This window comes from Rattus norvegicus, chromosome 9, assembly GCF_036323735.1.
Source record: "Rattus norvegicus strain BN/NHsdMcwi chromosome 9, GRCr8, whole genome shotgun sequence".
In the NCBI taxonomy this organism is placed as follows: Eukaryota; Metazoa; Chordata; class Mammalia; order Rodentia; family Muridae; genus Rattus; species Rattus norvegicus.
Window position 1 is genome coordinate 109130165 of NC_086027.1, and position 72089 is coordinate 109202253.

At 37.8% G+C, this 72089-nt stretch overlaps 2 long non-coding RNA genes across 2 annotated transcripts; both read left to right on the plus strand.

Annotated features, from left to right (window-relative positions):
* The first annotated feature begins 7536 nt into the window (after nucleotides 1–7536).
* LOC120094758 (uncharacterized) lies at nucleotides 7537–34206 on the plus strand. The gene is made up of 3 exons (XR_005489362.2): nucleotides 7537–7685; nucleotides 7871–8061; nucleotides 33959–34206. It is a non-coding gene; the product is annotated as an uncharacterized LOC120094758 (long non-coding RNA).
* A 12537-nt stretch (nucleotides 34207–46743) lies between these two features.
* On the plus strand, nucleotides 46744–49459 carry LOC134480425 (uncharacterized). The gene is made up of 2 exons (XR_010054888.1): nucleotides 46744–47343; nucleotides 49329–49459. It is a non-coding gene; the product is annotated as an uncharacterized LOC134480425 (long non-coding RNA).
* The last annotated feature ends 22630 nt before the right edge of the window (nucleotides 49460–72089 follow it).

The following is a 72089-nucleotide window of genomic DNA, read 5'->3' on the forward strand; positions in this document are numbered from 1 at the left end:
GCTGTGCTCACCATTCTCTCTCCTGCCCCCATCCTCCTGTATCCCATCCCTGTGCTCCCTTCTGCTCCCCAACCTCCTGCTCTGACACTACATCTTTCTCTACACTTCTGAGCTTCTGTTTAGGGTTGTATTAATACAGATGTCCCACTTAGAGCCAACTCTTCAGGTTCGCATTCTCAGTACTTCAACAACACACATCTCCACTGACAGACAGCACTTCCCCAAATGCATACCAAAGCTATTTTCACTGCCAACATCTACGTAGTTCTACGGTGCACTGGCTAGATTTTCTTGGTGAGAATGACCTGGATCCTTGGTGGAGAAGAGTTGGAAAATACAAGGTTTAAATTTTGCATTCTTCCTTTTTTTTTTTGTTTGACCGAATTGTGTTAACTGAAATATTCCACTTCTCAACCAAGAATTTTTAGACAATAAATGTTAGGGACTCAAAACTTAGTCAAAGCATCTTTTATATGATGTCTACACTGATCACAATGCCTTCATTATATATATATATATATATATATATATACATACATACATACATACATACAATCAATAGTAGAGAGGGAGGAATTCCCTAATAGTAAGCTTTTTCACTGGAAAGGGACTCTCAGGCTTCTCCTAGCTTCTCCTCTCTCATTCATTCAGCCATTGTTAGCATCTCCTACTGGCTGCCAGATGCCTCTGACAATGTTTCTGTGTGCACACATTTAACAGGATGGTTGTTGTAATGCTTTATTTTTTACTTACATTAATAAATCAAGCTCTATACAGAAGAGAGCAGGAAATTTTATATCTTGATGGATAAATAGCATCTGTGGTGAATTTAAACATCCAAAACGTGTCTGTCTAGAGCCACGTGAGCCACCAAACCCTAATGACCCACATACACGCACATTCTTCCAGAACTACCTGACCGGATTAAAAATTCCTGCCCTATTAAAACAATATTTGATGTTCTCTGTGAGGGAGTAATTGGTGCTGATATGGAAGATGAAGTGCCAGTGAAATAGTCCACAGTTAGTTGTGCAGATCTTTTCAGCTGTCCTCGCAAGCTCACGTCTGTGAATAGATTCTGCGAGTTAAGTCTCAAAAGCCATTCAGATGGGATTCAGGAATTATTCTTTAATCATTATTAAAGCTGAAGTCTACAGTAGGAGGAGGAAGTAAAGAAGTAAAGTAACACTGAACTAATCATACCCTCAGTCAAGTCTCTCAGGGAGACTTAATTTAAATTTTTTGCCTCTCAGGATAGCCCTGTCGCTCTCTACCTCATCCACCCTTTCAACCCAAACACAGAGATATAGTCCCACGACTATAATTCCTTCACCATACTTTATTCTTCTTCCTTTGCCTGCATTTAACTGAAATATGTCACAGCATCAATTAACCAGACCCTTCAGAGTTCCCAGGGACTAAACCACCAACCAAAGAGTATACATAGGCAGGTGCATTTCTCCTGCTACATATGTATCGGAGGACTGCCTCATTTGGCAACCGTGGGAGGGGAGGGCCTTTGTCCTGTGGAGGATTGATGCCCCAGAGAAGGAAGATGCTAGAGGGTTGAGGCAGGAATGGGTGGGTGGGTGGGGGAGCACCCTGTTAGAGGCAAAGGGGAAGAGGATGGGGTGGAGGATTTGCAGAGGGGAAAGCAGAAGCGGGACATTTGAAATGTAAACAAATAAAATGATTAATAAATAGAAAATCTGTTATGTCAATATTAGATACTCATTTTAGCCTACAATTGTTAAACACGTTACGATATTTCTCTTACTTTACAAAGTCTTTCTTGCTTATGTGTGTAAGGTCTGCGCTGAAAGCACAGAAAATGAGGTAAAAGGAAGGAATATATAGCTTTATAAGAAAATTATTGCTTGATTGAAGCATTCAGTAAGGTTGAATGAGCTAGCACAGGAGAACAACCCTAGATCTCCACAGTTTATACCGTGAATGAGAAGACAAAAACAACAATTTACCAATGAAGCATAAAGTAGCGTGATGCTACAGTGACCAAATATTTTGTTACAGATTTTATAGCCAGATTTTAATTTTTAATCCATGCAATTTCAAATATGCAATTTGACAATTATTAAGAAAGCTTGGGGCTAAGGAGATGGATTACTAGTTAACAGTGCCCGTGGCTCTTGCAGAGGATTTGAATTTGGTCCTCAGTAATCAGGTTGAGTGGCTCATAAATGCCTGTGACACCACGTAGGGGAATTTGCTACTCTATTCTTGCCTCCAGAGGCACCAACTCCCACGTGTGCATATTCACACATAAACCATAAAAAATAGACTATAAAACATTTAAGAAAAATTATCCAATATTATCCTAATAGCTTTCTGTTGGATAAGCACTGCCTTTGTTTTGTCAAGAGCTAGTAGGACCCTGAGGGGAGAACAAACTGACCTTAGTTATGGAGGGATCTCTGCACCCATTCTAATAGTATGGTTGGTTTCCCTCTGTTCTCTGGAAATACTGGTATTAATTTACATCCTTGTAGTTAGTGTACTGGCCATTTATGAAGCAATGCTATGTGCTCATTTAAATGTCTCACTGATGGTAAAAGTTTTTTATATACTCTACAGCTGTGCACTCATGTTTTGCTTAAAGGAGAAAGTATCTTTCTCAAAATTAATTGGCATAAATCAGAGCCCATTGGCCAGCTTTAGCATTCATACATCAGTATCTGTAAGTCCCACTTAAAGGATTCTCAGTCCTCTTAGCCTCCAATCTGAGCTATTCAAGCCATATGAATACCAGATGAAACAGGGCCTTATCTTACCCTGCTGTACCTACTTGAAAATGAATGAGTGCTAAATTTTGTTTTGCCTAGGAGCTAAATGCAAATTGCCTAGAAGCCTTGATGTAGACTCCAGACAAGATAACGCGACTAACTGAGAAGATTTAACACCACCTGTTGACACTTTTATGAGACTCAACTAGAATGCTATTTCTTTCTAATTTGTATTGCATTCTTGAAATACATATGGATTAAATAAGATGATTTTTATATGTATACTACTTAAGTTTTATCATTCTTCCCAAGCAGGGTTGGTAATTGCCATGTAGACTGATAGATCTGAATTTTTAATAATTCAAAATCAAAAATAAGCCATGCCCATCAACTAACCATCTGATCATTGCCCATAATACCATGTCCTTCTGACATCAAACTTGAAACATGTTTAAAATTACATTAAACATGATAAAATAAAGTTTTAGCATGAGTGACTATATGGTTCTTTCACATCTAGAGTTCAATGTAGTAAACTCTACCTTAAAATATTGAGGCAAGAAAACTATTATGTTCCTGTTTTCTTAGAAAGCTAGAAACCCTATTGAGAAAACAAAATCCTGACCCTGACAAAACAAGTCCTGAGAGGGAAACAAAACATACGTCTGTGCTGTTCTTTGATCAGGGCGGTAGAAAAAAAAACAGCGCCTCTACTGGAGACCGTTTGAAATGGGTCTTTGACTGACAGATGAGCAAACCTCTCTATTGTCACACATGTGAAAGAACAAAACTGAAGAAGAGCTCAGGATAAACACATATGTGTCCAATGCTTAGGGGAGGTGACACCACATTCTCAGACCTTGGTTGATTACAGGAAGACATATAGAAGTAGCCATCGCTATCAACAGCTTCCCTCGTCTGAAAAGAACTCCTACACTTCCACTTCTTTTTTGAAAAGCTCTATGCGTCCTTTACTTAGGCTTGCCATCATGCTGCCTAATATTCCCATTTTCCCTGTAACTGAGGCCTGTGAGAGCTTTCCAATTATGGGGATCAATATAAACTTTTTCTTTCATTTTTCAAATATTTTGAAATTAGATTCTTTTTAAATATAATATATTCTGATTATGGTCCCTCCTCTCCCCCAACTCCTCCCAGAACCTCTCCACACCACCTCAAACCTGAATCCACACTTTCTCTCTCTCTCATCAGGATATAAATAGGCATCTAAAAAGTAATAATAATAATAATAATAATAATAATAATAATTAGGTGCAATAAAAACAACAAAAAACAAAATAGGGCAAAGAAACACAGCAGAAGGAAAAAATGAATCAAATAATTTATAAAAATTTTTATCAATGGAGACACACATATTCACCCACTGAAATTTCATAAAAAATATAAAACCAGAAACCATAATATAGGTCCCAACAAGGACCTATAAGTTTAAAGTAAATTGTACTGATAAACATTATGAGTCAAAGAACTTCCAGAGATGCCACTGTGTTTGGTTTGTGTTGGCCATCTACTGCAGCTCATGAGACATGGCCTTAAGAGCACTTTGAACACTCAGGGAAATTCGGTTGAAGAAAATTAATTTTTCATTAGCAAGTGGTTGTCAGTTGGAGACAGCTTTTGGGTTAGGGATGAGGACTTGTTATGTAGACATAAAACTTTTACCCAAACTCTCTTTTCCATTTTCAAAATTGCATCTCTCTCTCTCTCTCTCTCTCTCTCTCTCTCTCTCTCTCTCTCTCTCTCTCTCTCTGTGTGTGTGTGTGCATCTCTCTCTCTGTGCATCTCTCTCTCTGTGTGTGTGCATCTCTGTGTGTGTGTGTGTGTGTGCATCTCTCTCTCTGTGTGTATGTATATGTGTGTGTATGTATGTGTATGTGTGTGTGCATGTGTATGTGTGTATGTGTATATTTGTGTGTGTATGTATGTGTGCGTGTGTTTGTATGTCTTTGTTTGTTTATGTGTATGGACGTGCCATAGTGCTGTACAGAAGTCAGAGCATGCCCTGTGGCAATCTATGTTATAATTATATGTAACAATAAAGGATTCATGAATTTGAGAGGAAGTCTTGGGCACAGAAATCGTGGGAATAGGGAGAGGGAGGAACAAAATGACGTAATGTTATGAAAGTCTCAAAAAGTTAAAAAAATTGAAAATAAATTTATTCTTCTCCTTACATCCCTTCCCTCTCCGCTTGTCCATTCAGAACAAGAAACTCCTGGTGGGTTTTCTTCTTTCTTTCTTTCATTATTTTTGTTTACAGTCCAGTCTTTAACCTCCTGCTCTGCCCTCCCACAGTTCCTCATCCCATTCCTCCTCCCCACAGTCTCCAAGAATGTCCCACCCGTCACCCCACCCCCATGACCTGCACCCTCAGCCGGGACTCCCCACTCCTTGGAGCCTCAAATCTCTCTAGGAGTAGGTGCTTCTTATCCCACCGAGGCCAGGCCAGGCAGTCCTCTGCTGTATATATGTCAGGGACCTCATCTCAGCTGCTGTATGCTGCCTGGTTGGTGGCTCAGTGTCTGAGAGATCTCAGGGGTCCATGTTACCTGAGACTGCTGGTCTTCCTATGGGGTCGCCTTCCACCTCGGCTTCTTCCAGGCTTTCCCTGATACAACCACAGGGGTCCCTGTCTCCAGTTCTATGGCCGCGTGTAAGTTCTGTATCTGTCTCAGTCAGCTGGTGGGTTTTCAAAAATCCTGTCCTTCCACACAGTCTTCCTAAGTTGGCTAAAGGGTACGGTATATGTTCGTGCAAGCTGTTATAAGATGAGAGCGACTTATTTTATAAGTATTTCTGTGTCTGGTGGTTAGGAAAACAAGAACTGCAGCAAATCGGACCAAATTAAAATTAAGGTTTTGACCCGTGGTGCGGTCCCTTTTTAAGGCATACTTTGAACGCATGTCCACATCACAAAAAAAAGGCATAAATTGAAAAATTCAAATGTACATGACGATGAGAGGCTCTTTAAAATGCAGACGAGAGTGACAGGCTCTAGGCCAGTCGTTCTCAGCCTTCCTAACACCGCAACCCTTTAATATACGGTTCCTCGCGCTGTGGTGACCCCAATCATAAAATCATTCTTGTTGGTACTTCATAATTGTAATTTTGCTAGTGTTATGAATCCTGATGTAAATATTTTGGGACACAGGGGTTGGCCAAAGGGCTCACAACCCACAGGTTGAACCGCTGCTCTAAACGGTTGTTTTGAGCATCAGGGATGACACACGCTTGCTGAACTTTGCAGTCATTTCAGTTGACACTTTTGATCCTAAATCTCCTTTTCTTAAATAACCATAACAACTAACTGCTAAGCGGCTAGTTTAAACATCTAGCATAAATGTCATTAATTGTACAGAAATTACTGTGTGCTCATCTAGAACACTGGTTCTATACGAAACACTTAGAAAAGTTATGAAGCAAATTCACACACATATACAAATAAGAAAACCCAGGAGTGGGTTGGGGATTTAGCTCAGTGGTAGAGCGCTTGCCTAGGAAGCGCAAGGCCCTGGGTTTGGTCCCCAGCTCAAAAAAAAAAAAAAGAAAAGAAAAAAGAAAAAAGAAAAAGAAAAAAAAGAAAACCCAGGAGTCAGAATTACATATGCTCGATAATTTTCAGCAAAACATATATTAACAACTTAACTGTAATAGATTGTGCCATGACCAAGATGGCCTGGATCTACCTGAGGGTCGGAGAACACGTCAGTATTGGTGAGCACTGCCTCATCTGCTACTTTTCATGTTAAACAGATACAAAAAGGCTAATGTTCACATCATGAAACAAGAAATAATAAGACCTACCAATATATAATATAGGGGGCTATTTATTATAGCAATTATCATAACTTTTCTTTGGCCCCTATATTTGATTCTACCAAAGTATCTTGAGAAACTCAAGCCGTAGCTTCATAAAGACACTAAAAGCAATGAATGATACAAAATGCATTTTGTCATTAATGAAAGTGGTATACTTTGGTCAGTGAGCCTAAATGAGAGAAGCAATGATTGAAGAAGTTGTATCTATGAATACATACTTTATGCAGATAGTCCAAACCATGTTGAGTCTTCTGAATAAACTGCAGAATTACATGTGCGGTATCTTACCAACCTTTAAAATATTACTCAGTGCATGTGACCCATTATACTGATGTCTAATACCTTAAAGAGCACACATATAACTCTTTTAGTTTCAAAAATATTGACAACATTTTATGAAAGCATCATAAATGTGTAATGTAATTTAAGGAACATAAATTCCTAATCCCTGGACTACAGATTATTAAACCATTACAATACAGATAACTTACCTACATACATAGGTTTAAGACCAGTTTTGGTAAGCGATTAGGAAAAATAATTAAGGCCATGTTAGTTTGTATCGATATCTGTCTTCCTATGCTGTCTTTAAAATTAAATTTTATGATACATTTGGAAGCCTGTATAACTTTCCAATCGACGCTATAGCTCATGACTAGAAACTGGTCATAGAATGACACCAGTTGACACTCCTTGGTTACAGAGCATGAATTCTGAGTGTCAGAACTAGAACCAGGAGTTGGCAGTGTTCCACTCTGGAGACCTCGTCTTCGCTGTCCCTTTAGGAGCGAGCTGTGGGCCTTCCTCTCTATATAAAGTCCCACACGTTCAACCTCAGCCCCGCCTGACCTTTGGCCTCACTGGCACTGTCTGATAAGAACGCTGTGGTTACATCAACCCACCTAGAACTTTGAAGATAAAGTTCTTAGGGGTTTTCCTTCAGTTAAGCACGTTGGGGGAATCCATTCTGCCACATAACGTCACATATTCAAGAAAATCTTTTAGCCCTTTTCGTATATGCACAGTACTTGATTATTGCACTGAATTATGGTTTATGGCCATCGATCTAGTTTCTTCTGAGGAAAGAAAGAAAACTTGGCACAGGTCAGAAAATACAGATTTAAGTATACGGACATACTCAGTTTTTTTTTTCTTTTCACCAAACCAAATAATTGCTGTGTTGTAAACCTTCAATAATCAATCAATAAATAAATATTTTTAATCACATATTCAAAGACTGGACATTTTGAACTTTGACGCTGATATTTTTGTGTCATCGTTTCTTACAGGAGAGGGCACATACAAAACCGCAGGCAGCATGAAACTCTGCATGGATTAAAAAGTATTGCTGAGGGCTTGTTGTTTTAGATACGAAATTTACTTACAACACGGAGAGAAATTTGATTATGAGAGTCACAGGAATGAAAAAGCAGCATCACTTGAAACTCGAATTATGTCTATATTGGATGTACTAATTCAGGTAATTATTTCAGTATCACAGAAAGAGTATAAGCATCTCTCTCTTAAAATCAAATCAGCACTCTGTTTCTATAATTTCTCCTCTATTACTAGAACCCTTTAAAAACAATAAGAACAAATACCCTCCTTAAACTTTAAGTATGATTTTATTGGCTATAGCTAACTTTATATTTGAATCAGGAATAATGATGGCGGTATTAGCCATTCGGGATTTATAGCATATTGCTATATTAAAAAGGCATTAAAATATCACAACTTAATACTTCTACGTAGTTATTTTGTGCATTGCCTTAAAATTCATTTTCTATAATACGTGCGTAATATCTCGTAGCCATTTCTACAAATGCGTATAATTGATTCAATTAAAATAATTATAAGCCACTGATAAAATTAGTTGTACCTTAAATTTGAAATTGCAGAATGTGATTACAAAATAATGAATTTTCTTATGTGGTAAAATAGGATTTTTTTTTTTACTGCAGCTTTAGGAAAAGTCGTGTATATTTATGTTTGCGTTTGATTATCTGAGAAACTTTATAATTTACCCTAGCAAAAAATAAAATAGCTGTTTTCATGTGATGCATTGCTATTTAGAGACCTTCAAGAATAGATTACTTGAAAACCAAGGTAATGCAATTATCAATTGTATTTTGGAGGTAATCAACTAAATCTTGGAGGGTTTACCCACGTTAGTTTTTAAAGAACTACATTTAAGTTCTTTATGGTATGTCAACAGTCACTGTTTCAGTGCTGTGGTCACTGGCTGCCACAAAAACACCACATGACTTTAAAAAGGCAATCCCATCTACTTCAAAGTTTTAGAAGCTTTGTTTGGTCCATCGTGGTAGGAAGACCCTGGTGCAGTAATTGATCTCACTACATGCTACCTACTGGCTCTCTCTCCGTCTCGTATTCAGTTTAGCCATTTCTCCATTAGAGGTTATCATCCACATTCAGGGCAGCTTTTCTCCCTTCAATTTCATCTCTCTAGAAACATGTTCATTGATACATTCAGAGGTGAGCTTTCCCGATAACAAAGACCCTTCCCACTCGTCTCAAATTGTCAGATAAAATTAACTATCGCATAGTACATTCCATATAAGTTTCCCATAAGGCTACGATTTTCCACATTGACCACAGAGTTACACTTTGGTATGTTTATTAAAATAATATTTTTTGGATTATAATATATTTACCTAATTTCCCTCCGCTCTACTTCTTTTATCTTCTTCCATGTACCCTATCGCTCTATTTTCCTAAATACATAAATACAATCTGCTTAGTGCCTGTAAGGATACCTGTCTGTACGCGATCTCAGGGCTCATCGCTTGTGCTACATTCCTTTTAGGCTCCACCCCACAGTTACCTGGCAACAGCCAGGTATGCCTGACTCTCTATAAAAAAGGCCTGTTCGCCCCCTCTTCACTCTCTTATCCTCTTACTCTTTTATCCTCTTACTCTTTGCCCCTTCTCTCCCTGCTTCTTCTCCCCCTCTCCCACTCCCCTCCCTGTCTCTCTCTGTATGTTCCTGGCCTACTTCTCCTTTCCTCCTCCTCCTCCTCCTCCTCCTCCTCCTCCTCCTCCTCCTCCTCCTCCTCCTCCTCCTCCTCCTCCTCCTCCTCCTCCTCCTCCTCCTCCTCCTCCTCTCTCTCTCTCTCTCTCTCCCTCTCCTCCTTCCTCAACTCCTCTTCTCATGCCATAAATAAACTCGATCCCATACTCTGTGTCCCCTGTTGCTGGTACCTCAGGAGGAAGGGACGCCTCATCCTGGGCCCTGCAGCGGGTCCCTTTCACCTCACCACACCACACCTCTACCAAACAGAACCTGGTTCTCCCCTTCTTTTTTATAAAACACAACAACGAGCTGTCGGATTATTAGCTGGTGTTGGAGCTCTTCCTTGGGGAAGTCTATTTTCCCCCCACCATTAGCATTCCCATGGACCGGGACCCTTTGTCTAGGTTTGATATACAGAGACCATCCCCCAATGGGTTAGTTGCCCTTTGGATTCTTCACTGTTCAAGTCTTGGTGAGTCAGCCATGTTGATGAGACTTCCTGAGGGTAGCCTCTTTAAGGTTTCTAGGAGTTACAGCCTCACAGAAAACTTCCTGTTCTTCTGGGCTCTTATTATCACTCCTCTCCCTCTTCCAAAATGATCCCAGTGATCCCGTGGGGTCCAGTTCAAACTGTATATATAGTTTTGGACAAGCATCAAATTTCTGGAATGATGTAAGAAGCACAGACAATGATATAATTTTCAAAATTATCAAATTATTCTATATGTGATTCAAGTTGAGAAGTATTATACTGAGCATGTGACAAAGCTGTATTTACCTGTGTTTACCAACATGTCACAACTGGGTAAGCTACCGATTCTTAATCAATACTCATAGCAGACCAATTCTATATAATTTTATACCACAACTTCATGCTACCTATTATGTGTGCATCATATAAATGTATAACACAAAATAAAATCTATTTCTTTAAGCTATTTTTACTACCACAAATTTGAAAATTAAATTAAAATTTTAGATCCTTTTAAAAGACCCAAAATCAGATATATTAATGGAAAAACCAAGAAAAATTCTTAAATCTATGGTCCACATGATTGTGATGTCACTGTAATTTCTCTAAATTTAAAAAATAATTCTTAAAACACTCCTAATTTATAGAATCTTTGTATAGATGAAAGAAGTTTTGGTTTGATGACAATATCACTTTTAAGATATGGGTGTATACACATATACTTGAACGTGTATGTGTTGCATATCATTTTAGATAAATAATAAAACAATGATCGATTAGGACTCAATAAAACAAATTTGGTGTTATTTGTCCTTCGTCCCTCATTTTCCTTCTGTGTTGACGTCTTAGATCCACATGTTCTAACTATTGTTTAGGGTGAGGCATATGACTCTACCTTCATTCTTCTGTGTGTGGACAACAGTCTTTTTAGAAGCACTGCTTGTTCTGTGCCTTTTTGTCAAATATCTCATGGCTGTAGTTATGAGTAGTCACGCGTGGGTCTTCTATCTTATTCATTAGTTTAAATGTCTGTTTTGCGGGACACCATACTGCTTTTATTACTCTGCCTCTAAAATTTATCTTGAATTCTAAAGTTGCAACCCCTCACACAACACCCCCTCCCATGCACGACATTGTTGTTTTTGTCAGGATTATTTGGCTCTAGTGAGTCTTTTCTGATTCCATGTGATTTTAATTTTTTTCTGTTTCAATGAAAACTCTCATAGGTTTTTTTAATTGGTCTATCATTGACTCTGTAGATTGCTTTTGGCAGAATGGTCATTTTCACAATATTAATTCGTCTAGTCCTTGAACATTGGATAAGATCCTTCCACACTGGGTAAGTGTCCTTCCATTTCCTAGTGTATTTCTTGATCTTACTCCAGAGATTTTCTTTATAGATGGTTTCTTCTCAATATTAGGTTTACTCCAAGATCATTTATCGGTTTTTGCCCCTGTTGTGAATGGCAGTGGGTCCATTACCTCTTTCTCGATGCATTTTCTGTTTCTGGCTACAGGAAGGAATCCTACTTGGTATGGAAAACCTAACCAGCTTTTCATAACCTTAGGGGAAAAAAATCTACTACTGCTAGTTTGCTATTCTATAATTGTGCAATGCAATGTAATTCCTCTCCCTAACCACAGACAAATGTAGCCGCCACACCTCTTTACAGCAAATGGAGACTTACCACAGAAAGCCACAAGTGTATACCATGCAGTCTTTAATGGGTAAGGGAGTAACAACCTTGTTAGATAAATCTGTATCACATCTCCCGAATCTCTGGGAGCTCGGAGAACATCGCAGAAGAGGGAGCAGACAAATGTGTCCGATCTAAATGCCAAGCAGCTCCTGCAAACCATTCTGTCATAGACATGGTTGCACGAAGAACACCAGGACAATGATAATAGCAGTGGGAACGCTAATGTGCAAAGGAGGAATTTTTCTAGGGTCCCACTCATAGATAAATAACTACAAGAGACTACTGAATTCTGGGAGAAGGAGAATTAGACTCTCCCAGGGACAAGCCCCTTTATTGGTTGTTCAAGGCAGAGTGGTCAGCCCAGAAACCATATACAAAGAAAACAAAATCAGACTCTGGAATGCTGTATATAAATATATAAATATGTATATATGTATACATATTTGTATATACACAACAACAAAAACTAACATAATGATAATCAAAAACAAAGAGGCTACCAACTTGAGAATTGAGAGCTGCAAGGGGTTGAAGGGACTAGAGAAAACAAAGGAGGGAAAGTGATACGTTTGAGCATATTTTCAAAAAATGAAGCCCATGACGATTAACTTATAATCTGATGAATTACTATCACTAACTGAATTATAGGAAGCACAATTCAGGTATATTGTTATTGTTTTGTGTTTATCTAAATCATATGTAATTTGCTATAACTAATACATGCATCATCACTGAAATAATACAAATATTTGAGAGTCTAAAGTTTCCCACCAGTGTGCCTCTGTTGACGGAGCACAAACACGCACATTTCTCTGCAGAAAAATGTTCTACAGAGGCAACACACAGAAAAAGGAAATAGAAATGGATAAAACATTAATTGCAAGGATGTTTAATTTCACTAATAATTAAGGACTTACAGACTAAACCTACGCATATGTTTTCACTAATTAAAATAATAAAATTGCCAGAAAGATTTTTTCCCCTTTAGTGGTAGAACCCACGGCCTTGAACATTATCAGGCGTGCACTGTACCATTGATCTGTATCTCCAGTTCCAAAAGCAAAGCTTAGCTGCAAAAAGACCTGGTAATACCTGGCCACTATCAAAATAGGATTTCTTCTTCAAATATTTTGATAATTAGTGTTCTTTAAATTGGCCACGGGAATCTTAACAGAATTTTAAGTGTTTTATAACTCACTGTCATTAGTTTCTTTTTTTTCCTTCTCTTCAATTAATTAATTTAAATCCCAAACTCTGCCGTCTTCCTGGTTTACCCTCCCTCCATCCATGCTCCCCTTTTTTGTTGATAAGGTGCCCTCCCCAGTCCCCCGCGCCCCCGCCACCGGTGCATAAAGTCTCAGCAGCAGCGTTAGCTGAATCCTCTCCCCATGAAGCCAGACAAGGCAGTCCTGTTGGAGAACAGATCCCATAGTCAGGCCACAGCTTTATGGAGGGCTCCTGCCTCAGTTGTTGGGGGACTCAAGTGGAGACTCATCTGATACATATGTGCTAGAAGGCTCGATCCAGCCCATTTAGGTTTTACGGTTGGTGGTTTCAGTCTCTGGGAGACTCCAAGTGTCCAAATTAGTTACAGTGTTGGTCTTCATGTGGAGTTAGTATTCCCTTCAAGGCCTTAAATCTTCCTCCGAACTCTCCCATAAGAGTCCGGGCCTTCCTTTGTCATATGTTTGACTGTGAGAATCTGCATCTATTTTACTCAGCTTCTGTGTAGAGCCTCTCAGAGGACAGTCATGCTAGGCTCCTGTCTCCAAGCATCACATTAATAGTATCAGAGATTGGTGCTTGGGATGGGTCTTGAGTTGGGTCAATTATTGGTTAGCCATTCCTTCAGGCTCTATTCTGTCTTTGTCCCTGTATTTCTTTCAGACGGGACAAATTTTCTGTCAAAAGTTTTGTGGGTGAGTTAGTATCTTCCCTCCACTGGGGGTCCTGCTTGACTATGGGAGGTGGCCTCATCCGGTTCCATGGCTCCATATTGTTAGTCGTCTTGGCTAAAGTCACCCTCACTGACTCTTGGAGACCTCCCCATCCCAGGTCTCTGGGACTTCTTAGAAATCCCTCCCACTCTCTCACCTCTACAGTTTTCCATTCATTCTTCTGGCCCTCTGGCCATGTAGTCCTTCCCACTCCCTTCCCATCCTTTCTCCCACCCCGTTCCCTCTCTTTGCCTCCTATGACTATTTCCTTCCCCCTTCTAAGTGAGATTCAACCATCCTCACTTGGGCCTTCTTCTTTAGCTTCTTTGGGAATGTGTGGTGCATCATGGGTATCCTGTAATTTATGGCTAATATCCATTTATCAGTGAGTACATATCATACATATCCTTTGGGGTCTGGTTTATCTCACTCAGGATGATATTTTCTAGTTCCATCCACTTCCCTTTTTTTATTCCTTTCTTTCCTTTTTTCCTTTTTTCTTTCTTTTTTTTTCATTTAGTAACATTTGAATTGAAACTTTTTTAAAGTAATTTTTAAACATAAATTTTGGGTATATTTCTGTGTAGTTTATACTTTATATTTATAAATTAGCTTTTATCATTTATTTTAAAATCATCTTCAACAATTGCATGTGCTAGAAATTGATTTATTTTTAATATAAGTTGTAAGAACATCATGTACTCTAAATGTAACACTGTTCTTTACTGATCTGAGATATATAATCATAAGGCACAAAAATCTTAGTTATAGACTGTATTTTTTATCCCACTAGACAGTAATTATGCTTGTGGCAATAGTGCCAGTCTTTGAAAAACTCTATTTTGTTATAATATTTTGACTGATAGTAGAATGTGTCTCATGTGATGATTGCTTTAGGGGAGATTGTCTTGTGGTTCTCTTATACACAGATTCGACATCAGATTATCAAGTTTAATTAGGATTCTGTACCTCAATAACTATTACCCTTCTGGAACTATTGAAAATCCTTTGAACAAGCAGGACAGACAAGTTTTCAACTCACCAGTGTCTTCGTTTTACATCCATGAATTTAAAGAATTACTTTGTTCCTTCTTGAAAGAATTGCTCCTCTTGTTGCTCTGATGGAGCAGTAATTTCTTTTGTAATTACTCCTTCCAGGATACACTTTGTATATATATATAATACACATATATGTGTATATATAATTTTATTATGTGATGATATTATATATTATATTATAATTAATAATATATTATACAATGTAGTATAGTAATTTATAAGAAATTAATAATTATGTAAGTATTATATGATGGCATCATATATGTATATATAATGTCCTCACATAATAACTTGTTACTGTTGTCAGTCTTTGACAACAAACCCTGCAGGAAACAAGAGGATACAAGCTAACACTCACCCACTGTTGTCCTGCTACAAAAACATATTGCTTAAAACTATCAAAAATTTCTATCCTGTATATGTTTTTCCATTTTTTCTCATCTGCTTTATTAGTATAGTGTATTTTCTAAAAGTCTGAGAAATAAATATTAAGATTTTTAATAACAATTTGTATTTCTTCTTAATGCCAATTAAATATTTTTAAAATGACTGAAATTTTCTTCTCCAAACTAAGAAAATTATCTTTCTTTAAATAAATGTGAAACCTTTATGTGATGATACATATATACACTATACATTATATTTACATTATATACATTATACATTATACTTTATTCATTTTCTAACAGGACAAACTAGTATCAGACACATGCTTGATAAAAACTCCAGTGGCCTATTCAGGAAGCCTTCTAGAATAACCACATTGTTGTAGCATTATGACTATTATCTGTCTCAGGTATAGATATTATTACAAATGTCACACATATGATGTAGCACATATTAATGCTCTGGAACTGTTAAAGATCATACCATTTATTTATTAAAAAAAGATTGATGCATCAATAATGGTGGAGGTTTCGCAGAGACATGAGCATGTTCCGGAAATATGTATCCTCTGCTTGGGATGTTCATACTTTGATGTCAGAATAGAAGTTCTACTCATTGTTATCACCACAACATGTAAAATTTCAGCCATGATCTACAATATCTTAGATGGCAATTAAATTAAAGTTTTAACTTAACAATTCTCTGCACAATATGAGCTGGGACGTTTCTATATCAACTGGATCTCCCACTCTTGTTTTTCATGTGTCCTGCATTTTAAATATGCCATGGAGGAAGCCTTGTAATATTTAAACATGCAAGAGGCATGTCTCAGTTTTATTGCATAGTCGTGAAATATGAAAATGTTCAAATATTTCAAAGTTCAATTTTTATTTTGTTCAATATTCAATTTTACATATAGTAGCAGGTAAATTTTATATTTTGCCAAAAGCAGAAAAAAAATTAGAAGTCAGACTAGCATTTAAGTTAGTGGAGTGACTTAGTTACTTTGTGTGGCTGTTTATTTACCTCTGCTTATGGAAAGCATCTTTTAGAAGCTAATTAATTAAATGGACACAGTTTAATCCATCATTACCGGAGAGAAGAAAGGAAAAACATATCCTGACAATGATCTAATACACGAAGACTAATACATCTGGGGTGTTTAGGGACACGATTTGTTTATGCACCACCCTGTCTTGCCTGAAGCGCTGCAGATCTTATTTCATTTTTGCATGTCATGAAGTTTCAGGGCAGGGACAATCTCCTCAGAATAGTTCTGCCATGCCTCACCCTTCAAGCTCACACGGCATCGTGAATTGAAATCATTTCCTTCTCAAGGATTTGTGTTTTTTCTGTATAAATCTGTTAAGTTTGTTTGTCAAATGCTACTTGACAGCTGGAAGTGGAGACTAGTAAAAATTCTAACCTTGCGTCCATCTATGTATACTTTGTGTTAACTGGATAAGGTTATTTCTTCCGCAAGGATTTTCCCATCTTTATGCAAATAACGTAAACTTGGCCATCTTTTTAACTATATATATTGCATTGTACTGTTAGCCTACGATTGTTATAGAACATAATATGAAAATTCCTTCATAATCTGTTGAAGGTCTTATTAAATTTAAAATGCTCAACATACCATATCATAAAATGTGTCGTCCTGTTGAAGTATACCAATTATCTGTGCATTTACCACCTAGAAATTGACTACTCTTTAACAGATTGTTAGACAAATTGAAACGAGGATCTCAGAGTTAGGTGTAAAAATATGAGGGTATATTTGTAATCAACTCATAGTCCTACTTAATATTAGCTTCCTTTCCAAGCATAGCAATTGCATGCACAGCATAAGACTCACTAAAAATGAATGAAGACAAAGAATGATTATTTTAAAAATATATATGTCAAGGGGGTAGGAAAATATTTCAGTTAGTAACGATATGTTCATGTAAATCCCTTGCACTCTCTGGGTATCTGTGCATGCCGATAATCCCAGAACACCAGAGCTCTGGAGGCAGAAACAAGAAGATCCCTAGGGTGTCCTGGACACCCTGTACAGTAGACGGGGTCCCAGGTTCAATGAGACCCTGTCCCAGAAAATAAACTGAGCGTCTGGCAGGCGAGTCTGAACTAAACGATATCTAGCAACCAAAGGGAACTGAAAGTGAGGTTCTCGCATAGTCCAGAAGGCACTTCACAGAAACAACACTTTGATGCTTCCTGGTCAAAAAATAATGTGTTTCTGAACAGTCAAAAGTCTTCACGTTCCTGCATTTCACTGGCGCTGGGTTGATCCTACACTTTGTATCTACCTGTAGGAGAAATGGTTTTAGGAACCTGCAAGTGATCACTAGTCATTTCACTGCTGCTGCAAATATCCATTAGCTTTACAGTTTATCATTTGGTATGATTTGGTTTTCATCCCAGTTTTTGGGGTTTGCTGCTGAAGGGGCCACCGCCCTGGACTTTCTATTCCTCCTACAGGATTTATCACCTTTTTTTAATACTCCTAGAATTTTTAAAGATCCAGTGGATCCAGTGATTCACGGTGATTAGCTCATGAAGGCCCTGAAGGAGTCATTTCACTTACCAGTGCTCATTCGCTGGAAAATGACGGAGCGTACATTTGGCCAAGACAGGTGGATTTCATAGTCCTTCCTTTTCAGTCCCTGTCCTGTGCTGTCCCTTTCTGCAAGCTGTGATCCCGTAAAGACCAATGCTCTGGTAGTAAGAATAACTTTTATCACTTGCACACACAAGAAAAGTAGAAAAGTAAATGAATGCAGCCTTATTTATAATAGCCAGAAGCTGGAAAGAACCCAGATGCCCTTCAACAGAGGAATGGATACAGAAAATGTGGTACATCTACACAATGGAATATTACTCAGCTATCAAAAACAACGACTTTATGAAATTCGTAGGCAAATGGTTGGAACTGGAAAATATCATCCTGAGTGAGGTAACCCAATCACAGAAAGACACACATGGTATGCACTCATTGGTAAGTGACTATTAGCCCAAATGCTTGAATTACCCTAGATGCCTAGAACAAATGAAACTCAAGACGGATGATCAAAATGTGAATGCTTCACTCCTTCTTTAAAAGGGGAACAAGAATACCCTTGGCAGGGAAGAGAGAGGCAAAGATTAAAACAGAGACTGAAGGAACACCCATTCAGAGCCTGCCCCCCATGTGGCCCATACATATACAGCCACCCAATTAGACAAGATGGATGAAGCAAAGAAGTGCAGACCGACAGGAGCCGGATGTAGATCTCTCCTGAGAGACAAAGCCAGAATACAGCAAATACAGAGGCGAATGCCAGCAGCAAACCACTGAACTGAGAATAGGACCCCCGTTGAAGGAATCAGAGAAAGAACTGGAAGAGCTTGAAGGGGCTCGAGACCCCATATGTACAACAATGTCAAGCAACCAGAGCTTCCAGGGACTAAGCCACTACCTAAAGACTATACATGGACTGACTCTGGACTCTGACCTCATAGGTAGCAATGAATATTCTAGTAAGAGCACCAGTGGAAGGAGAAGCCCTGGGTCCTGCTAAGACTGAACCCCCAGTGAACTAGACTGGTGGGGGGAGGGCGGCAATGGGGGGAGGGTTGGGAGGGGAACACCCATAAGGAAGGGGAGGGGGGAGGGGGATGTTTGCCCGGATACCGGGAAAGGGAATAACACTCGAAATGTATATAAGAAATACTCAAGTTAATAAAAAAAAAAAGAAAAGTAAATGAAGACTCATTCATCTTTTCCACAAAAAATATGCTATTTAAATCTCACAACTCTTAGATGGCCTTTGGCTCTTAGAGGGAATGTTGTTGGTCTAAATGTAAATATTCTATTTAAGCTAATATATATATCAGGATTACTAGAGTTCATATATATAATATATACATATATAACTTATATAGTTTAGTTTTACATGTTTAGTTATATATAGTTATATATTTATTATAATTATGTATAATTATATATTTAATATAGTTTTATAGTTATAGTTATATAATATATAGTATTTTAGTTAAAGTTAATAGAATTATTCCTGATGACTTTTTAAGACATCATTACTGTTATCTACACTCCTCCCTTGCATCCCCCCACCCCCTTCCTAATTAGAACATCCCATTTTCCCCATCCTGTCACCTTTAAGGTCATTTGTACCCTCCTCTCTATCTATGGCTTCCTCAGCCCTGCCATTTTCCTTTTTTTAATCTACCTGGTTTCAGTCCTTACTCCAGGGTATGTATTAAGTCTCATTAACATGACTGTCTAAATACAAGCTAAGTTAGATTGGCAAAAATAGATTTAATAAAGAGGACAAAAGAAAGTCTGTGGTCTCTCAACAGGATGCAAAGAATACAGGGACCTAAAGAATGCTGAGAGCAGAAAAGAGACTTCCCAAGAGAAGAACATGCCAAATGGTTAGCAAGTACCAATCAGCCCTATAAACATACAGACTGGGGCTGGAGAGATGGCTCAGCGGTTAAGAGCACTGACTGCTCTTCCAGAGGTCCTAAGTTCAGTTCCCAGCAACCACATGGTGACTCACAGCTATCTGTAATGGAATCTGATGCCCTATTCTGGTGTGTCTGAAGAGAGCAGCAGTGTACTCACATACATAAATAAATCTTTAAAAAATAAAAACCATAGAGACTGAGCAGATGGTAGTTGTGTAATTAGGAAGGACATGAAATTGAAAGAAGTATATAGAAGGGTTTAGAGGGAAGCAATGGGAGGAGAAAATGATGTGTTTATATTAAAATCTCAAATCATGTTTTAAAGGATTAAAAGAAACAATAAAAGGCATAAAAGTAAAAATTCAAAAGTTTTAACAGACTGTAGAGTCGAACTAGGAAGACCCACACCAGTATTGCCTTGAACATGATAGTCTCTCATCTGGACTCCCCTCAAGAAGAAGGCTAAAATCCTCCACAGCACACTGACTGGAAGTACGCCCATGACTACCCTCTTCTTCCTCAGCCACACTTGTCATAAGCTTACATCAGTGAGAGATAGTACTGATAACTCTCTAGCACAGGATGTGTCTATCTTAATGTTCACTTCTGGAGAGTTTGACCACTAACAGAAACTCAGTAAAAATAGAGGGGAGGGGGAAGGAAGGAAAGAAGGAAAGAAGGAAAGAAAACAACTTTAAGCAGAATAAAGACTTCATTGGAGCTCTTCTCTTTCTTTTTTCTCTCTCTCTTCTCCCTCTTTTACCCCTACCCCTTGTCTTCACCATCCTAATAAACCTCCTCCAAGTAAATAAATAAGGAAAGAAAGAAAGAAAGAAAGATTCATTGGAGATATGTTAAACAACCCTTCAAACTAGCCAGTAATGTTAAAGAACAGAAATCTGATAAAAACAAAATGAATAGAAGTCTAACATGTTCAAAATCACATGATAAAACATTTCATTTCACAGTTCACATATATGAACGTAATAATCTTCACTCTGTAAAGAAGGCGCCTTCTCCTGTCTCTGTGATTGTTGTTTGACTGGGGTAAGAATGGATGCTTCAACCTCCACTGCTCCTTTGGGAATGCCAGAAGCAAAAGGACCCACCCAGAGTGAGTGAGGTTTTGGAGAAACATCAATGATCTAGTTTTTGGAGAAAGAGAAACTTAATGCTGGATTAAAAACAAACAAACAAACAAACAAACAAACAAAACAAAGAAACAGAACAATACAAAAGAAAACTCATTGATAGAGGCAGAAAGTCATAAAAAATTTCAAAATTATGTTACTGTGGTCTCTCTTCTTCCTTCGGACATTCCTAAGCCTTGCTACTAACATGTGACTTGGAATGTTGGAAGGCCGTGTCCCCGCAATGTGTTCTTGGCACTAACACTGCCAATGTGAACCGTGACCACTCACTTAGAAAGACAGAGCCAGACATGTCTACTTGTCTGGTGCCTTTGGAGAGCCATGTATAACCTGTGCTCAAAACCTCCTGGAAAATCGGTTTAAGCACTCTTGTTTTTTTTCCTACTCATTGATTGCTTCTTTGTTGAATATTCTCCTCCCTCCCTATCCTTTTCCTTTGCATATCTGAATCCTACTCATATAGCCTAGGTTCTAGTTAGAACGTTATACTTTCGACTAATTTATTCCTTTCTGAATTACCACTCCACTCTCTGGACACCATTTAGTACTTTATCAATATCTTAATATTTACATCCTGTGTGAAAGTAAGTTCTTTCTGGGCATTTAACATGGCTTAGCAAGCTAACTGGATGACAATTGCTATAATAAAAATTGTCAAATAAATTAGAGCAAGCGCTGTGGAAATATTAGGAGAGGGATTTGGTGGACTCGACAGGATTTACCAGCTGATTAAATGTGGAGGGCTTAGAGGGGGAAGTCGCTGTTTGTTCTTCAGAATTCAAGCTTGAGTATCTAGGTACAACGTGGTGTCATTGCAATATTTAACTAATATGGAAATACCAGTCTTAATAACTAGAGTATCAATAATTTAATTGTGGGCGCACCATTTTGCAGCCTGCAGTGTTCATTTAGGTTGGTAAGTTTAACCTTGACTCAGAAATTGACTCTGAAGCTAGTGAGTGTCTAAAAACCTAGACAAGATTTTTCCAAACAAAAGTAGTAATAATGGAAGCCACCTATGAATGTATTATGTGACACTATTTCTGTGGAGATGATAACAAATGTTGGTCATCCCAGCCACTAACATAACAATACCATCAAAGTCCAACTTGATGAATCAATGACTATATTGGGGTTACTTATAGCATTATGGGTTAACGTACAGGCACATAGCTAAAGGACAGCTATGTCACCCCAGGAAGGACAGGAAGTGGACCCTAGTGTGAATAACAATTCTTGGAAGCTGGGACCCTGGAAAACTCTGAAAGACTTGCGGGCAGCTGGACGAGTAAGAGAGTCTCTTCTCAGCAGCTCTTTGCTGCTTCTATACCCATGGAATGGGGCCTTGTGAGCCTCCCTCCTGGATCTCCATGTAACAATTCACAGATCAGTCAGGAGGAGTTATTGAGAGATAAAGGTGGAAAGGTAAACTGAGTGTGTTAATAAGCAACCTCATAAAAAGGCTAGACCATGGGAAGCAAGACCTAAAACGGGACACAAGAAGTGGGCAATCTTTTATTGAGATCCAGAAATCAATGAGTTCAAAATAAGTGTAGAAATAAGCAAAGCTTTACAAGAAGCTCTTGGGTTTCGGTTTGGTTTTGAGGGGGTGGTGAGGGTTCCTGTTTGTTTACCTGTTCACTTTGGATCTTTTTTGTTTTATTTATTTGTCTTTCTTGATTGACAGATTAAATTATATTTGTAGCCACTAAGCTGTTTGCTCCCATTCGTCACCTTTCTCTCATGAATGATTCTTGCTCTGTAATTTTACAGCTGCTGGTATGAAACACAGAGTGGACTTTTTCAGAACTTGGCAGAGAGTCCGGCTGCGGGTCTTAGTTGAAGATCCCCATAGGACAACTGTCCAATAATGACGGAAAGTATTAATTGTCTTAACATATTTCAGCTTGGCCTGTTGAAACTTTGCCATGACTATGAGCAAACAACACCCTAGGCAGCTCACCGACCTGGACGAAAGGAGAATCTTAGAACAGAATTCTGTCCCTGGCTACACTGAGAGCTTCCTCCGACTACCAGCCAGAGGCAACAGGGCCACAAGCATGCATAAGTGCACAGTGCTCTGTGTCACTGAGAAGCAAGGCCTCGTTGACAGAAGACATTGTTGACTTGAGCAAAATCACTGGCCAGATGCTAGCGGGCCATAAATCAGCTATCAGTGACTTGAAAGACCAAGGAGAGAGAAGAAAAGCAGAGAAGTTAGCCATTGCAGGGCTGCAAAAAAAGGAAAAGACTAATATTCTGAAGGCTAGAAAAGCTTCCATGGTCCCATATCCTATGCAGGAAGTAGTCAGACACACGCTCACTGTCAGGGATACAAAGAAACATTTCCAGGTCAGCAGGAAAACTGGTTGGCTGTGCAAGCCTTTGACAAGATTGCTTACATGATGTTGCACTGGAACAACGGTTGTGTTAGCAGTGGGAAATTATTGGAAAATATGTTTCTCTTCTGCAAAAGGGAGGACAGACCTATAAAGATCTTCTCCTTTAAAAACGGCAACTTTAGAAATTGGAAATAGCACATGAATAAACGAAACAAGATGGTTTCCACGAATGCTAACAAGAACAGTTAAATATTTCCAATTTAGTAAATTGGTCTATATGGAAATTAGTGTGTTTTAAATAAAGAAAACATATTAAAGGGCATGCACGATCATTTATTTTGACATTTCATAATTTAGTCTAATTATTTATGGAACTGTAGCCCATTAAGCTGGCCTTTGGTACAGTTTGAGAAAATAATGACATTTTAGTCAAAGAAGCACGTACTTTCCCTTTCTGCATTACATCCAGGCAAGATATTTAGCAGAGTAATTAATTAAAAACTAAAATGTCAAGCCTTACACGGAGTCCTGTGCATTTGCCACAGATAGAGATAAACTGGAATCCGGAGAACTAAGAATTGGTACTTTACTAAATCCACACATTTCCAGAGACAAATCTGTGAAATTAATTCTTGGAGCCATCTAGGAGCTGCAAATTATAGCTAATTATTAGCCTGAGACACCAGCAGCACCTTCGTTCTTAACGATGTGCCCCGTTCCTTTTTTGCCAGTTTATTCAGTCTGTAAAATCTCCATCTTCGATCACTGTGATTACAGTTTTCCTGGAAAGAGCTTGGGTGATGGTATAGATGTTTAGCTCTATTTCTGCTCATTCTCACATTAATAACATGCTTGGTGGATAATTATGTTAAAAACAAGTAATTACATATTTTTTTCTTGGAATCGTGCTGGCTTTATTTTGTGTATGAGTCACTCCGCATGAAATAATTCCTACTCTGTCAAAACCGCAAACATATTTTGTTCGCTCCAAATTATGAGGACCGCATACAAGTGCAACCCAGCAACATATCTTCAATTTAGTTTTCTAAGTAAACAAAGCCTCCAGCAGTCTCCTGTTAATGAGAGATGAGTCTGAGCCTTCCCTGATAAATCAAAGGGCTGTGCTTATTAAACAAAGATGATGTTATTGATCAAAGGGCATGATCTTTAAGGACTTCTTCTAATTGTTTTTTTTTTTTTGGATCCATCTACAATGTTCAGTTAATTTCCCATTTTAGCCATATGAATCTCACAAAATGCCCAGCCGAGCTTAAGGGTTTATTGCGGGCAAAACACAATACAACTCACTAACCAATGAGCTGTGTCCCCTGTGACCCGACTATTATTAATGGCAACTTGGGCTAACTGCCTGCTAAGAGCATTAATCCTAGTGTCAACATCAAGGAGGATTTCTGTTTGAGTTAATATAAATTATATATGCACAACGGATAGGACAGGCCAGCAATATAAATATATGGAAGAAAACTTTGTCAAGGTAAAGAAAAACAACTTTTGTCCTTTTACCTGAGTGTGGTAATCACACTTTTTAAATGAAAATAATGGCATTGATCTACACTGGGAACAGCAAGCCCAGAGATGTCCATTATAAGGGTTTCTGCTCTCTTTCTTTGCACAGACTAATGGAAGAGAACTGTGCAGTGGCATTTTGTCCTTCTGCCTTGCATAAATCATATTTCCAAGTTAATAGAATTCTGTTAGAAAAAAACAGCAGATTAGTCATGGGACTATTATTTAGTTTATAACATTTTGTTGTATAAAGACTATCTGCTGTCATTTCATAGTTGCTCAATATACAACTAAAATAATGCAGATTCCACTGTTTGACATAGCATATGTGGTACGACAATTAGATCAGGCTTGCTTATTGTGCATTTCAAACCCCCTGTGTCTTTACTGATAGCTTTTACATGGTACCTACTTCTGAGATGTTGTTGATGGTGATGATGCAAATATGATAATCAAAACTTAAACTATTCACAGAGAACACAGGGATCAGATGTGATTATAGATGTGATAATAGATAAGTGTTGTCAATGTTTGAAATCTTGTGATTGGTGAATATACATATATATACATACATATATATATATATTCATATATGTCACTTTGATACCAATATATACTACATATTGATATCATAGTGACTTATGATGGCTTTATTTTGTCCTTAATATTGGTACCAATATACACTATGTATTTATATCATAGAGACTCATGAAGGCTCCATTTTGTCCTAAATATAGCCCTGTGTGCCAATAAAATGCCAGCCATAATTTCTAGCCTTTCTTTGATTTCAAATTTTCTTTAAGACCAGTAGGGCCATGTAAATTTCTTTTTACTTTAAGTGCATACAAGAGGCATTTTATCCATCTTTTTAATTTTAATTATACCATACTTTTTGTTATGATATTACTATTGAGATTAGCAAATGACTGAAAGTTTTATTCTCTAATTCATTTGTCAGTTCAAACTGGATGTAAATCAAGGTATATTTGAGGACCATATAGAAATATAACCAGCTAAAAGTAGGTAATATTCTTGCAAAGGGCCCAAGTTCAGTCCCCAGCATCCATACATGGTGGCTCAGCACAAACTGAAACAATAGCTCTGGGAGGAAATAGTGGCTCTGGTTCTGGCCTTCCCAGGTTCCTGCACACATGATCACATATACTGACATGCAACACACTCGTACACATAATAAGACATAACGGTAATATTTTTAAAAGATGTGATTGTTTTAACTGTATGGTGGCACTGTTCACGAGAAGTAAGTTCTGGAATCTGGATATTCACCAGGTATTTATGAGCTGCAGCTAAATGGATGAGAAATATAAACCGGACTCAGAAAGGCAAACTACGTGCTTTCTCTCTTGTGTGAATCTAGACTTAGTTATATATGTATATTATAGACTGTATATGTATATTATAGATGCATGTATATGTACATACACACACATACACATATATATATATATATATATGGGATGAAGAATTTGGTGAAGAGAAAAGAGGATAGTGGGTATGTGTATGAATATTATTTTATATGTGTATGTATATAATAAATAAATGTTTATGTACTTATATATGTATATTTAGACATATATACATACATATATACATGTTTACACGTATACATACATATACACACAAATACACATATACATGTATACATGTACATACACATGTATATAGAGGATGAGTATTGACGAAGAGAAGAGAAGATGGTGGGGGCGTTATGAAACCAAGGTTCATGATATACTCATATCACTGAAGCCCATGACCTTGCACAATGAATATCCTGCAGAAAGTTTGAATTTGGCCCCACACAAAATCTGATTCCTCTCTTCTTGTGGACCAACCTGATTCGAGTTTCGACTACATTAAATTTTCATCAGTTTATCATTTAACATTCCAGTATTAATTTGTTAGTTGTAAATTCTGTCTCGCTATTTTAATGTCATTACGGATTAATATCTGTTACCACCCACTGTGAATTCTTAGCAGTTTCTCTAAAGTGCTTGGAAATTGGTCCCTACTTACCCATGCCTTTCCATCCTTTCATATTGTGTCTTCAAGCTTGAAAGAAGCATATGTGTAGGCTGCTTATGGTGCTAATATTATCATGGAATTTGGCCAGCATTCAGGTTTTCTTTATCATTTTTTTAACTTGAGTATCCTGAGACCGTTTTCCTTCTAAATAAATATTTTCCCTTTATTTATAGTACAGGCTGACTGGTTATAAATTTTATATGATTTTCTCTGCATGGAAATGCATTGAATCCAATGATTTTTTTAAGATTTATTATCTTTATGAGTATGGACATTTCATGGAGGTCATAAATAAGAGGCTATCTGATCACCTGGACTAGAATGACAGAATGTTATTACCTATGGTGTGGGTTCTCCAGATTCCAGCTTGGTCCCCTGGAAGAATAGCTGAGCCATCTCTCCAGGCCCCCAAATATTGAGACTAAATTTTTATTTGTTAAAATTTCACCAGAGTGCTTATCATATCACTGCTTCTTCTTTGAATTCCTTAGGTTCAACACATTTATCTACTTATACTATTTTCTCTTATGTTTTATTCTGATGTGACAAAGTATAATGTGATTTGCATTTATCTTACTTGGGTGCACAACTGTCAATTCTTTTGAAATTTTCATCAATTAACTTTTATACTTATTGATCTGTCTTAGACATTCTCTTCTTTCCTTCTATAACTTCAATTTCTGTGTACATGAGACATTTTCTCAAATGTTCTATCTATACAGTACCATTACTTATATTCTCATACACACACACACACACACACAATCACAATGTGCACACTTGTGTACACACACACACATATATACACACAAATGCATGTGTTAAACTTTCTGTTGGTTGTAGGTATTTGTTTCATGGTTTCAAGTAAAATTCCCTTTAAAACCTTATTAATCAACGACCTAGTTTGGATTCAGAATCTTTCATCTATTTCTCTGTATTGACACTTTTCTTTTAGTTATTACTCATGTTTGCTGTAAATTATTGTTTACTAGCTGACATTTGGAAAAAAAAGTCATCTCTTTTCTTATTTTGGGGTAATGTTTCTAATAAATTTTAAACTTACGTGCTGAATATGATTGGGTTTTTTTTTCTAAATCCATGGTTTTCTATTTATCTTAGAACACGCGGCCTTTCTTTTGATAGGCAGACAGGATGGTGGATAGTATGTAGACTCTAATCACAGATGGCGCAGAGTAGAAACAGGATACTCGTTTTAAGAAGACTTGGATCCGGGGCTGGGGATTTAGCTCAGTGGTAGAGCGCTTGCCTAGGAAGCGCAAGGCCCTGGGTTCGGTCCCCAGCTCCGAAAAAAAGAAAAAGGAAAAAAAAAAAAGAAAGAAAAAGAAGAAGACTTGGATCCTCTACTTCCCTTCAGTAAATCTACTTCTAAAGCAGAAAGCTCCACAGTATTTAGCTAAATGCTGAATGTGCTCAGAGGGTACCCATTTGCCAAGACCTAAATTCTACATTTAAAGTTAGAAAACATATAAAAAAGGAATCTCACGTTACATAAAATAGTTATTAGCTCTCACCTCTCCTCACCTGCAGAACCTTCATAATTAGTACATTATTTGAGGGGAATCCAAGCTATGTGTCTGAATAAATGCCCCACAAATACTTCCTTCCTGACATCCTGGTTATATCTCAATCCAAATTTATCTCCCCAGTTACTCAAACCTCTTCTGCTATTTCTGGAAATGTCCTTCTGCCCAGAAATATCTCACTTCTTCAACTGGTGTATTAAACCAACTATCAGCAGATTAGACGTTTCTTTCCTCCTTCTCCAATCTGGCCAATTTGGTCCCTGACAATTCAGCAAATTTCTCAAGTGTTTAGTAAGTGATATTAAAATATTCGATTGGGAAAAACTACCCTCCTCAAAGTAAACATGGTCTAAAGCATGATTTCCTAAAAAGATTTCCTTAAAAGTCAACCCTTTCAAACCTTTGATCTTCAATATTTGTCATTTCTGAGAGTATCTCCTTAGTCAAATTGAAATTTGTTTTTATGGGGTTTACTTGGAGTTTTTATTGATTGGCTAGTTTAAGGCTTTCTCTTTGTTTGTTTTTGTATGTGCTTGTATGTAATCAGTATGTATGTGTATGTTTGTGTGTTTACAGCTGTATGAGCAGAGGCAGGAACTCTTGCTCAATCTGGCTTGGGATTCAGCTAGAAGAGCTGACCTGTTTATGTGGAGAGGTCTTTCCTATCTCAATATCAGTACGATTGCAGTGGGCCACACACAAACCTAGATTTCTCATGGATCCTAGGGACAGAAGCACTAAAGTGTTTTATCCGCCAAATCATATGCCCTGCCTTATATTTTGTAATTTTTTAAACCTAGTTTTTTGTTACTAATATTTAAAATAAGACATAGAAAGACTTTTAATCCTTTGTGGCTATCTAGAATAAAATGTATCAGAAGTCAGTGTTATTGTAAATTTTTTTTCTTTTTTTTTTCTTTTTTTTTTTATTAACTTGAGTATTTCTTATATACATTTCAAGTGTTATTCCCTTTCCCGGTATCCAGGCAAACATCCCTCTCCCCCCTCCCCTTCCTTATGGGTGTTCCCCTCCCAACCCTCCCCCCATTGCCGCCCTCCCCCCACCAGTCTAGTTCACTGGGGGTTCAGTCTTAGCAGGACCCAGGGCTTCCCCTTCCACTGGTGCTCTTACTAGGATATGCATTGCTACCTATGAGGTCAGAGTCCAGGGTCAGTCCATGTATAGTCTTTGGGTAGGGGCTTAGTCCCTGGAAGGTCTGGTTGCTTGGCATTGTTGTACATATGGAGTCTTGAGCCCCTTCAAGCTCTTCCAGTTCTTTCTCTGATTCCTTCAACGGGGGTCCTATTCTCAGTTCAGTGGTTTGCTGCTGGCATTCGCCTCTGTATTTGCTGTATTCTGGCTGTGTCTCTTAGGAGCGATCTACATCCGGCTCCTGTCGGTCTGCACTTCTTTGCTTCATCCATCTTGTCTAATTGGGTGGCTATATATGTATGGGCCACATGTGGGGCAGACTCTGAATGGGTGTTCCTTCAGTCTCTGTTTTAATCTTTGCCTCTCTCTTCCCTGCCAAGGGTATTCTTGTTCCTCTTTAAAGAAGGAGTGAAGCATTCACATTTTGATCATCCGTCTTGAGTTTCATTTGCTCTAGGCATCTAGGGTAATTCAAGCATTTGGGCTAATAGCCACTTATCAATGAGTGCATACCATGTATGTCTTTCTGTGATTGGGTTAGCTCACTCAGGATGATGTTTTCCAGTTCCAACCATTTGCCTACGAATTTCATAAAGTCGTTGTTTTTGATAGCTGAGTAATATTCCATTGTGTAGATGTACCACATTTTCTGTATCCATTCCTCTGTTGAAGGGCATCTGGGTTCTTTCCAGCTTCTGGCTATTATAAATAAGGCTGCAATGAACATAGTGGAGCACGTGTCTTTTTTATATGTTGGGGCATCTTTTGGGTATATGCCCAAGAGAGGTATAGCTGGATCCTCAGGCAGTTCAATGTCCAATTTTCTGAGGAACCTCCAGACTGATTTCCAGAATGGTTGTACCAGTTTGCAATCCCACCAACAATGGAGGAGTGTTCCTCTTCCTCCACATCCTCACCAGCATCTGTTGTCCCCTGAGTTTTTGATCTTAGCCATTCTCACTGGTGTGAGGTGAAATCTCAGGGTTGTTTTGATTTGCATTTCCCTTATGACTAAAGATGTTGAACATTTCTTTAGGTGTTTCTCAGCCATTCGGCATTCCTCAGCTGTGAATTCTTTGTTTAGCTCTGAACCCCATTTTTTAATAGGGTTATTTGTTTCCCTGCGGTCTAACTTCTTGAGTTCTTTGTATATTTTGGATATAAGGCCTCTATCTGTTGTAGGATTGGTAAAGATCTTTTCCCAATCTGTTGGTTGCCGTTTTGTCCTAACCACAGTGTCCTTTGTCTTACAGAAGCTTTGCAGTTTTATGAGATCCCATTTGTCGATTCTTGATCTTAGAGCATAAGCCATTGGTGTTTTGTTCAGGAAATTTTTTCCAGTGCCCATGTGTTCCAGATGCTTCCCTAGTTTTTCTTCTATTAGTTTGAGTGTGTCTGGTTTGATGTGGAGGTCCTTGATCCACTTGGACTTAAGCTTTGTACAGGGTGATAAGCATGGATTTGAGTCACCTTCCTCACTCAAACTTGATTACAAATGACAAAGGAACTAGATAAGTTCCTAAAATGTCAGTCATTCTGATCAAGTCTCAAACCAATCCAACTTCTGTATCATTATCTTCTTTCAGTAAAATTTAAGAGTAATTTAGAAATGACCTACTCAGTTTGACTTTAACCTAAATGACTAGACCTGACACTGTCTTTTTAAAGTTTAGGTTACTAGAAATCTCTCAGTAATTTACCAAGTTTTTTGATCCCTTATTCAGCCAGAATCCGGCTTAGCCTAACTATGTACTTAACTAAAACGTTGTATTTGTAGCCTAGGCCCACTACTCAATTCGCCAAAATCAGGCACTTTATAATCTCCCTGGATACTGAGATGACAGAATTCAAACTATTGCAGTTTGGTTTCATGTTCTTCTTATCAACTTATGCTAACCTGGGATAGTTTAGAAACTGTAACTAGATTGAACACTTTCTATATAATTGAATATATACACTTAATATAATATATATTATTTAATGGTATTTTCAGACATATGTTACATATTTCACTTTTTCTTTCTCACCCACTTGCATCTTTTTGGAAGATATTTACATTTATAAATCTGTGATTAAGTTGATTTATGTCATTGGTGAAACCACGAAAGAAATCAAGTAAATACAATTTTAAACGAATTATTCCCATTTGAAGGGTTCAGACATGTGACAAAATAATAGGTACACCTAGTTTCCTTTTTTAATCACTAATAGTCCAAAAATAAATATTACTATACCAAGCTTCAGGAACTTATAACTAGTGTGATACCTTCTGAGTCATAAATTTTAATTGGTGGGGAGAAATTAGTAGAAGATGTATATTACCAAAATATTGAATAAATGTATTAAAACACAAAGACTAAATAAAAGTATCAGTAAACTATCATCAGTAATTGTCATGAATACTTTGTATACTGATACATAAAAATTACCTTTTAAGCATTATTTAATGACATTAATTATCAAGGAAGACAATCTTTTAACCTCTAGTCGCATATTTTTTTATCCTTATCTCAGAAACAATGAAAGCTTCTCCCAGACTTTGTGGCTACTTCTCCGTCTCCTCCTTCTAAGTGGAGATGGAAGGAGGAGCAGGGAATGAAGTTGATCAAATGCACTGTGTGCACGTTTAACCTTACGACGAGCACCCTGAAATGCTAAAGCTGCGAGAAGGAAACATAAGCAGTGCCTTCTAAGACGCAGGTTTAGGAAAGGACTTTCTGAGTGGGACTCCATTTGATCCGAAGCAACAGTGAACAAATGGGACATCACAAGACTTTCTTTAAAAAGTCTTCTCTACAGTCTATGAAACAATCAGTTGAGTGAATAACAAGCCCACAATCTGGGAGAGAATCTTTGCCAGCTATACACCTGATAAGAACTAATACCCAAAACATACAAGGAACTCAGAAAACAGTCAAGAAATAAAAAAGCTATATAAAAGATAGACGACTATTCTGAAGAAAGAGTTCTCAGGAGAACAAGTAAAAATGGCTAAGAAATATGATGTCCATGTTTATTAGTGTGTTTTCACATGAATAATTAAAGAAAATAATCTTCCAACCTTTAGATCCATGTTAAGGTTAGATATTAAGTATCCCCTTAAGAGCTCAATTGGCTACAGAAAATATGGCTATTCAGAAGTTGGGATAGAACAGGGGTTCCTTCCTTTCATGCTGGCTAGTTCTTGTTACTCTGCTGTCTGGTCCAGGACACAGTGATATCAGGATCCAGTGCAATCCTACCGACCCCACGGCTGGACATGTTTGTGCACACAACAGACGAATGTGATGCCTCCTGACTGTGGCTGCAACTCTGCAGGACATGGGAGTAAGACATCATGGAGACAGTGGTGTCTTCTTACAGTTTTGTACTTTACTTGGTTTTTCAACTGAGCTTATGACCTTTTAAAAATGTGATTTGGAAAAAAAGAAGTTTTCAACATCCATATCAATTACAGAGACGCAAATTAAAACTACCTTGTTATTACACTTACCTCAGTCAGAACGCCTAAGTTCAGAACATTAACTGCCAAAAACCTTGGTGAGGTTGTGGAGAAAGCAGTTGGGAGCACAGAGGTCCTTGTACTCACAGAGAAGCACTAAGAGACCCAGGGATGTTAATAGCACAGTGGTGTCTCCTCAGTGGAGGAGATAAAATACCCACATTCACAAAGCTGACACAGGATTTTGTTAATGGCCCAGTGACCCTTTATTTATCTCTGGAGACAGGCCTCACCCGCCTTTTACTAGAGAGGCTAATCTCATCTAAACTTCGCACAATGTCTATCCCAGACTCCTCCCTCCCAAGAGCACAACCCAACCATAGCATAGATGTCATAAGTACTTTGTGCTCTGCTGACCTCTTTGTTAGCAGTCAGAGACCATGTTAGATTCTAGGCCATTTAGCTCTACAGCCCACACTCATGGTCGTGTACTTTGTAAAAGACTTTCTATGTAGTCACACCGTAAGCTTTACTGTGCACCTGGAATTGGACTTATTAGACTACTTAGCCTTGAAAACCTTCCTGAAATTGTACCATGCTTTAAATATGCTGACAATGAACTATCTAGATTTAGACTCCATGAACTCTGGTCCAGGTTGCTGAAGTCAATCTGTACCAAGTTTTCGTTTGCTTCCCTATATGACAACTGTAGGGACCCTTTTGGACAGAGAACCCTTGTTCACATTGGTGTTACGAAAAGATGCTACCACATTGGGGATCAATATGGAGAATCCCAAACGGGATAAGAGAAGATCGTCCCTAAAACTGAGCATGCACACAAGGGACTCAACATCCTACTCAAGAGATATTTGTTCAGCCGTGTTTGTCACTGCTCTACTCATCTTAGCTAGGAAAAGAAAACAACCCAAATAAATTTATCAACTGACTGATGGGTAGAAGAGGTGGTACACAAAACAATGGAATTATATTCAGCAGTCAAGAAAATTGAAATCATAAATTTGTAAGTAAATAGGTTGAACTGGAAAATGTTATATTGAGTGAGATAACCTAGATTCAGAAAGACAAATGGCTCATTTTCTTTCTTCGTTGTAGGTCTTAGTGCCAAATCTGTAGATGTATGTCTATAACTGGAAGGGACTACAGGAGTTTGGGAAAGTAAATGGGATCTCTAGAAAGGCCCATAGGACATGGATGCGATGAAAGGAAGAATGGAGGCTCAATGACTATTGAAGGGAGAGGAAGAGCGCTACAGCAAATGTGGAAGAAGGGCAAAATGGTAGCAAAGATGCTTGATAAAATCATGAGGAAACTGTGTTTACCTAAAAACACATACAAATGTATATGGGTAAGTATTTTAAATAAAATTACAATACTTGGGGTTAATTTTCGTATCCAAAAGCCATAGACTAACAAATGGGAAATCTCTTTCAAGTTATTAATTAGTAAGGTAAAAAAGAATTAGCCCAACATAGTTATTGTTGGTTCCTTTGGCTTTCTCTCAGAAGGTAAGGAAAAACTTATCAATGAAGACAACATATATGTCAGACAAAGAACTTGGAAGAATCAAGCAGGAAATGACCTAGAAGCCTCATACACGAAGCTTTCATAGTATCTGAGGCTGAGGCTTGAGGGGAATCATCAGTAGTCCTACCCAGTAAGGCCTCTGATCTAACAACACAGTGTTATCTTTCCAGGGTTGCAATAAGTGGCCCATATGTCTTATTGTAACTAATAGCTGTATGGTTGGATCTAAGGCCTGTCCATGTCTGACTCTATAAACAGACCACTACCTATGGCTGGTGAAATCAGGTCAACCTAGAGAGGAATCTACTACTGCTGCTTTCTTAAGCCAATATAATGCACTCTAAATACTTGTCTTTATATCACCGATGAGAGAGAGAGAGAGAGAGAGAGAGAGAGAGAGAGAGAGAGAAAATGGCTCAGTGGTTTGTCTTCCAAAAGACACTGGTTTGATTCCCAATGGGTCACAATCATGTGAAACTCCAATCCATGAGGTTCAAGGCTCTCTTCTGACCTCTGCAGGCACTGTGCATGTGGTGCTAAGACACATATGTAGGCACATACACAAAATTTAAGTTAAGTTCTTCTGTATGATTGTTCACAGCTTTAATCTTAGCACTAGATTTCCCAGATTTCTATGAGTTAGAGACTAGTCTGGTCTGTCTACGGTGTTCTGGGCCAGCCAAGGATATCTACTAAGACCTGTCTCAATATTAATTGATTAAATTAACAATTTGTTTTTAAAAATTAAAAATAATATACCATTTTATCATTATCTTAAACAACTGACCAAACACAGGAGATGGTTTCTAACTCTAGTCTTAGGTGTTCAAAGGAAACACAGGGCAAGCTAAGTAATAGGTTTTGTTCTAATTGGATTAATTAATGTTCTAGAACAGGATCCTGCCTGTAAATGAAACTTTGGCCAGTGGAATCACTTCTAGTAAGTAGGTAAAATAAGATGATGTGCCTTGGGTTTCAGAACCAAGCGGCTGCCTTCTTATGATTCCAAAATTATTCAAAGGAAAGATAAAAGCATGTTTGTCTTGGGTCAAATGTGCATTTCGCTTTGGAGAGCTAGCATCGATCTACTCAGGTATTGTAAAAATACTTCTTCCAGGAGGAACAAAAGATTCATCAAATAATGACAGGGCTGTGCAGTAGATACCCTAGAGCTAAGAATATCACAAAAGAATAATTCAACCTCAGAAGAATAATTCAGATCCACTGAAAACAACAATACCAAAATGCCAGAATGCTGAGAGGGCCAAGGGAATATCTACTGAGTCTGTGGAGAAAGGAAACAGCACTTAAGGCCATCTCTAGCCAGCACAGCAAATGGGTACTCTCCTTATGTGCTGTTCAATCCTCTCATATCCAAAACTCTGAGGGAAGAGAGGCCTGCAAGAGGCAGAGGTAGCTGGAAAGCAAGAATGGAGTCAAATTGTCATTCGTGGTCTCATGGGAAGCTTCTAGGCTAAAAGAGGTTGAGTTAGGGCAGCTCAGAATCCACAAATTCAAGTCAGAACTTCAGCGGTTATTTTGCGTTGCAAATACCATTTGGTAAATTGAATAAGGATGCTCAGACCTGAGCAATTATAAAACTCTTAGTGAAGCATCAACAAACAGTTCACAGGAAAGATCCCATGTGTGAAAATTCACTAAAAGTCTAAAGCCACGAGTCACGCTTATTCGACCTATGTCCACACATATTTATCTTCATGGAAAGTTAGATGAGGCATGATAAGTTACAGTTACAAATTTACCAATCGTTAACATGAAGATCATAGGTGAGCACAGTGCAGGCGATTTCCAATCACTTTACGCACAGCTTGGAAAAACACAAAACTCCCCATTCACATTATAACTGTTAAAACAGTTTTTATTATCAATGCAAGTGAACTGGCTTTAGAGTTCTCTCACATTGCTACTACAAGTTGCTGTCGAGTTGATATAAATAAAAAACATTAGCATCGCTTGTTGTATCATGCTCCTACATTTCATAAGTAAAAGCAAAAAGACAAAAAAAAACACACACACATAAACTACAATGAGGTCACTAGGATACAAGAATATCTTTAATTTATCATAAAGTATCTTTGTTTAGTTTACCATAAAACCAGTGAAAGGTTTTGTCTTGACTATTTAGCAACAGGCATGAATCATAGTCACTTTGAGCACATGCCTCTTTCTGAACAATTATGAATCTATAAACCAAAATACAAGCAATGAATACAAACCACATCTTAATGAGCAGCAAGAATCCAAGAGATGAGAAACAAAGAAAAGGCCAGGAGAGCCACTAATGATTTTACAGTAGCTACTCTGAGCTTTTCACATTCGGATAACAACAGCATGATTCACAAGCTAACTAACCAGACTTGTTTTTTTCCCTTCCATTATCAAATTATAGCCTTCCCCCCCACACCCCCCCCGCTAATTTTTATGACCTCGATCCATTAATTTTGTCCTAATCCTTCATTCCCATTCTCAACCAAACCAAGATGCTGAGGTTAAAAATGAGTCAGGTTTCCACGCCTTGCCTGATAGCTAATCTACTTTTCTAGTGGATAATTTGTTAGAAAACAAAACAACATGTTTTATGGCTTTCAAGCTCAACCTAAAGTGGAAACACTGTGGTCTTCCCCTAAATATCAGACTTTACAAGAGCTATGACATTCTCATGACAGCATCCTTACTTCAGGCTGCCACTCTAACAAAGCAGCGAAGTGAGTGAGTCAGCACTCCGCTTTATCTAACCATACCTATTTCTGGAATGTACCGAAAGGACATTTGTAAGGAAGACTCACATAGTAAAGAATTATTCGTTTTAAAAGCTCATAGTTAATTCTAGGAATGCTATTGCCTATCTGTAACCCAAGCCATCAGCAGCCTGAGGCAGAAGGAAAGAGGCTGCAGGCTAGCCTGGGATCCACAGCAAAACCATGTCACAACAAAACCAGCCAAGAACAGAAGTCATGGATAATTATGCCTCTGTATCCTCACTTTCCTAATATAAAGTGCTGTGTTGAAATGTGGTTAACTGTCTGTTTAAACCTCATCCCCATCTTAAGTTAGCCTCAGTGTTCTGATTTTAATGAACATAGGCTGGTCAGTAAAGGATTCCCAATCATTTGATTTAAATTCTCATTAGAACACCATCACAAATTGTGACCTATTTTATGGGGGAGAAAATGGAAAACTTTGGGGCGTAGGATATGGCTTAGTGAGTAAAGTTTACACTGTAGGTCTGAAGATTTGAGTTCAGAACCCTGTAGGCAGACAGCCTGCCATAGCTGCTGACCTATAATCCCAACACTGGGACTGAAGACCTATAGATACCCAGGTGGGTTAGGAAACTTAGTAGAAAGTCAGAAAAACCAAACTGGCCAGCACCAGACTCAGTGAGAGACAATGTTTCAAAATTTAAGGTGTATAACTGTAGGTTGATGCCACTATGTAGGTGGAGGCAGACAAGATAAAATGAGGCCTGTCATTGGATGGGAAGGGAGGCAGGAACAGAGGTTTTAGAAGGGAGGGAGAAGCAGGAAAGAAAAGGCAGGAGTGAGGGAAAGGAGCTGGGAGAACATGTTGGCAGATGCTAAGATTCTTCTCTGTGTATCGATACAGGTTGCTATGACTATTTTTAAGGGATGGGTGTGTACAGGATTTTATGCTGTCTAGATGGGCAAATTACAACTTATCAATTGGATCAGAGGTTATTGTGTGGTGTGTTCTTTCATGGGGCAACTTAATTGAGTTAAAGAGAGTGTATGGTGGCAGGACTCACCAGGTCTGCCAGGGAATTAGGATGTGAATGCCTGGCCTGGTAATCACCCACCAAGGGAACTCAGGGTGGTGTGACAGAGTGCCTCACTGGAATGGCTCACAGACCATCCCTGTCAGAGAAAGTCTGGGAGAGAAAGCTTGGAGTTGTATGAGTTTTATATTTTTTATTGCAACAAGTGTCTAACCAACGTGCTAGGCAAGAATCCACTAAAAGTTGAAGTTTTGTCAGCCTGAGAAAGTTTTGTTTTCTAAGTAAGAGGGGACCAGCACCATGTTGAGTGACATAATGTCACTAGCAGTGGGAATTTTAAACAATAGAGACAGGCAGAGACTGGCAGGCTCAAATCCCCTGCTGTGAAAAGTGCAGGCTGCTCTTAGGAGAGCTAAAAAATGGAAGCTTCCTGCTTCCTTAGATGTTGATTAGATTTATTTAAAAGGCTGGTTTAGTTGCTTTTAGAATAGTTATATACAGAGTTTGTCTGAATTACATGGGAATTCGCCCTCAATTCAGAACCAGGTAGAAATAAATAAAAGTCTGTACACCAGGCAGAGTGAATACAGACATATATTATAGAAGTTATTAATAAATAAAAGTCTGATGCTCCAGGCAGAGAGCTTGACAGATAATTGTATTTTGGGGCTAAAATCTTAGTTTGACAATTTGCTTACTTCTTCTTGGTATTGGTATTGGTATTGGTATTGGTATTGTTATTGGTATTGGTATTAATAGAAATGTGATTAAATTATTTTATGAATTGTCCCGCTATGACATATGGCTCTTTGATGCCAGCTAGCAAGGGTTTGTGGTTATTTTTAAAATTACCACAACAGGAGATTCCTATTCTCTTAACTTGGGCTCCACAGGAATTTTGGGTTAATTTCCTGGCATGACAGATTAGAGAAGCCTAAACAGGCTCATACAGTACTGTTTCGCTTACTTCATTTTTTAAAATTGTTTTAATGTTTATAATGGCGTGATTTTGAGTCTTCTGGTTATATTACTACTCTGGGAGAGAGTGCAAGATACAGGCTTTTCTGGTTACAGACTAACATGGTATTTTGGGAGAAAGGTTTTGTCTTTGTGTTTTTAAAAAGGGTGATTAAGCTTTGGACATCTTCCAGAGTTATACTGATTAGGTTTGATAAAGGTAGACTTCCTGAAAACTACATTCAAGAGAATCAAACAAAAAGATACCTTGATACTAAAATTGTGTTTTGAGATTTATATACGGAAGAATGTATAGCCTGGTGAAGCTCGTCATCAGAATGCTGAACTGGCCTGCTTGGATTCCTGATTTCAAGGACTTTCAGCTGTGTCTAGTCAAGACCGACATCAGGTTACAACAATTGTCCCATTTTCCCTACCCCTACCCTCAAGGGTATCTCAAAGCCCATGTACAGATTGAAGAAATGATTGAAGAGTCATCACCCAGATTCCCTAAACTTTGTAATGTTAAAAGTGGTTATTCTAATGTTGTCATTCTAGACAATTTAGAAATGCTCATATTTTTTTATCTTCATCAACAATTTATTTTAGATTATTGAAAAATGTATGAGCAAAACAGTCTTAGAAACATCCTTTGTTGTTTGACTTTGTTGAAACCAAGTCTTGCTGTGTTTTCCAGTGTCTTCGTTAATTTTTTAATTGGGCATTTCTTATTTACATTTCAAGGAGGAATTAGCTAGAATTGATTGTACACCCATAATCTCATTTGGTAAAAAAATCTTTATATTTGTTACTAAGCTAACATTTATAATCTTTTACATTGGTACAGAATTTATTTGACACAAGTTTAAATTTTTTGATATGAATTTCTTATCAATTTAAAATTAAAATTAATATTCTTACTCTCATATATAGGCATTGTGCCTATACAACACATTTATGTATGCAGGGCTTACACCCAGTTCTTTACTGCTATTAAAAAACTAATCTGAGATGATTAAACATAGGAATTAAGGACCAAACAACAAAATCATGGCTCATAGTTTACTGCTAGGGTGTTTTCAAAGTATTCTCATCAGAAATAGCGAGAGTAGTTAACGGACAACAGTTCAGTTGACTTTATGTAGATAGATGGTTTTCAAAAACATCAGAAATTCACAAAAAAATGACATTCGATGTTATTTATCTTTTGTTGAGACATGTTTGCTCCAACAGCTCCCCTTTGGTAAATTCAAAGAAGAAATTGAACATCTCCACCTCCAGGTAAAGTGAAACAGTGGCTAGATAGCCATTGGGCAGAAATTGCCTATTTCTTCTACAGATGAAATACTGTCCAGAAAAGGATGCATTGCAGAATCGTCCACTGATAATTTCTGCTGAGCCAGAATGATAAGCTCTTCAAAATTCTGCATTTCAAAAGTCAGTCAGATGATCCTAGGTCAGAAGGCTGAAGATTTGCTCTCACCTGTTACTACAGGGGACTGAACAAGTAGGCAATTGTCTCTTCAACTGGTCTCAGATCGGAAACCATGTTAGGCTTCGTATATTTTCAGATAATACTGCTAGTTCTCAGATTTCTGACCAGGTTGAAACTAGTTGCAGTCTCATAGCATACCCAGGCTGTTTAACTTTTAGAACACATATTTAAGTAGATAGTTATCAGATAGTATACAAGCTAGTAAGTGCATAACATAAATTTTTAGCCTTTCTAAAGCTGGAATGGATAGCTAATTGTTCTGTTTAACTGATAAAATGTTGGACTTTGTGTTACTTTATGCTTTTAAATTACAAAATACATGGCCCAGGCTGGCCTCAAACTCATAATCCTCCTGCCTCTGTCTCATTCAGCAAATCCTACAGTAGTGCACCATCACCATAGTAGTTGTGCTCAGCTTACATTTGAGAGAAACTTGTTTTCTTTTATTAGACAGAGAGGGTGAAGTATAGGTTGATGACTTTATGCAGGTAGAAGAAGACAAGATAAAATGAGGCCTGTCATTGAACAAGAAGGAAAGATATGAAGAAACAAAGTTTTAGAAACAGGAGAAAGGGAGCTGGAACAAGGAGAAGAGTTGGGAGAACATGGCAAGAGATGTTAAGATTCTTCTCTGTGCATTGATACAGGTTATTATAACTATTTTTAAGGGATGGGTGTGTACAGGATTTTCTGCTGTCTAGATGGGCAAATTATACCTTATCAATTGGATCAGAGGTTATTGTGTGGTGTGTTCTTTCATGTGGTGACTTAACTGAGTTCAAGAGTATGTGTGCTGGTAGGACTCACCTGGCCTACCATGGAATTAGGATGTGAATGCCTGGCATGGTAACCATTCACGAAGTGAACTCAGGGTGGTATGACAGGGCACCATATTGGAAGTGGCTCACAGACCACCAAGGTCAGAGGGAGTCTGCGAGAGAAAGCGTGGAGCTGTATGCATGGGAACCAGTTGTGTACCTTTTTTATTTTACTGCAACACAAAACATGGCAATAATTAATGGTTCTCTAATTGGAGTGGTTGGAGAAAGGAAAAAAAAACAAAGAAATGCAATTATCTTATTCTCGAAAATAAAATTAAAACTATTCAAGATGCAAAGCAACAGATGAAGACACTCAGCATTCACATTGTTTGACAAATGTGCATTCACACATATACACATACATATGCACATACACACATACACACGTACACACATATACACATATACACAGACATATACACACATATACACATACACACAGACATATACACACATATACACATACACACAGACATATACATAAGCATAGAGACAGGCACATCAACCTATAGACATATAGATAAATACACATAAACACAAACACCAATACATACCCACATAAATATACCTACAGACACATATATAAACACACGTGTACACACAGACACATAGGAACATTCACACATACCACAACAGATACAGACAGACACACACATACATACACATTGACATAACCACATACAAGAATGCACACAGACACATATGCATGCGAACACACAGAAACATATGCACACATAAGCATACACCTACAGACACACACAGACATACACCCACAGGAATCTTTACAGAATATGTGAGAACTTTAACTCATTTTTTAAAGCAAAGTTCCAATCATAATGTGGTGAAATGAAGAATTAGGTCAAACATTTAGTGTCTTGATGCAAAGTTCATAGATAGCCCTTTACCAGCCCCCCCCCAAAATAGATAGGCATACAAGCACATCCTGAGTAATTGTAAAATCTAACATCATCTAAAAGAGCTGTTTCACTGAAAATCATAGCTCTGAAGAAAGAAATTGAAGAAGATCTCAAAAGATAGAAAGATCTCCCACACTCATGGATTGGCAGGATTAATATAGTAAAAATGGCCATTTGGCCAAAAGCAACCTACAGATTCAATGCAATTCCCATCAAAATTCCAACTCGATTCTTCATAAAATTAGAAAAAGCAATTTGCAAATTCATTTGGAATAATAAAAATACCAGGATAGCAAAAACTATCCTCAATAATAAAAGAACTTCTGGGGTAATCACCATTTCTGAATTAAGGCTGCATTACAGAGCAATAGTGATAAAAACTGTATGGTGTTGGTACAGAGACAGGCAGGTAGATCAACGGAATAGAATTGAAGACCCAGAAATGAACCCACACACCTATGGTCACCTGATATTTCACAAAGGAGCCAAAACCATCTAGTGGATAAAAGATGGCATTTTCAACAAATGGTGCTGGTTCAACTGGAGGTCAGCATGAAGAAGAATGCAAATTTATCCCTTCATATCTCCTTGTACAAAGCTCAAGTCCAAATGCATCAAAGACCTCCACATAAAACCATATACTCAAATTAATAAAAGAGAAAGTGGGGAAGAGCTTCAAACACATGGGCACTGGGGAAAATTTCCAGAATAGAACACAAGTGGCTTATGCTTCAAACTCAAGAATCAACAAATGGTACCTCAAAAAATTGCAAACCTTCCATAAGGCAAAGGACACTGTCATTAGGACAAAACAGCAAGCAACAGATTGGGAAAAGATCTTTTCCAATCCTACATCCAATAGAGGACTAATATCCAATATATACAAAGAACTCAAGAGGTTAAACTCCAGAGAATTAAATAATTCTATTAAAAAATGAGATACAGAGATAAACAAAGAATTCTCAACTGAGGAATATCAAATGGCTGAGAAACACCTAAAGAAATGTCCAACATCCTTAGTCATCAGGGAAATGCAAATCAAAACAACCCTGAGATACCTTCTGACAACAGTCAGAATGGCTAAAATCAAAAACTCATGTGACAGTAGATACTGGTGAGGATGTGGAGAAAGAGGAACACTTCTCCTTTGTTGGTGCAATTGCAAGCTGCTACAACCATTCTGGATTTCAGTCTGGTAGTTTCTCAGAAAATTGGACGTAGTACTACCTGAGGACCTGGGCATATACTCCAACATATAACAAGGACACAGCCTTATTCAGCTAGAAGCTGAGAAGAACCCAGATGTTCCTCAAGTGCTTAATGGATAAAGAAAATGTGGTACATTTACACAAAGGAGTACCACTCAACTATTAAAAACAATAGCTACATGAAATTCTTAGGCAAATGGATGGAACTAGAAAACATCATCCTGAGTGAGGTAACCCAGTCACAAAACAAACAAACAAACAAACAAACAAACAAAAAATCCACACATATTGTATGCATTCACTGATAAGTGGATATTAGCCCAAAAGCTTGGATTATCCAAAATACACTCTACAGATCATATGAAGGTCAAGAAGAAGGACAACCAAAGTGCAGCTACTTCAGTCCTTCTTAGAAGGGGGAACAAAAATATTCATAGGGGGAAATACAGAGACAAATTTTAGACCAGAGACTGAAGCATTGGCTATTCAGAAACTGCCTCACCTGAAGATCCAGTCCATACACATATGGCCACTAAATCCAGACAATATTGTTGATGCCAAGAAGTGCATGCTGACAGGAGCCTGATATAGCTGTCTCCTGAGAAGCTCTGTCAGAGCCTGACAAATACAGAAGGGGATGCTTGCAGCCAACCATTGAACTGAGAACAATGTCCTCATTGAAGAAGAAGGACTGAATGAGCTGAAGGGGTTTGCAACCCCATAAGAACCACAATACCAACCAATCAAAGCTCCCAGGGAGTAAAACACCATCCAAAGAGTACACATGAACAGATTCATGGCTCTGGCTGCATATGTAGCAGAGGATGACTTTTTTGGGCACCAATGGGAGGAGAAGCCCATGGTCTTGCCAAGGTTTGACCCCTCCCCACTCCAGTGTAAGGAAATGTCAGGGCTGGGAGGCAGGAAGGGGAGGGTTGATGGGTGGAGGAGCACCCTCATAGAAGAAGGGGAGGGAGATGGTATAGCGGGTTTATGGATGGGAAACCGGGAAAGGGGATAACATTTGAAACATAAATTAAAAAATAACCAAGAAAAAGAAAAGAAATATTCTTCACAAATTTAAAAGAAAGCCCACCATCATAAATTATAAAAATATAAATGGGACCATAATATGATTCAGCAATGCTACTACTGACAATATTTCCAAATAAAATGAAATTTGTCTGCCAAGGAGACACCTGCACTCTTGTGTTTATTTCAGCACTACTCCCAATAGCCAGGAAATAGAATTAATGTGCTGTCAGCTGAAAAATGGATCCTGGCATGGTAGTCCACACATATTATCCAAGTACTTAGGAAACAGGAGGATAGTTGCAAATCCAAGGTCAGCTGTGCCACAGAGTAAGTTCCAGGACAACCTGGAGACCCTGTTTCAAAATGAAATAAATTGAAAAAACGACCTAAATAATGGATAGAGTATAATATATTTACCTTATTGAAACTATTTGCTACCCTCAAAAGCATAAAGATCTAACATTTGCGACATTGTCTTTGTTAGGCTTCACTGCTGTGGAGAGACACCATATAACTAAGAAACCCTTATAAATAGAAACATTTAATTGATGCTGGCTGAGAGTTTCAAGGTTTGGTCCATTATTATCATGATGGGAAGCCCGGCAGCGTGCAGGTGCACTCGAGACTGGAGATGGATTTGAGAATCCAACATCTTGATTCCCAGGCAGCTGGGAGAAATTTTATCACAATGGGCATAGTTTGAGCATCAGAGACCTCAGAGCTCACAGACCAGAGTGACATACTTCTCCCAACAAGGCCACACATACTTGGACAGGGCCATACCTCCTAATAGGGCTATTCAAACACATGAGTCCATGGTGCCATTCCTATTCAAACCTCCACACTCCATTCCATGATCCCCATAGGCTTCCAGCCATGGCATAGCACAAAATGCATTTGGCTCAACTTCAAAAGTTCCCACAGTCTATCAGAGTCTCAACAATGTTTAAAAGTCCAAAGTATAAAGTCTCTTCTAAGATTCACGCTATCCTTTAACCTTCTATAAAATCAAAATGAGTAAAAGCAGATCACATACTTCCAACATACAATGGCACGGGATAGACACTAATCATTCCAAAATGGAGGAAAAGCAGGAAAGTGTGCAAATACCGGACCAAAGCAAGATTGAAAACTAACTGGATAAACTCCAAACTCTGCATCTCCGTGTCTCATGTCAAAGCCCTCTTCAGATCTCCAACTTCTTTCAGCTTTGTTGACTCCAACACAGTTTCCTCTTGGGCTGGATCTACTCCCTGTTAGCAGCTTTTCTCGGTGGGCATCTCCAGGGCTCTGGCATTTCTAACATCCAGGCTTCTCTACTTCAGTTCAGGCCTGCCCTTCACAAAATGGCCTCTCTAAGTCTTTACGCAAGGATAAACCCTCCACACACCTGGCCTCAGCACGATTTCTTAGTGGAGAAGAAGATTCATAGCTCCTTCCCTCTATTACTGGCTGTCAAGGCAGAACCCACTGACTGAAGCTGCCAAGTTCTGATGCTTGGGCTGGAACATGGCCCCCTTATTTAATTACATCTTCCCCAGCTTTCTGTTGTCTATGGTTTTTCTTTTAATGTCTAAGCTGGGCTGTTCTGCATCTTGCTCAGTAGACCAGGCTGACCTTAAACTCAAGAGATCTGCATACCTCTGTCTTCTGAGTGATGGGATCAAAAGCACATGCACCATACCTGGACCTCAATTGCTTTCTTCAATTCCTTTTTACTAGATGGAAGTTTAGCTAGGTGGAATCTTGACTTGAGGTCACCACTCCCTTTACTCTGCTTAACATCTGGCTTCTCTTTAATCTATTTATCTCCTCGCACACAGGATTTAGCTCCATTCTTCCTGGTGCCCCCTTCCTCCTCAAATTGTCCATTTTGCAATGCTCCTTGCACAGTTTGCTCCTTTCCATTGTAGGTCTTTGTAAGCAGGGTCGCCTGACAAAGTTGACACTAGACTGTGGTTCAAGATTTCTTCTGCCAACTCAATTAACCCAAAACACTTTAATTAAATCTCTGGCAGATTTTTTTTTGGACAAGGGCAAAAAAGCATCCACATCCTGCCCCATAATATCACAAGAAGGCTCTCGAGTCAACATGCTAAACTTCTTTGCCTCTGAAACCTGTTGAGCCAGGATGCCACAGTTCAAATCACCCTCAACACCACAGTCTTCCACATTCCCACTAGGATGGCCCATTAAGTCCTATTTAAAGCATCCCACTGCTTTCCTAATCCAAAATTGCAAAATCCACATTCCTCCAAATAAAAGCATGGTCAAGCCTATCACAACAAGAACACAGTCCCTGATACCAACTTCTGCCTTAGTGTTTCATTGCTGAGACACAATGGCCAAGGCAACTCTTATAAAGGAAAACATCTTATTGTGGCTAACTTACAGTTTCAGAGGTTGAGTCTATTGTCACCATGGCAGGAAGCGTGGCGGCATGCTGACAGACAGTGGCGCCAGAAGAGCTGAGAGTGTTATATCTTGATTCACAGAGAACAGAGAAAAACTGTGTCACACCAGGCTTAATGTGAACAGAGAAGACCTCAAAACCCACCCCACAGTGACATACGTCCATCACCAAGGTGACACCTACTCCAACAAGGCCACACCTCCTTATAGCGCCACTCCCTATGGGCCAAGCCATCTGAGTCTATGGGAGCCATATCTATTTAAACCACCAGGGACATCATTGATGGAACTAGAGATTTTCAGCTTAATTAAAATAAACCTGACACCGAAACACCAGAATTACACAATAAGGTATGGAACCTTACCATGAAGATCTGGTAGACATTAAGAGGAGAGGAGAGTAACAGGGTGATATTGGAGGGATATTCATCAATAGATGTAAGATAGAGATGGATGGGAGGACGTCATTGGAGTGAGCTATTGTGCAGTAGGATGGACGACTCTTAACTTTACAACCAGTAACAGTTGTGTGCTGTGCAATGCAGAAAGCCCGAGGAAAATAATTTTATTATTTTTAACTGTGCTATGAAGAATATATGTTTGAGGAGACACTTATATTTACCTCATATGAACACTACACAATTTATACAAGTAATAGCCTTCATATTTCCATATAATATATGTGTGTTGAAAATTGATCCTTAATTTAAACTATTAACCAATTATTAATCCATCATTAATTAAATAATTATTTGGTGTGTCTTGTACCAGAAGGCTGTTCTGTCCTATATCTCTCTTCTTTTTGCATTTTTTTAGCATCTTACAAAATACATTTACCAACACGACAATTTTAATACAATTCAATTTAAACCCTAAGAGTACTAATCCAGAAAATCTATGAATTTATAATTGACACTAATTTAGTCTGCAGATTATAGACCATTCTGCTAGTTTCTATGATCAACTTTCCCCTGGAATAATAAAACTAAACAGCTCATTGATGTGAGTCATAGCTATTTAAAGATGCTTGCATGATTAGGCCACATTCAACACCTCTGAAATCTGAACCTTCAGGAGGAAATGTTAACTATTGATAACTATATACACACACCAAACCCCAAAGTACACACGCCCATGAGCACACATGTACAGACAGCATGTATTGCTAAACTGTTCATGCTATTGGGACTATATTTTTAAAATCTGTACAAATCATTTAATTAACACTTACTGAAGTCCCAGGATAACAGCGAGGATATTAATAGGCATAACCCTTCATCCCTATCCATTCATGTATGATGATTTACAATTTGAAAAGATTCTTGACTTCATATGCATCTTTTCACCAGGGTTCAATTGTCTTAATGTGTCAATGTTCCCATCTGAAATAACCCTCCTGAGCTTTGCTCAGGACATAGGCATGCTGGTTTATCTCCAGATATGTCTCCTCATTGATTTCTATGTAATCTGCTTCATCAGCACTGAGTAGAAGATGCAAGCTTGTTCTGAGTTATTACCTGTTCTTCAGTCCGTCTGTTCTCTCCTCAGTTTTGGGGCTGCTTACTACTAATTTTGACCAAAGCCACAACCTGAGGCTCTAGACCCCATGACACTTTGTAAGTAACACTTGCCAATAACAGAGACTTCTGTCAGTCATAACCAAGACACTCCTGAGTACTTGACGTGGGGCCTCTATGCTGACTGTTGGCTCTAGCATTTCCTTGCTTTGACTCATTATACCCTCCCATAATTTCCCATTTATAGTCATCCTGATAGAGTTGAGGATTGTGGTCTGTTGTCTAGAGACTGTAGGGAGGGTAGGAACTGTTTAAACTCAACTACCAGAGAATGTACAAAGGATGGAGTGTTCATGTCACATTTCACAAGCTTTTGGGGTCACTAGCATAGCGTGGCTTTCTCACGCATGTAGTTTATAACTATAACTGGTCGCCTTCAGAAACTGGGAGGTTCTGTGTCTAAGGCAGTAGCTTGACTCCCTTCCTAGCACATCTCAACCCTAGGTTTTCTTTGCCAATAACTTTGTCTCCTATGCTAAATTTTCAGTCTTTATATAAGGCCTTCTGGGCTTGGTTATCTGCTCTGTTTTCCTGCCTCAATCCTATACGTGTTTAGCACACCAGCTCTCTGAAAGCTAAGCTATAACACCATCACATTTTTATAGTGTATGCATAGGCTGATTTAATCACATCACAAGCTCATACAGCAGAGCAAGAATATTGAAATTCAATAGACAAAGGGAAAAAGCAAAAGAAAGGAAAATGCTGTCCCTCTATCTGTCAATCTTGTTAACAAGATACCATACTCTGATTTTCCAGCTGACTTCCTTCGCAATGGATTTGCTACTGACGGGTATAATGCTCGTCACACCTCTGAGACCTAGTCTGACGACTCTTCGACTCCATCTTCGGATTCTTGAATTACCTTGAATTAAATGTGCTCAAAATCGAAATTATCAGATAGCACAGTATAAGCCATTCAACAGGTTCTCCCAACCGTTATAACAATATATACAAATACCTCTACAGTAGAAATTAGAAATGGAGACATGAATCCATTGGTTCATAGCTTCAGATATTATTTTTATTGAAAATTTCTTTTAAAATTTTCTGTCTGAAAGGTCAAGATTTGCTAATTGATTCCTCAAAAAAAAATACTTGGAATGTGTGAGTGTTTGACATTTTCTCTTATTTTTCTTGAAGGGAAAGTGGTGCCAAACAGAAATTAGGAAGTCATTTTCGCTCAGTCTAATTTTCACTCTTAGTTCATTGCATTGATTTTTAAAATTATGGTCATATTCAACAGTACACCTTGGGGAAAAATGAGTAGTTATAAGTGATATCCAAATGTTTAAACCAACGAAGATAATAAGGTGGCCGATGATGCTCTGGTCTGGCAGTGAGCACTGTAGACTGTTAACAGTAAAGCCTAAATTACCCAGCAATGTATATAATCACCTATAGAATTGTGTGCAGTTTGAATCCTGGAAAGCAAGTATCTTTTAATTGCTCCAGTCCTACACAATCTTAATCTCTACACTAAAAAAGTCATAGAACCTTGCTCAACTCAGATCATGTCTGTTTGCCATTGAGACTCAGGAAATTAGTTGTGTTCTGTGTGCTATTTGCCAAGATAAGTGAGAAATATCACTCAATTATCAATATATCTTTTTAAACCAACTTTTTATTTCTACTTACAGAAGTATAGATACTTAATCATTTATCAGAAAAGAAGAAAACCTTCTTATTTGAAATGAATCGATTTATAAGTTCTGTGGACTTATAAATTTACAAGATTTTAAAAATCTTTTTAGTCTGTTTGTTTTTCTGGACAGTTTTTCCCTGTGTAGCCCTGGCTGTCCTGCAACTTGCTCTGCAGACCAGGCTAGCCACAAACTCTGATCTCCTGCCTCTGCCTCTCCTGTGTTGTATTAGATGTGTGTACCGCTGCTCTGTGCGTTTTTCCTTTGTGCACACCCCAAAGAACGTTAGTGGGTGTTGGAGGGAGCGTTTCACTCCTGTTCCCTTCACTGCTGACTCACTGATAAGTGATCATTGATCTTACATTTACAAACGAGTCGTCTGCAATGCAGATGCAGCTTCATAGCTTGATGCTGAAATTCTCACAAAAGCTTCTTTTTGTTCTTCAGTCCTTGCAGTCTATACTTCAAAATTTTGGGGCCCTTGGTTTCCGTGATATGTCACAGACTTTGTGAGTCTAGCAAAAATGTCACAAGGCTCCTCTAACTCAAGTTCCCTCCCCGTGTTGGTCAGAATGAAGAAACAAACACAGTAAGCATCTTGATTTGGCCACTCAATGGACCATGGTCCTCAGTATCTTCACACTTCAGTTCACCATTTCCATTTGTATACCTGTACCATTTACCTAGGACTTGAAAATCCTTCCTGATGTGATTTCTACTGTATGATTAGAATAGTGAGAAAAAAATCTAAATGAAGGCTTTATAAACTGAAGCCATAAAAACCTGTCTTCAAGCAAATAAAGAGATGTAAGATTGCTCTACAGATTGATGGCCAGTGGGTCAGTTACAGAATCGATGAACAAATTCAATACTGAGAAAATAATGGTCTTTGACCTTCAGAATACCCGTATTTAAATTCTTGATGTACAGTGCACATCCTGGGAGAGGGTAGAATATTTGATTAATTTTGTTGTACCTCATGCTTTCTCATCTGTGAAATGGATTAAAATTTTCTTCCTCAATTCCTTCTATTTTAAAATATAAGCTCAATGGTTACTATGTGCTATATGAACTAAAAAATCAATCACCAACTTCCTTGTTTGAGTTTTCACAGATCTCTTATTGTATTAAAAATGTTTTTTCCTTCTTGCCTGAGTTTCTTGCAGGCGCGTGTGTGTGTTTAATTAGAATAAGACTCACATACAAAGTGTACAGAATTTTCGTTCACATTCGAGTCTTAGAATATTGTTCCTGTGGGTAGACACCTTGTCTTGTTCTATTCCTCGGCAGTGTACTAACTCAGAAGGCATATGGCTGAGCAGAAATTCACTCTTCTGTGGCAGCAACCAGGATGCTATATGGCTCTGCACCAGCCAAGCATGGCCGGGTAGTGGAAACCAAGCGTAATGAGTAGGAGCTGCAACCTTCATCTCCCCGTGCCACAGTGCCTCTTTGTGGTTCACAAGCACAAAGGGCATCATGTCTGCCAGCTCACATGGCATTGGCTATGTTTTGTTAGCCAGAAATTCATCTTGCCCTCCATTCTCCTGTGGGATCTATCTTACCCTCTTCTTGGAGGCATCAGGTCACTTTCACTCCTTGGGTAATGGTTTGCATCTTGCCACTTAAGTCGTGGAATTACCCCTTCTTTGCCATATTACCAATGCCTCAAGGTTTTTTTAATTAAAGTTATTTTCTTGTATTCCCTGTGTGGGCAACGTTACCTAAGTTTTTCCCCGCCGTAAATAAGAACGTGTTATTATATTTTAGAACGTTCACAATAATATTAAATCTAAATGATCTTTAAAATTCCAGCTTTGAAATATCCATTTTGATTCCCAAGAACCCAATTATTTGTGTGCATTATGTTACTTGCTTAAGATTATAGATCCAATATAAATACATCTAACAATCCATTTAAGCTTATTGGAATGCATTATATTAAGTTATATTCTATATCAGATTGAATATCTTTTAAGAGTATAGATTTATAGTTTTCAGGGTTTTTTTTTCCTATTTAATAAAAAATTTCTGCTTTTGAGCAGTAAGTGTAGGTTTAAAGAAAACATCCCAAAAGACTGGTTTCCCTTTTGGATCAAGATATTGACTTTTAATAACTTTTCTATGATGCTTCTCTGAGGACATTTTAACCAAACTCGGTTTCAGTGCAATTTATGTGTGAGCCTGGATTCAGTGTGGGTAGTAAAATAATTTGTCTTTGGTAAATTACGGTTAACTCTCCATATTCCAGGTAGGGAAGCACATTGGCTGAAATATTAGAAAAATAACCTCAACTGTCAGCTAGCTCTCCTCGGGGCCCTGCAGGTAGCGATGTGGAGGTGCGGAGAGCATGCTCCCAGTTCCAGTCTGTGCAGCCTTACCTGTCTCCTGAGAATAACTTCAGTCAGCCCCTATCAATGGAAAATCCCTGCAAAATGGAATGCACATCACGAATGTGGGAAGTGACTTCAAAGCCGTTGGCTTCAGCCTATCAGTCTGTAGATGAAGAGAAGACCTCAGAGAGACTAACGTGTAGGACAAAAGTCACTCGACTGGGACATCACCTGCTTCACATCACCACTACAAACACTATCAACTCCTTAAAATTAGGTTGTTTCTCTTAACCCAGTTCAGGCCCTTCTTTGTTTTTAAAATGGAACTACATTATGCTAAGTGTACTTAAAACTTGTTGAATTTTACTAATTTAATATAACAGGACTGGGAATTATTTTATTTTTGTAAAAGGGGGCTCTATTTCACAAATCGTTTTGCATTGCTTATATTTTTAATTTGCCATTAGAAGACATTGTTGATACATGTGATGTGCTATACATCATTTGATAGGTATTTCTTGATTCATACGTTTTTCTTTTTGCTAATGTTGCATGCACTGTTTGTCTTTATTTGTTTTATGCAACAGAAGTGTCACCAGACAAATTTCTATTAGAGTTCAAAATATGTCATAATGCAGTTAAGACAACTCATGACATCATGCATGCATTTGTCCCAGGAACTGCTAGCAAAGGCTCAGTATAATGGTTGTTAAAGAGGCTCTATACAGGAGACTAGAGTGTCAATGATGAGCAGAGTGATATGGCAGAGACCTTGACCCAATGAACTAATCTTTTTACAACTTTTTGGAAGTTCTCCAAAAATTCATCTTAGGCCATTCACAGATTGTCCCTCTTATCAAGCAATTGTGAAAAGTGAAAAAACCTGAAATGTGGGTCCCTAATTAATAGACTATTTTCTAATCATCTGCCCTCTTAGTGTGAGGGAGGAACATACCAAGAATGAGAAAAGAATGATTTAGCAAAACTCTGTTGAACACACACACACACACACACATACACACACACACACACACACACACGTACACATACATACACTCATAAAAACTCACACTCACATGCATACACATAATCACACACTCACACTTAAAACTCAAATAAAAAACCAAGATGGAAACACATGATGCTGGAGAATTTAGTTCTCCTTTTCTTTGCTGTTTCTCCTCCTTGCTGTTAGATGTACTGCTACAAAGATCTGTGTAGGTCTTAAGAGCCTTCGAGGTCACAGTAAGTGCTGATATTAAAGATGTACAAAGAAAAATTTGAATCACTCGACACCAAGCAACAGTATAGTTCCTTGAAAGTTAGATATCTATAAACTAAAGCTGAATATATGCTACTAATTACAGTTCCTAATCACCAAAACAGGCTCAATTCTTTGAGTCTGGCATAACTAATGTTTTCACGGGCTGATCAAGCACTGTTGCTTCAACAAGAGCAGCATTGTTGAGCCTAAGTAATCCCCTTTGCATTCAGTGCAGGGTGCTGTGCCTCTGTTAGAATATACATCATTAGTAATTTGAATATGATGTATTCTTAAACCTTACATAGTGAAATTCCAGGGTAAAATCGCATACAACAATATAGCTAAGAAACAGATTGCAACTGTAATATATTAATTCAGGACTACCTCTTGCAAAGGGCCTTGAAATATTTTTTAAACTGTACAAGAATATAAATATTCAATACTTTAAAAAATTGAACAATGCATTTCTTGGTATTATGAAAGATTAAAATGTAGAATCTTGCCATAAAGGGACCTTCATCCTGGTTTTATTTACCTAGAGAAAACCATATGAATATGATTTTGAAGAAACTTGATAGCATAAAATCACTTCAGAAATTTCTAAACAACAACAACAAAAATCCAAAATTGAAGCATTGTATGTGCATGATCATGTAGCACATAAAATGCCAATGTTATGTGCTTCATACATTATGTTAATAACTATGAAGTAGTAAGAATATTATATAGTTAGTGTTTTCATGATGCATTATGTGCTATAGGATATATGAGATCTAGAATGAGCCACTAAATATTAAAGTGTATTTGTCATAGTTCATATTCAGCTACAGCCCACTCCTCACTGCTGTTCAATCTGCTCTGTTTTGAAATAGCACTTTTGATCATATGTTTAACTATTTTTAATACTCAGGTATTAGTGTCCTTCACACCAACATTGTAGTGTATGTAAGGACTGTGTGTACATTTTAAGTGCTTAAAGTCTGCGATATCCATGGTCACATACCTCAATAAAGCCCTAATTTACCTCTTTAACCAAAATAACATTTCAAACATTCTGCAAATATGAATAACAAGGTAGTCGGGGAAAGTGGGCTACATCACCACAAGAGGGTATGGAGTTGCAAATGCCAGACTTTGTTCCAAAAGATTGTTTTGAACAGAGTACAGAATTTCTAATTTTGCCACTTACTCCCAGAAGCTATCCAGATAAGCCAAGTAGAAAATCATCTCTTCCATGCCGCTTGCACACCTCTGGTTCCCGAGTGGGGCTCATTTTGTACATCTGTATCCTGAAACAATGCCTAGGAGCAAGAAATGCCAGGGAAGAAGCACAGACCTGTTATTCGTCCAAACACGAAAACCAAGACAGAAGAAGCTTCTTCAAGTTTCTCTCAATTTATTTTTTAGCAGAAACAGGGATATTTGGACTGAGTTTTCTGAAACATGATTGTGCATGACTGTAACACAGCATTTGAGAAATTGCAGCAGAAAAATAGCAAGGGTCAGCATGAGCACTTAGTGAAAACCTTTTAGTAGAGAAAAAAAGAAAAGGATAAAAATAAACACAAAGATGATTGCTAAATTACAGATGAGCAATATAATGATTATAGATAGATGGATAGGTAGATAGAAGGCATATTGGTATATAGAGTGATAAATTATAGATAGATGGTAGATGGTAGGTAGTTAGAGTAGATAGATGAAAGACAGACAGATGATGGCTAGATGAATAAATAGACACATGCATACATACAAACATACATAATACATACATACATATATACATACATACATATACACACATAGGCAGGCAGACTGATTGACAGAATGACAATAGATAGATTGACAAATAAACAAATAGATAGATGTGGTTTTTACCTTTAAATTAATAATTGTTCTTTTCACCTTCTCTAGGCATGTAATTCTTCATACTTCTCAACTGAACTTCACACTAGTTTCACCGAGGTCCCCGACACATATATACAGCAGAGGACTGCCTGGGCTGGCCTCAGTGAGAGAAGACTCACCTAACCCTTGAGAGACTTGAGGCTTCAGGGAGTGGGGAGGCCTGGCAGGGTGTGTGGGGAGTGGGGAGTTGATGGGGACATTCTCTTGGAGATGGGGGAGGAGGACTGGGACTAGGAACTGTCAGAAGGCAAAACAGGAGGAGGATAATGACTAGACTGTAAAAAGAAGACTACAGATAATATTGAAAGAACATACATACAAACATATACATATATATACATATATATATGTATATATATATAAAACAAAACTTCCAAATGTCCTCTTGTTGTCTTGTAAGTGAATACCGCCCATTTCGTGTAAATATTCTAACTGTAGAAACATTTCCATCTACACATTTCAAAGCTGAAGTGTTCATTCATGCACACCCAGAGAATTGGATTGTAACTAATTTTGTCCAAGTGACTTTAGGGAAATTATAAAGAAATTTATATTATTAAGTGTTACAGAACAACTCTCACCAAGAATGCTGTGCCATTTTTATCAGAATCTAACACTGAAATCTAAGCTATTTGGTTCATTTGCTAAAATTTATTCACTTGAGATTCCCATCCTTAGTTTGAATATAATGCAACGTTTATCGAGGACGCGTTCTCGTGTGATATTGCACAAAAGATTAAGAGGTGTCATAACTTACAAATGACTATTTGCCGGTGCTAAATGAAAACTCCGAAGCTTCAGCTCATTCTCTGGGGTATTTTTCACATTATAGCTGTGCCTTTTGTTCGGAGTTAGTGAAGGCCGTCCTGGGATGAGAAGTGGCAATGTTAAAAGAGAGAGAGAGAGAGAGAGAGAGAGAGAGAGAGAGAGAGAGTTAGCTTTGGGTTAAAAACAAGAAGGATGTAGTGAGATTTATCAATGGGGAAACTGACATAGTCTCAGGAAGAACTGGAATGGATCAGCATGTCTAAGAATCACTAGTAAAAAAAATGTCCAAAATGCATTTCAGTTTGTCTTGCACAGGAAGAGGTGCATGTTTAGTCCATGTGCTTGTAGTATCTGTACCTGCTGCCTGGGGAACTGGAGGTGGCACTCCTTATGTGCTATGTATCCATACTGCACATCTGTCTGTGCATTACAGATATAGCCATACATTTAATGTGAAAAACTCTGAAATTTGCCACGGCATTCCTTTTCTAGGACAACAAAGTTAATATACTGTTGCCTCTGCCCTGGCATTTACTCACTTATAGGTCAATGACATACGCAGGTCAGGCTATTATGACTTGGATGAAATTTCAGATTTCAATCAAGGGAACTATTACTTGTACACAAACAAAGACACCTGACCCACAGAAACTCAAAGCTACCCAGAGTACAACCACACTGCCATCTGGCCTTGTCGATATACACACAGATACACTCTGGGTCATTCCCTTTCCTGGTTGAACAAATCCCAAAAGACTTAAGAAAATAAATAGACATTAAAGTATATTTTTGTAGTCATGAGATTTTTCTGATATCCAGGGCTATGCTTGATCATAAAAAAGCAGGCCATTCCGACTTTTCCCCCTACCCTTTATCAACACAGATATGAGTTATCTTTGTGTGTCAGTTAATGGCCCACCTTCAAAGAAGTGTACTTGGGATGAGAGAAACTTGAGTTGAATTTCCAAATCATTTATATAGAAGCATCAGAGTTAGGTTGCTTCACTTCTTCCTGTCACATTTAACATATGCTGGCAACATCTGAAAACAATTTGAAAAAAAAAATTGTACTAGAAAGGAAATGATTTTACTCTCAGGGAATTAAAAAAAAACACTCAATAAGCAGAAGACAATGCTAAAATGTAAGTCCTTCTGTAGTCCAATAGAGTGCTTGCTCTATGGCTAAAGTATTTTCCTCTCATTTTTAATCCTCTTCCTCATTATTATAATCTGCCTTAGGGTGCCTCATCAACAGAGCCAAGTCGTTTTCTACGGACAGCATTGTTCTGAGTTACATGAAGATACTTGGGGTGGATTTCTGAGGTTTCTGAATTGAATACAATCAAAGAGCATAGCTGTCATGTGGCTGTGAGCCACCTACATTATACCAATAAAGATGATTTTGCTCCCGATGCCCTTGGTGCTTGCCTCTGTCAACAGATTTTTTTTTTTAGATTGTTGCAGAACTTGGAGGAGGGAGGAGAAAGGTTAGAGACAGAAAGACCATCTTTAATAGCTAAACTTCTATGATCTCTACTGCAGATACAGCCGTACTTTCCCCAGGGGTAAGGTATTATCTAGAGGGCTGGCCAGAGACCATCTACAGAGTAAGTAGCACAGTGAAAATATTGACCACAATGTTGCTGTTCTAAACAATTTGTCACCCATCTCCCCAGAAGACTTGAGTTTCTAGAGTTATATAGAACTTACTCTGGTGTGACTGATATGAAAGATATTTCTAGCTGTTGAAACACATACAGACCACATATGTATAGTATCTGGCTATTTCCCAATACTTGTCTAAGGCATATATCATGTATTCGTAGAAACTTGTAGATAGCTCTTTGCCATCCAATATTGGGGCACAAAATATATTCAGTTCCATACCCTTTCATCCCCTCCTATCACACCCCATTGATGCTCACAATTCTTTCTGTCAAGGATGGTGGAGGGTACACCCTAATCAAAGTAAGACACTACAGAGGCAGCAGGGTCGACCAGAAAGATTAGAAGAGAATAAAAATGACTCCGGTATACTCATGTGATAAGAGAGAGTTTGAGGCTAGACATTTTGGACAGGTACAAATGTAAGAGAACTTTCCTTGGGATGCTTCTGAGTCTGTCACCACTGAGGAAAACCCACAATGGAAGAAGTAAAGCTCAGCTTCTTGTTACTTTTGCATTTGTATGCACTGCTAGTGCCTGCCCACAGCATGTTAAACTGATTAGCTCTGTTATTGACATAATAGTTGCAGGCTTGGACACATGTTGAGATACATTAAATCACTTATTAATAGGAATTATTACTTTTTAGCTGTCACAGTTGCTTACAAAGAAAAATCGTCAGGCAATTTTTAACCATTACTTGAACATCATGACAGATTCCACATTTGCAAAATGATGTTTGTGTTGCCTTGGAGCTATTTGGAACATTTAAATCTACTAATAGTCGCCATGTTCTCTTCCATAAATTAGAAGAGAAAAGAGGGAAATGGCTAGTTTTAAGAAAACCATATGGTATTTTAAAAGAAGGCAGAAGTTTAACCAAGAAAAATCAGGTGTTTATATTTAGTTTTCTCTATTTAAAAACAAAAGAAAGAAAGAAATGAAAAGAAAAAAGAAAAATACAAATAAGACTTAAATGTATTAATTTATATTATATATCTTCATTATTTCTTAAAGTAAGCTACTAAAATTTGCCATATTTTAATAGTTTTAAATATAGTAACAAAATGTAAAATGGTTAAAAAGAGTCTTATAGCTACAAGGTTTCCAGAGGGCTGGGTCAACAATTTGAAGGGACAGTGCCAGAATACTCCATCTGCAGTCCCCTGTCTACCAAACCATAATCCAGGAAATACATAAAATAATTGAGAAATCTATTTGCAGTCCAGAACTTCATAAAATCAGGATGAAATTTTCATCACTTTCCTATTAGTGGTCAATCTTCTCAAAATGAGGTTTGGAAAAGGCATATTAACAAAAGGAAAGGAAATAGAGTAATGTTCTTAGAGAAATAAGCACTCGCACAGTGTTGGCTTCTCCTTACAGAGCTGCTTCTGCACCTTGGCCTGGCCTGCCAGCTCATGTAAGCTACCGTAGATTACTTGACATGGTGTCAAGTGCCTTCAGGATTCTGGATGACTAAGCATCTTTGTTTAACCACCATCCTACTAACCTTGCATGGGAAAGGGCTTGGAAAGGTTAATATAAACATTGTCTGTTTCCTTCAACCCACACCGGAATACCACATCTGGTGGGTCACCTCACCCTGATGTCAAAACTCAAAGGACATTTGCTTTGTGGATGTCGGAATGATTTTATGAGAACCAGACAACAAACAACTGAAGTGGAGCCCAGGGAAAAGGGGGGGCAGATTGTTGGATAGGAGCTGATTGGGTTATAAAAAGGGTATGAGTGTGAGGCCAGGACCCACTATAGTAGCCATTGAAGCTTCCAGACAAATTATATCCATGCTATGCCTAACATCAAATGGCACGGAAACTCCTCAGTAATGAGATTTTGGAGTACAGTGACTCCACATGAGTGAAAGTCATGGATTAGACAATTCAGTCACATCTGGCTAGTTGTTTGATAAGAATGAAGAAGGCTAGAGTACAATATGAGACTCGTATAACAAAAAAAATCATTGCCTATCTGCTGATCGATATTTTAACATATACAGAGCTCTGTAGTGACTCAAGTTTTGAATATTCAGGTAGCCCCAAGGTCCCCTCTCCCTCACCACAAGTAGTGTTTCCAGAGGAAGTTCTTGACCATTTTATGCAGTGTGAGAATTCAAAAGAGACAAAAACAGAGGGATACACATTTTTTTACAGGCCACGAAATGTGTACACACTAAAACTGTACAATTAATACCACGCATTTTAACTAATTCTGTTATGAAAATCAATTTCTGTTGTAAATAAGTAAAGTGCATATCATTAAGTATAGAACTGAATGTTTTCCTCCCCCTACACACTTCCTCCTTGTCTTCAGGCTATCTGTTCAGTTACACGAGAGGACGCTATCTGTTCCCAGACAATTGTTTCTTTTCCACTTTGATTTCTAGTAGTCACCAATCCTATAGAATCTTTAGCACACACAGTAGAGCCGATGCTGGAAGTGACATCTACAATTCCCCGTGACCCCGACATTGCCAGTCTACAGTGTTCTGGTTAATCAGTCAGCTTCACTTCCTGTGCTTTGAGTTGACTTCTTTCATGTCTTCCTATGTGAGCATCTGTTGTCCCCCAACTCAGTAACATGACACAGACATCCTCCTCCATTCAAAACATATCTCGCTGCAATAAAACTCGTAACAGCACTGGAAATGTCACTGCTTCCATGAAACACTCTTCCCCCCTCTACTTTTCACCTTTAAGATGGAGTATACTATCGTTTTCCCCCCACAAATAAAGACTGACCTCAGAGAAGGCATTGTGTCATCTTTGTATGGCGAGCTGCTAAAAATGACAAGAGCACTAGATGCTTGCCGAAGGTGCGTCCGCGATTTTATTCTTACTCTTTTCCCTGTGTGTTATTGTGTTCGTGTGTTCCCGTAAGTGTGGGTGCTGGTGGATGAGGCCAGAAGCAGTGGGTCTCTCTGAAGCTGGAGACACAGGTGGTTGTGTGCCACCCAAAGTGGGTGCTGGGATCCAAGAGCGGTATGTGCTTTTAACTGGGAGCCATGCTAAATGGGCTTTTATCCCATCGAGCACTTACGTTCTTGTTTTAAAAATTATAGTTAATTATCAGATGAAATAATCTTACATTAAAATGCTAACAGAAAAAATGCCTTTTAATAATTTAATAAGTAAAATTGTACAACACATTCATTAAACATTTATGGGAAGAGAAATATGTTTTGTAAAAAAAAAAAAGAGCAGGAACAGAAAACACTCTTTTGCTTAAAGCTCTTCTGGAATAAAGAAAGTGTTAGTATTTAGAAATGAATGTATGCTTGGACTATGTTGTGTGGTGGTATATTAGACATGAAAACAACAATATAGAGAGGGAGGGAGAGAAACGAGGAGGAGGAGAAGAGGGAGACAGGGGAAGGGGGAAGGGTTTTGTAGTTTTTTCTCATCATAAATACTATTTCTTTCTGTCACCCACATACCTGTATAAGCACTCCCTACCAGGCAAACCAAAGGCACCATACCTTATACTAAGATCCAAACTGGCGCATGGAAACCAAGAAATAGAACACCCACCAAACAAGGACAAGACAGGTTTTCAATGCCTAGAATTATAATTATCCCAAGTGCAGATGTCAGGAAACAGAAGCAAAAATATAATCATTAATATGTAACACAATTAGTCTCTGCCAAAACCCAGAATCCCGGCTACAGTCAGCCTGGAAACATGCAATACAACTGAACCAAAAGTGAAGGGCTTCAACATTACTACTCAAGGACCCTATTAATAAATTCCTTAACTCTATGAAGACATAAATGAACAGTGGAATCAAATCATGAAAAACATTTGTGACATGAGAAGGAAAATAGATTCAGTAAAGAAAACCCAAAGAGAAGCAAAATGTAGAATGAAAAATTTAGGAAGTTATACAGAAAACATAGAGGTAAGCCTCACCAACAGGATACCAGAAAAGATCTCAGGTGTCAAATGCAAAGCAGAAGAAACGGATAACTCATCCAAAGAAAGCTTTAAATCCATAAGAATCCAAGGATGAAATATCTCAGAATCTAGGACACTAAGAAAAGACCAGAGTAATTGGAATATAGTCAGGAGAAGAAATCCAGGTCCAAGACACAGAGAATATTTTAAACAAGATGGTTTAAAGTGGAATAAAAATGAAAACACACTATACCCAGACCTAGAGAACACAAGGAAGACAATTCTAAAAGGTAGACTCATAACAACAAGTGCCTACATAAAAATTGGAGAGATCTCGTTTTAGTGACTTAACATACCTGAAAGCCCTGAGATAAAGAGGGAAAGAAATCATGCTCAAAAAGATGAGATGAAAAGAAATAGACTTGGGGTTGATACCAGTGAAATAAAAACAAACAAATGCAATGCAACCATCAACGAAATAAATAGTTCATGTTTTGAGAAGATTAAAAGAAGACTGGTAAATCATTATCCGAATTAACTAAAAGATGGAGGGGATCCAAGTTAATAAAATTAGGGGATGACAAGAAACACTGAGGAAACCCAGAGACTTATAAGAGCATAAACAATCTATACTCCAACAAATGAAAAAGCTAAAACAAATTGATAAATTTCTTGACGTATATGGTTTATCAAAATTAAATCAAGATCAGAGTAGCAATTTAAAGCAACCTTGTAAAAATAGGAACAGTAATTAAAAATCTCTCCTCCTCCTCCTCCCAAAAGAAAGGCCAGGCTCAGATTAATTCGACACAGAATTCTACTAGACGTTTAAAAACTAATTGCCACCAATACTCCTCAAACTATTCTGCAAAATAGAAGCAGAAAGGACATTTGCTACTTCTGTTTATGCATCATCAATTACTCTAATACCTAAACTACACAAATACCAAAAACAAAAGAAAATTACAAATCAAGATCCATTATGAACATAGATGCTAAATTCTAAATAAAGTATTTGGAGACCAATCCAAGAACACATCAAAAAGATTGTCCACCATAATCAAATAGGCTTCACACCAGAGATTTGGGGATCTTTAAATAAATGTAAATAAAACTATCTATCTATCAGATAAACATGCTAAGACAAAAAACTGTATGATCATCTCATTATATGCACAAAAAAAGGTTTAACAAAATTTAGAATGAATTGCCTCATTATAAAAGTCCTGGGGAAACTAGAGGTGTAAGGGACATGCCTTGACATAATGAAGGCATGCAAACAGCCTGCAGACAAAATCAACCTAAATGGAAAGAAATTTAAAGCATTTTTACTAAAATCAGAAACAAAATAAGGATATCCACTCTCTCCATACATATTCAGTATAGTGCTTGAAGTTTTGAATGGCATATATGACAACTGAAGGAGAGTAAGAGGATCCAATAAGGGGGGAAAGAAACCCAAGTATCTACATTGACAATTATATGATTGAAAAAATATGCCTTTACCAATTACCCATTTTATAGAGTGTTGTTATCTAAGGGAAGTTCTAGAGCTGATAAATACCTCCAACATAGTTCCAGTATACAAAACTAGATCACAAAAATTTGTAGACCTCCTATATAAAAATGACAAAATCCAAAAGATAACAGGTAAATAAAAGCACTAACAATAGCCTCAAAAAAGCCCAACAACAATAAATAAAAATAAACAAACAAATAAACAAAAAATCCAAAACCTCCTTGGGGTAACATTAACCAAGCATGTAAACGACTTAATTTAGAATTTAGAAGATATCAGACAATGGAAATACCTCCCATTCTCATAGATTGGTAGGATAAATATAGTGAAAATTACCATATATATCACACAGATTCAATACAATCACCATCAAAGTTGTGACACAACTCTTCATAAAGATTGAAAGAACAATTTTCAGCCTCACACAGCAACAAACAAAATCTATAGCTTTAAAAGTTCTGAATTAAAAAAAAACAAACAAACAAACAAAAAAAAAAAACCCTGAAAAACTGGAGGTATCACCTATTCCCATTCCCAGCTCAAACTTTACTACTGAACCCCATAATAAAAATCAATGCATTATCAGGATAAATACAGACAAATTCATCAATGGAAATGAACTGAAACCTAGACATAAGTGATAAGTGTACATCCCTACAGACACCTGATTTTTGACAAAAAAAGCTAAAATTAAACACTGGGGTGAAAAGATACTATTATTCAGGCAAAGTGGCATCTGACAGAATGAGAAAAAAATCTTTACCAAATACCCATCTAATAGAATCCAATTATCTCAAATATATAAAAAATTAAAAGACCAGACATCCAGAAAGCAAAAATTCCAATTAAAATCTGATACAGTACTAAATAGAGTTCTCAAAAGATGATATAGAAATGTCCAAGAAACACATAAAGAAATATTCAACATCCTTAGTCATCAAGGAAATGCAATTCAAAACCACCCTAAGATTTCATATTATAGCAATCAGAATGGTTAATATTAATAAAAATAATAACAGCTTATGCTGGTGACGATGCAGATTAAGGGAAACAATCATACACTGATGGTGAAATTACAAACTTAGACAGTCACTCTGAAAAGCATTGTGGAAGCTCCTTAGGAAACTGGGGAGCATCTACCTAAGATCCAGTTATTCCACTCGTGGGCCTATATATATCTAAACAATTCTCCCTTCTACCACAGAAACACTTGTTTAACTATGTTCACTGTTATTCTACTAACAAGATACAAAAATTGGTAACAGCCCAGATGTTCCTCAACATTTGGATGGAAAAGGCGAATGTGACCCATGGAATATTACTCAGCTGTTCAAAAATAAAAAATCATGAACTTTTCAGATGGAGTTAGAAAAATAATTATCCTGAGTTATGAAAAATAGACCACAAAAGACAAAAATTATATGTAGATATTAGCTTTGAAACCTTCTCACAGTGGCTTAGATATCGGGTGAGGGGCTATAGGGGAGGGAAGAGACTCCTAAAGTAGGAAAAATAGAATACATAGTTATAGAGAGACAGGGAGAGGGGGAGGGGAAGGAGGAGGAAAAAGGGAAGAGGGAGAGGGAGGGGGAGAAGGAGAAGGAGCATAGGGAAAAGAAGGAGGGACTGCTAACGCTGAAGGGCTTACTGCTAACATTTGAGAGGTCTATGGGAACATCCTATAGTAGAATCAGTAATTTCATGAATATAATTTTAAGATTCTTCTACTAAAACCTTTCTGTGCTGGAATTCAAACTGAAAGCCATTAAAAGTGAAAAGAGATGCTTGTCAAAAGAAGGTCTCTTGTTTTTATTTCCTATAAGAGCTTATGTAGCCAAATGTTAAAGAAGAAGAGGAGGAGAAGGAGGAGGAGGAGGAGGAGGAGGAGGAGGAGGAGGAGGAGGAGGAGGAGGAGAAAGAAGAAGAAGAAGGAGGAGGAGGAGGAGGAGGAGGAGGAGGAGGAGGAGGAGGAGAAGGAGGAGAAGGAGAAGGAGAAGAAGAAGAAGAAGAAGAAGAAGAAGAAGAAGAAGAAGAAGAAGAAGAAGAAGAAGAAGAAGAAGAAGAAGAAGAAGAAGAAGAAGAAGAAGAAGAAGAAGAAGAACAAGAACAAGAACAAGAAGAACAAGAAGAAGAAGAAGAAGAAGAAGAAGAAGAAGAAGAAGAAGAAGAAGAAGAAGAAGAAGAAGAAGAAGAAGAAGAAGAAGAACAAGAAGAAGAAGAAGAAGAACAAGAAGAAGAAGAAGAAGAAAGAAGAAGAAGAAGAAGAAGAAGAAGAAGAAGAAGAAGAAGAAGAAGAAGAAGAAGAAGAAGAAGAAGAAGAAGAAGAAGAAGAAGAAGAGTTAGAAGAAAAGGCAGAATATGCAATCCATTAAAATGTAATCTCTGAAAGTAGGGGTTACCTTTTCTAGAAATTTATTTAGCTCACTTTACCGCTCATAGACCAAATTTTTTTGAAACGCAGTTTCCTCTCTTCGGACAGGCTTCCACAACAGTATTTCTTAGTTCGTTCTGCATCAAACCTTAACTTTAGAGAAAGTTTAACTTGCAATTAAGCACTTGGATATTTTGTATTCAAAATGAATTCTAAACCCCGAAATGAATGGAGTGTGATCTGAGCATAAAGGAGAGTGACGTAAATGTTGTGCTGAAAATTCCGTGAACCCCAAAAGACCGCCAAGGAGCCGAATCCAATGCAATCCTATGAGGGTCTCTTTATTCAAGCTCAAGCTTAGACTTCTCACCAACTCTGACACAGCAGGAAGAGGGAGCCATGAGCCTAGTTTTAGGCAAGCATTTATAGAAGCAGGAAGGGGTATCTAGCGTGACACACATCCGAATGGGGGACTTTTATGGCTTTTAACATAATTAGCTGGTACTGCGAGCCATCCATAAACTTAACTTCTGTTTGCCTCCGGATTGGTGGTTGTTAGGAAGTGAAGTGTAAAGGGCGGGCTTGTAACCCGGGGCTGCAGATTTTTGGGGAAAAACATGGAAAATGGTGCTAGATGCAGGTTTTGTTAGGGGGTAGCCTGGAAACCGGTGCTAGGTACGGGCCTGTTAATTAATTTGAGCTCAACCATAGGTCAGGTTCTCCAAGATGGAGCCTGAACCCAAAAGATTTCGTCTCTCTCCAGCACCTGCTGAGATGCTATGAGATCACATCGTTAACTTTTTGCTATTTTGCATACACACACACACACACACACACACACACACACACACACACTAAAACAGGAAGTTCTCTGAAATAAAAACTGAAGGGACAAGAGTACAGGACAGAAACTGGTGGCAAACAGTAAGAGTTGCATGAGTTTGGACCACTTGAAATACAACTTCCCAGTATTTCGTTTCTGTTTTTAAAGGCTGTGCCCCTTGATAATCACTTGAAACAAAAAACATTTGCATTGTAATTCTTTAGATGTTAGTAAAGACTGGAAGATGTTTGTAGCCACAGAGCCCTAAACTCTGTTTCTCAGCTTTCTACTTGAAACCGTGAGGTTCTTGAATACGTAGATATTTTAACTGAAGGAAAATGATGGATGAGACCATTGGATTTACTTCTACCGTAAGTTACAGTGAGCAAACTTAATAATCTGTCCTGGATGGACTTACTCCTCCAGGATTTAGTTTGTTAGAACACTGGGATCTTTAACTCAAACAGGAAAATCTAATTGTATAAATAGGTAATTTCAAACTTTGTTATTTACTAATGACTAAGATAGGCAATACTTGATTGAGAAAAAAAATAACACAAATGACATAAATGTCGCAAAATAGTGCAAGAAAATGCAACATCTAAAATGTGGTTATCTCCATGAAATAAAAATATCTCTTATGGAATGTATTGTTATTTTGACTATGATTAAAATAAACATTCTTTTAAACAAACTTCTTATTTCAACTTCAGCACTTCCTTTCTACAGACAAACTTTTTAATGAAGCCATGGATGGTGAGCTTCTGTACTTCAAATCTAAGACTGCAGTTCTGAAATTTGAGCGACTCTCACATCCTGGGCTGCTGGTTAATTATTAAGAAACATCAGTGACCACAGCATTGATTTAGCAATTCTACCTCTAGATAGGCAACTTCATTCATAATAAATAATTAGAAAATATATCAATACCAACACTAGAATGCCAATTAAATAATTTACAGAATGCCTATGTGATAGAATATTTAACAATGTAGAAAGCAGATATGATATAACCTTATGTTTTAAAAGCTTAATATAAAAGTGCATTTGCCTGCTATATAATTTTAATGTTTTATGTCCTAGCTGTAATCTATAGTTTTATCATGTCTATAAAGTTTTCTACACAAAGATGGGCTGATGGTTGATTTTCCTTTACAGAACTTGCTATTTTCAAAATTGTCTTCATGCTTCTCTATAACATTAATACTTGTGAAAATAAAACGTACACAAGAAAAGTGAGACATGTCAAAACATTAATTTAAATAGACAGCTGTAATGTTGGTCCACTTAGATTAGCTATTAGAAACTAGTAACACGTTAATATTAAATGGTCCTTCTAGTAATTTAATTTTGACACCCTATTATATTAAACTTGAATGTGATGTGAAAATATAAGAGACAATAATTTAATCGTTTTTACAGCTTTCCAAATAATTGACCAGAGTATAACTTGTCCTCTGAAAGAAAGCTGAACCAGAAAAAAATAAGAGCATTTAACGCTAGCAGCTCCTCTTTTTGCAATGCTGTATGACTTGCATGCAGGTGGACATGTAATTGTAATAATTTTTGTAGCCATAAGCTTTAATAAAGCTTGAATGCCTGTAGTTTATATGGTGAAGTAATCATTTTAGGTTATTGTAGTTGAGATTTTCCAAAACAGCTCCTCCAAGATAGCTTTCCTGAAGGTTTGCCACATATTCTGGCCAAAACTGTTATCCGTTCACTATCCCACCCCAATTTAGAAAAGAAACTGCTTCTGGGACACTTTTAGGAGAGACTCTATCTGAGGGAGAAGCAGTTTTAGGAAGAAGGGAGGGATAGTGAAGAAAGGGGAAAGAATCCTGTGTTGGGGTTGGTAGGTCTCACTAAAATGTGTAGTAATTTTGATTTCCATGCTACTCAATAACATCACGTTAGACAATGAATTAGAGCAAGGCAAACCATATAGGGAGATGGAACTTCCTTCCATGTTTTCCTGTAGCTACCACTTCCTTTTGGGAAGTTTTAGGTTTTATTTAGGGGCATGGAATGTTTAATAATTAAAAAAATTCAATTTTGGGTTTGGTCCTTGGCAAGTGGGGAAGACAGGAATAGGTTAGACACAGCACCACCACAGGCCTTCTGCCACAGTCTAGCATTATTGTCCTATGTCTGAGCTTTTTAAGTAATACAGTCATATTTGTGATAGACATATACTCTTTGAAACATGCCATTCAAAGGTATTTTAAAATTTTTATTGTTTTCCTACTACTTCCTCTGATGTTGAATGAATTGAATTTATATTCCCAGATTGCTTTCTTATGTATCTCTGTGGAAGTGTGCATTGGTATGTGTCTTCATAGTGCAATCAATGTGTCTACCAATTAATGAATCATATTTGCAACATTTGATTTGGTTATTGTTGGTATCTAGTGGGGTGTGTGTGTGTGTGTGTGTGTGTGTGTGTGTGTGTGTGTGTGTTGTTTATATTCTCCTTAAGACATTTAAGACAAATGTACCACATTTTCTGTATCATTTCCTCTGTTGGTATCCATTCCTCTGTTGAAGGGCAACCTGGGGCCTTGCCTAGCCTCTCAATATGGTCTCCACAGGTTCTTCCTCCCCTCTGTTGGGCATTTCAGCTAATCTCACCCCCTTTGGTGCTGAGAGCCTCTTGTTTTCCTGGCACCTGGGATTTGCTGGTGACTACCCCAAGTTCCCCGTCCCTCTATTGCTACACACCTTTGTTCAAATTCCTGACCATCTGTTTATCATACCTGCCTCCTCCCATACCCGATTCTGCCCCCCTTTCCCCCTCTCCCTCCTCTCTTTCTTCCAACTCCCTCCCACCCTCTCCCTCCCATGAAGTTTAGGGTTACTTACCTCTGAAAATAATAGGAAACAATAATCAATTTTCCTTAATATCTCTTGTTCTCCTTCTTAAAGTGTTATGATTAAATACTGTAAGTTTTAAAGTTTCAATAGATATCTGACAATGGTCATGGGTATGTAATACACACCCCCTAAACACACACACACACACACACACACACACACACACACACACACACACACACATATATATATATATATATATATCAGATTTAATAATCTATACCTCTACATCAAAGTTGTGGTACCCCACTTCCCATGAGGGATCTAATTTCTGTAAAAGTTCAAAAAGAGAATCAGACATCAAGAAACCAACATATTTCCCCATGCATGAATACTCTATGAATATGAAGCTAATTTTAATATGTTGTATCTTCATCTTCTTTAATTCAACTAATAATTATATCAGATGACTGAACTCCTGTATCTTCTTCTATAAGCATTCTATATTCTCATTTGCCATACATTTTTGTATATTGCTTTGAATTGTACAAATTATACAAATTGTTCTTCTATTTTTATTTTTACTTTATACTGCATCTACAATTTAAATATGTCTCAGTAATATCGTAGTTTGTCATCTTTTTTTACAAACATATGCCACCCCTCAACCATTGGAGTTTCTGTCAGTCTAAATGGGTCAAAGTGTGGTCATTTGGCTGGTGGTTAAAGATGCTGCAGAGAGCATTTGAATGACGATTGACTAAGCCAACAGTCCTCTCCCATGTGATTAGGAACAATCTGGAGGCCGTGATAGAACAAAAGCGTTGAGGACAACTGAATTCCAGCTGTTGACTCTCTGAACTCCCACATCATCTCTAGACTGGAACCCACATGGCCGCAACATTGGCATGGCTGCACCGTTGATTCCCAAGTCTTATTTGGATTAGGATTTTTTTTTGGCTATTTTTTATTTACATTTCAAATGTTATTCCCTTTCCCGGTCTTCTGGACATAAGCCCCCTATCCCATCCACCTCCCCTTCTATAAGGCTGTTCCCCCTCCCCAGCCACCGCCCCCATTCCCCAACACTGAGGGGTCCAACCTTGGCTTTCATAGGTTTCCACATAGTTCTCCACAGTTCTTGTATTTCTCAGACTTCCTGACTAAAAGAGTGAATTTCTTATCATTTCATTCATATTTTGCATACAACTACGATGGGATGGCTTGTACTGAAACACACAGCTTGTACTGAAAGTGTGAGTTAATGGAAGCCTGTTGTGTTTTCAGGTTTTTAGTTGATTTTTTAAGCTTACCCTGCTAGACCTTTACTCTCTTGCTCTGTTTACTTCACTTTCTTCTATTGTTTCTTTTGCTACCACTTGGTTTTCTACTGTGTACTAACCACTGTACTAAAAGAATGACTGCCACAATCTGTCCATAGATTTCTTGCTTATGATAGTTGACCATCTGCTTTTTTTATAAATCAATAAGTGATAGGAAGAATCATAAATGCAAACTCAGAAATAACTACAGCCTCTCAGCAAAACCAAATTCAAACTCTTTTCTCACAAGCACTTATGTATGCATTGGGTTTTTTGCCATATGGAACCCATTTACATTTCTACCCAAAGTAATTATATTAAATAATAAACTGTTTCATTCAGGTATAAATAATGAAAAATGTTTTACATTCATTCCAATCATTTTTTCTTAGATAATAATGTTGAATTTGTGATCATTAAAACATATACTGATTTGCTAAAAGACTGATAGTTTTGGGTTACAAAATAAAGAAAAAAGAGAACTACAGAAAACATGACCTTGTGTATTCATCCCAAGATATTTGAGAAATACATTTTTAATTGGAATAAATTAGAATATTACCACTTGAGGTTTACGTGGCTTATAATCTCAAAAATATTTCCTATGTGTCAATACCAAAATCAAATATCTCAATAATAAAAAAGAAACTTTTAAGGTAAACCAAATCTCTGTCTCCCTAAACAGGACCTTTAAAATTCCTCAGAGACAGACCCTAGTGATTCATCTTCACAATGATTTCCAGGTGGTTTCACTGCAAATATATAAATTAAATCAAGAAAATATGGTCTGATATCCCCCAAAACCCACTTTAAAATGCTCAGTGCATTCAAGCATTATTAAAATGCAGCTCTTATTTAATTGCTTAGAAAAACTTTAAAACAAGATATTTGAAAATCTACAATGTCTCCTGATTTTTTTTTAACTTGAGTATTTCTTATATACATTTCGAGTGTTATTCCCTTTCCCGGTTTCCGGGCAAACATTCCCCTCCCCCTTCCCCTTCTTTATGGGTGTTCCCCTCCCCATCCTCCCCCCCTTGTCGCCTTCCCCCCAACAATCTAGGTCACTGGGGGTTCAGTCTTAGCAGGACCCAGGGCTTCCCCTTCCACTGGTGCTCTTACTAGGATATTCATTGCTACCTATGGGGTCAGAGTCCAGGGTCAGTCCATGTATA